Here is a 66,523-nt window from a genome sequence, read left to right on the forward strand (position 1 = left end):
AAAATACACTATCCCTTCAGGGAGTGACATTTCTCTTTCTTGTCAGCTCCCTGGTACACAAGCTATCTCTAATGAACTCCACCTGTTTTCTTTGTCTCGAGGTTAACGTTCATTTCTATGACATCGAGACTCAAGAACCTGGCCTTGGAGGCCCAGTAACAAGAGTACAAGACAAACAGTGAACTCCTCCCTCAACAAAAGTAAACCTAGTAATATAAAACTTGAAGAGAAGATCTTCAGGTCCTAGGACTTGGTAAGGAGCTCTTAGACATGATACCAAAACCACCATCTATGAAAGAGGATTGATGAATTGAATTGACCATCAAAAAAATAAAGACTTTTGCTCTGTCAAAGAGTGCTGAGAAGATTAAAAGGCAAACCTCTGACTTGAGGAATCTTGACAAATATATTCAACAAAGGACCATTCTAGATATAGAAATAATACTCAAAACTCAAGAGTGGAAAGATGAATAATCCAACTAGAAAATGTGCGATAGATGTGAAATACTTCAGTGAAGAGGACATACAGACGGAAAGCTAACATGTGACAAGATGTGCAATATCACTAGTTTCCAGATACATACAAATTAAGATGAGGTATTACTGCATATCTATGAGAACAGCAAAAATGAAAAATAGTGACAATACAAAATGTTGGCAAGGATGCTGACAACCTGGATATTTATCTATTGCTGGTGGGAAGATTATTTGATAGGAGAGAGAGAGAGAGAGAGAGAGAGCACGAGTGGGGGGAGGGCAGATAGGGGGGGGGGCAAAGCAGGCTTCCCACTAAGCAGAGAGCCTGATGCGGGGACTTGAAGATCTAGGATCACGACCTGAGCCCAAAGCAGATGCTCAACAGACTGAGTCACCCCTAATGAACTAACTATTGATGTATGCAACAGTTTAGTTAGATCTCAAGGGCATTATGCTGACGGAAAAAATTCTCTGAGGTCATATAGTGTATGGCACTCTCTATATATGTATATTTACACACATACATTCATATGTAATATTGTTTTGTAGTCTTGAATAGGCATAGCATTGCTAGGGTTAAATAACTGCATCTATAAAGAAATGAATCCTATTCTCACCCCAGTCCCAAGCTGCCCCAGTCCCCCATCACCATCAAGATTTCACTTTTATCCCATGTACCCACCTGGAATTTCTTTATACAAACACAAATAAACACATACAAATATAGAACTCAAATGGTCAGTGATCATACCTTCCATGGAATGTTTGTCACCATGGTGGCGCCCTTCCCATTGGTAAGTCCCTGGCAGGTGGTTGGCTCACTGCTGGTCTGAGAAATCCCAGGCCATATGTACTCCTGTACCAGGAGCCCCTCAGGCTGTATCTTCCCAAAGGTGAAGGTGTTTTGTTATCTAGTGTGCTCACGTGGCCTCCTTTCTCAATACTCCATCTTTTCCAGGGCAGTGACCACAACGCCAACACTTGGCCTGCAGACATCTACAGTATTTGTTGAATTGAGCTTGATGGAGTGAGAACAGCTGAGTTAACTTGAATATCAGAGCTTAGAACAGCTTTTTTATAGCCATGGAGATTAGAAAGACTAGGGGAAAGACACAAAAAAAGATGAATTAGAAGGGGGACACTTTGTCCCCTTTGCTGGCAATTTCCACAAAGGGTGGTCTCCTCTGCCTAGGCCTTGTATCAAGCGGTTCTCCCTGGTTTGGGCCGGTAAGAGATGCTTCCTTTCTCAAGGCCATGTAATTTCTCACAAAAATGTATATAGTTAGTGCTAGTCAATGTTTTCTATACTACATATTTCAAATAATATTAAAGGCAGTGTAGTTTTGTTGTTCAGCTTGTTTATCTGTTAAGTGAGAGGTTTTGGTTCAAGACCTTATGAGATTCTAAAAAAAAAAAAAAAGACCTCGTGAGATTCTAGTTCTACTTCTTAATGGAATTTCCTTCCATCTCTCATTCCTCCCACTGTGTCTTCAGGTCCCCCTTGCTTGCTTGCTTGCTTTCCTTTTTTCTTGTCAAGTCTTCATTGCCTTCATCAGGTAGTTCCAGAACTGACTTACCAGCATTCAGATAATCAGCAGTAACAGTAGTGTCTCTAGGGGTCTTTTATAAGATGAATAAGAATAGTGATAGGTTCCTGGCCAGTGGTTTTCAAATTCTGTTTAAGTTTCCACTATTGGATTCAATGTTATGAAATGTTTTAAAAATTAACAAATCTAATGAACAAAATACATATGCCAACACTTTGTCTTGTTGATGTATTAGTTTTATGCCCCCTGCTGTATGGGTAGTGAGAATTATTTACCATCTTGATTTATTGTTCCTTGATGACTAATGATGCTGTGCACCTTTTCCTACGCTTACTGGACACTATCATTTCATGGAAGTGGCTTCAAGTCTTTGCCCATTTTTACTGGGTTGTTAATTTCCTTTATTTATGTGTAATAAGAGTCTGCATGTATTTTAGATTTGAGTCTTTTGTCAGTTATGTGTATTGTGCACATCTTCTCCCAATCCGTGGTTTCTCGACTCAGTTTCTTAGTATGACTGTTGATGAACAGAAATTCTTAATTTTAATATTTTCCAAATTATAATTTTTTTATGGTTAGCTGGTTTGACATCCTGAATTGTTAAAAAAAAATCTTTGTCTACTATGTAGTCATAAAGACATTCTCTTATGTTTTCTTTTAAGAGCTTTATTGCTTTCTTTCTTAAACTCTCCAATCCCTCTCTAACTGATTGTATTTTGTAGGTTAGGAGGTCAGGTACATTTCTCCAGGTGGCTATTTTACAGACCCAACCTAATTCATTTAAAGACCATTTTTTACCCACTGTAGTGAGGCTGCCCTTGTTATGAATCAGATTATTACAAATATGTAGCCTGAATTCAATATCTTGTTCCATTGATCAGTTTACCTACTCTTGGAACAAAAGTATACTGCTTTATTACTATAGATTTATAATCGGGATTGATATCTGGTAGTGCATCTGTTATCTGCCTAGAGTAGGTCCTTTATATTTTCACATAAACTTAGCATAAGCTTACTAGTTTATACACACACACAAACACACACACACACACACTTTGGGATATTAATTCAAATTGCACTGCAACTTAAGAATGATTTGGGGGAAAAAAAGAATGATTTGGGGAAGCTATGTGCACCCCTATTTTTATTACAGCAATATTTACAATAGCCAGGGTATGGGGGCAACCTAAGTGTCCATCCATAGATGAATGGATAAAGAAGACATGATATATCTATCTATATATATATGCACAATGGAATATTACTTAGCCACTAAAAAATAATGAAATCTTGACATTTGTGACAACATAGATGGTCCTCTTGAGGATATTATGCTAGGTGAATTATATCAGATAAAGAAAGACAAATAGCATATGATTTCCTTTAGAAGTGGAACCTAAAAGACAAAACAAATGAATAAACAAACAAACAAAAGACAGAAACAGATCCAGAAACACAGAGAACAAACTGATGGTTGCCAGAGAAGAGCGGGATGGGAGGTTGGGCAAAATGAGTGAAGGAGAGTGGGAGATACACGCTTCCAGTTAAGAAATGAATGAGTCCCAGGAATAAAAGCTACAACATAGGAAATATAGTCAATGGTATTGTAATAGTGTTGTATGGTGACAGATGGCAGCTCCATTCGTGGTGAGTGCAGCATATCATATGCAGTTGTCCAATCACTGTGTTGTACACCTGAAACTAATGTAATAGTGTGTGTCAATTATATTTCCATTTTTTCATTCAATTTTATTTTATATACATTCAATTAAATTACATCTAGCATATTATTAATTTCAGAGGTAGAGTTCAGTGATTCATAAGTTGAAATATATTTCAATTTCAAAAAAGAGTACTTTGGAGACAATGGACACCTTAAACATAGTGAGTTTTTCTTTCCCTGAACATGGGATTCTTATACATTTATTTAGCTTTAATGTATAACCCAATGTTTTCTAGTTTTCACTGGAGAAAGTGTAAGCGTTTTGTTTTTTCTTATATATTTGATTTTTATATTTTAAGCAAATTATTCAATTATTTATTGTTAATATGTAGTAGGCCATTGTTTTTATATTGACCTTCCATCTGTGGGATTTGCTAATTTTATTTCTTTTTTACTCTTTCAAGTTTTCTACACACATAATTTTATTAATGGTGGGTGACTAAGGACTATTTCACTTATTTCAATCCATTTTCCTTCTTTTTTTCTTTTTTTACCCTCCCATAATATCTAGAATCTTCAGAAAAATGCTGAGTAGAAATGATGATGATTGGGATCCCTGGGTGGCGCAGCGGTTTGGCGCCTGCCTTTGGCCCAGGGCGCGATCCTGGAGACCCGGGATCGAGTCCCACATCGGGCTCCCGGTGCATGGAGCCTGCTTCTCCCTCTGCCTGTGTCTCTGCCTCTCTCTCTCTCTCTGTGACTATCATAAAAATAAAAAAAAAAAAAAAAAAAAAAAAAAAAACTCTTTAAAAAAAAAAAAAAAGAGATTCTCTCTAAAAAAAAAAAAAAAAAAAAAAATGATGATGATTAACATTTGTCTCATTTCTAACCTCAGAATTAAACATTTAAAATTTCTGCATTGGATATGATGTTAACTGTGGTTTTCTTGTAGTTAATCTCTATCAAATGAAGATATAATTTTCTCTAATATAATTTTCTTGAGAAGTTTTATTTATATTTTTAAAGACTGGGTGTCGATTTTTACCAAGTGTATTCAGGACTCTATTAAAATGAATGTACGCAGTTTTTCCCTTTGTGGTCTTTATGAGACTCATGATATTCCCTTATTTATTGAATATTAAGCCCTTCTGGCATTTCTGGAATAAATATTATCCTTTTTATATAGTGTTTGGTTCCATCTGCTAATATTTTGTTTCTAATTTTGCATCTACATTCATGAGCAATATTAGCCTGTGAGTTATTTTATCTTGCAACGTCCTCATTCAGATTTTGGTATCGAAGTTATGCTAGTCTCTTAAATGAGTTTGGAGATGTTCCAAGAGTTCTACTCATGGCCAATTTTACTCTAGAATTCCCTTGCTCAACTCTATTTAGGCTGGAAGTTGGCCTAGGATGCTTCCACCCAACCTTCTACTGACAAATTATTCAATTATTTATTGTTAATATGTAGTAGGCCATTGTTTTTATATTGACCTTCCATCATCCCTTTCCTCAGCATTACACTTACATCTCCATCAGCTGGCTCTTCATCCTTCCTGGCTCCCTCCTCATTTTCTTTCAGGCATATGCCCTGACAGCTTCTCTGAATATTTAACCTTGTCCTGGTGTTTGTTTCTCAGAAGACCCAGACTAGTGGACTCTTTTTATAATATACTTCTAATTTATGCTGGATGGAATTTTTGCTGGGCCCAAACCAACACTGAATGATGTACCTTTAGCTACTAATGGAATCACTAGAGAAAGCAGTTTTCCCAATTTCTCAGTGAGCACCCCAGCATTATGCCAGTTGGGCATCCCTGCTGATCAGCACATAGGGGCTGACACTGGCATAATCAAATGTTATAAGTGTTTTAATATTTAATATTGTGTAATTATTTGTCAGGAAGGAGACTGTGGTGAAGGAGACAATGAAATCTGCCCAATAAAAGAGAATAAAACAGGTCATGAGAATGAGAGCACTATGAGTAACTCTGATCTCTGGGCTGGATTTTCTCTGAAGCCTGGAACTCTGGAGAGAGAGTACACTCTGGTGAGGCCTATAAAGATGGAGAGCCATGTACCCACTGCTCCAGCCCATGAGACTCTGAAAGACAACATCCTGCAGAGCCATGAGAGTAGGGAAAAGCCACCTAATAAGTTGTCCAGGTGGTAGCATATAACTGTAGTCCCAAACGCTGTAATCCCAGATCTGTTTATGCTGTTGACTGCTGTGATGCAGTAGAGCAAGTTGGAGGTTATCAGGAAATTGAGGATACAGAAGAGGAGGAGATATGGAAGAACTTTCCATGTAGTCTGTGGTTTCAGCTTCCTCCATGAGGTGGTCCTGGGACTGATGCTGATGGCCTGGACCACGCTGAGGTGGCAGGTGGTGCAGATTGAAAGACCACCGGCCACTCTCCCCAGGTAAAGCACAGTCTTACAACCAGCATTGCCTAGGAAATTTCTGAGATGAAAAAATATGGTTATATCTTTGCTCTCATTAGTACAAATAATTGTATTTGCAAAAGCCAAATGGATGAGGATAAGGCCTATGGGGTTTGTTTGTTTTTTTTTTTTTCAGGCCCCATGAGCAAAGTATATACATGTCTCACAAATATGAAGAAGTTCCCCACAATTTCAAGTCCAATAACAGAAAGCAAGATTATTCCTTGGATGAGCTTACTCCAAATTATCTTCTGACATCATGCACAAAAGGAGGAAAAACTTTGGACAGACACAAATAAGTAAAGATGACATATTTTAGGTCCATGTCTGTTCCAGTGAAAAGAACTGGTGGAGACAGAGACACAGGCAGAGGGAGGAGCAGGCTCCACGCAGTGAGCTTGATGTGGGACTCAATCCCGGGACTCCAGGGTCACACCCTGGGCCAAAGGCAGGCACCAAACTGCTGAGCCACCCAGGAACCTGCTACAGTCAACTTCTAAGCTCTACTGCTGAACATCATTGTTGACACCTCCTCCTTCACTGCTTATACCCAGTACATGATCTCACTGTAGAGAACTGTGCTAGGCTCTTCCTGGTCCACTTTAGCAGCCTAGACTTACCTAACCCTCAGATACTGTGAATACTGGGCTAACACAGTTGTAGTTGCCCCAAAGAACTGTATTTGGCTCAATGAGAGTGGTTTCTCAGGGCAGACTATTTGGCTTACTTGTCTCTCTCCAAGTGCAGAAGGAGAGTCCCAGCCCCCTTGCCTTAAGGGGGACTAACTCTGGTCACATGTGTGTTCCTAATTTTCCACCTGAGTGTTGTCAGACTGGAGCAGATTTTTTTTTTCTCTTGTCTGTGCTCTCTGCATGCTCCACCTCTCCTGAGGATGTTCCCCCAGCAGCGGAAGAGCTCTGGCTCCATAGAGATCTCATGGAAAAGCAATCAAAGACACACATCTTACTGACACACTCTCTTCCCCTTTTCAAATTTAGTGACACTCTTACAGTCAGAAATGCCTCACCCTGAAGGCCAAGTGTCCTCAGTATCCCATGTTGTGATTTATATAACCACCTTATAAATGGCATCCCTCTTTCTTTTTATTCTCTTTCTATATTATGTCAGACTAAAAAGAGCTTTTGAAACATGAATCTGTTCCTTTTGCTTCAATGGCCTACAAACCATAGATGGCTTCACATGTCAACCTTATGCCTAAACAAGTTTGTCCTTCACAATTGGGCCTCCTCTCCTTCTTGCCAAATTTATTTCTGAATTACTGTCAGCTCCCCTGCCAACAAATGTACATGAACTCCAGATGCTGAGATGCTCCTGCCCTCAGCTGCCCCTTCATGCAGCTAACTGCTGCTCATCTATCACACATCAGCTTAGGATTTTATTGTCTGGTGTCTTTCCCTGGATTCTCTGGGCTCTGCTGCCCTGGTTTGTTTACATGTCTCCTTCCTTCATTCAGTCGTGGAGCACCTGAGAGGTGTTCTCTGTCCATCCTGTACCTACATTTCACGGTACAGCGCTTGCTATTAACTGCTCAGGAAGTTGTTTATGAAAATGTTATTAAATGAGACATATGGTTATGGTTGTAAAACTGCCTGTTAATCAGAGATAAGTCTGTGAGCTAGTTTGGAGAGAGATTTGAGTTGATTTGTGTTTCTTTACAAATGTCACAACTGAATGAGTTGGAGAAGACAATTCACAGTGAATGTCGCATTCACAAGGGACTTGAGTGTTTCCTCAGATGTGTAAAAGCTACACATGTCTATATGATCTGGAGGATGTTGGAAAGAGAGTTTATATAGATTTTAAGAAGCTTTCAACGCTTCTTACTTCCATAATTTAAGGATGAACAAATGCAGTCTGTGTGAATCAATGCATTCCAGATGCTTGTGCAGTATCATTAGATCTGAGAAGTATAACAATGTTCACAAGCACATTCTAGAGTTTAAATACTGCCTTCCCAATTTCTGTCTGGGTGACTCTGGGTGTATTATTTGGCCTCTCCCAGGCCCAGTGTTCTCATCTGTAAAAGAGGAGTGACAGCTTTGCACTCTGGAGGTCTGTCTTGAGGATTAAATGAACTGATGTATGTAGTGCTATGTCAGTGCCTGGAAAGCACTAAAGAATAATTTTCTAAAAATAACTATTCATGTTACTGTGTGTCCCCACACCTTAAAAAAAATTCTCTATAATAGTGTACTGTGTCATTTTGGGTAGCTAGAGAAGGAAAACATGAGAATAAATAAAATCTTAGTAAAACAGGCAAGCATGCCCCATACTGAAGAGACAGAAGGACACCAAAGATAACATACAAGCTTAAGTACAAAGCCCCAAGGCTGGGAGTTAAGAGGCCCAGGCACTGAGGAGACCACAGAGGATGTGCACTCCCATAGACCTGGGGGAGATGTCCTGGCATGTGATGTCTCCTACACCTCCCTCCCTGCTACACAGGGGCATCCTCAGGCACAGCACATCAAGCCTGCTGCTGCACAACAGCCTCCTCACAGACCAGAAAGGAACAGATGTCTTTGCAGGACCTGGGAAGTGATCAGCTGTCTTCTCACAGCTTTGGGTCCTGGCACTCCCTCCTGCACAAGGCACAGGGGAGCTCCGACTGCTGTCTTCCGCCTGCCCCTCCCCATTCTGCCCCAGAGAGCCTCCTTGCAGAGCCAAAGGCAGCCCCTATCCATGGCTGTCAGGTGTACTCACCTTGGCAGCTCTGTTCAGCTCTGCTCTGGGACGGGAGAGGTGCTGTGGCAAAGCAGCACCAGCCAGGCCCTGTTTATACTTTTCTGAGCCCTTGTGGTCATGGCTAACTTACTGATGTAACCATATCAATGTCACAAGTTCTGGCTCTCAGCTAGGGGTATAGGGCAACTTCTGCACCATATAGATCCCTGGGGCACACGTCTCCCCTGACGCTCTGTCATTTGCTGAGCCCAGAAACACTCTGATCCCAATTATAGTAAATGTGCAATAATGAATAGGAAGCACTGCAAGGATGAGCCCTCAGCACAGCACATGTCCCAGAGAAGCTCTGGTCTCCTTGATTGTATTAAGACCTCCTGCCATCTCCCACACACCCACAGCCACCACCAAAGCTCAAGAAGAAACACTTGAGAATCACAAGTGGTCACTTCCTGAATATTTTTAAACTATACACTGATAATAAAAGATCATTGAGCAGTAGAGTTAGAATACTGACTCCCCATGAGAGACAGAGTCTAGAAAAGCACGAAAGGGGGACTTCTGGGTGCTGGCTATATGCATATGAACCAGTTCACACAACTCACTTAGGTGGTCACTTATGATTTCTACCGTTCTTAGTATGTTCACTTCTTTCATAAGTGTACTGCCAAACAGTGTCAGTGGCCCTGGAAACTCATGTCCTGCATCGTAGCCCAAACTCAGCTTTGATTGTAAATGCTTACTATTTTCTCTTTTCATTTTTTCCCTAATAATAGACATCCTACTGAGTGTGAGATGATATGTTATGGTGGTTTTGATTTATTCTTCCCTGATGATGAGTGATGTTGAGTATCTTTTCATGTGCTTATTGGCCTTTCCTGTTTCTTCTCTAGAGAAATGTCCATTCAACTCCTTTGCCCATTGGTAACTGAGTTGTCTTTTGTTCTTGTACATTCTATATGTATCACTCACCAGAAACATAATTTACTAATAATTTCTCCCATTTTAACGACTGCCCTTTCACTGTGTTGATAGTATCCTTTGATGCACCAAAGTTTTACATTTGATTGAAATCCATCTTTTCTACTTTTACTTTGCTGCCTATGTTTTGAGGCATTTCCAATAAGTCAATGCAAAGTCTAATGTCATTAATATTTTTGTCTCATTTTTTTGGTAAGAGTTTTATAGTTAAAACTATAAAGTCAGGTCTCGGTCCACTTTGAGTTAATTTTTGTTTATAGTGTGAGATAAGAGTCTCACTTTATTCTTTTGCACATCCAGTGTTCCCAACGTTACTTGCTAAAAAAAAAAAAATGTCTTTTCCCATTGAATGATGTTGGTACTCCAATTGAAAATCATTTGACTAAAGATGTGAAAGTGCATTTCTGGGATCCCTATTCTATTCCATTGGTCTATATGTCTGTCTTTGTGCCAGTACCATATTGTTTGATCACCATAGCTTTGTAGTGGGTTTTGAAATCAGGAAGTGTGGGATCTCTAACTCTGTTCTTCTCTTTTTTCAAAGTGGTTTTTGACCAATTGGAGTCCTTTGTATTCCATATGAAATTTAGATCATACTTTTCTGTTTTTGTGAAAAATATCATTGAAGTTTTGATACAGTTTGCATTAAATCTGTAGATGGTTTGGGGTAGTGTTGACCTCTTAACAATATTAAGGCTTCCAATCCATACACATGGGATCTCTTTCCATTTATTTATGTCTTCTTTAATTTCTTTCAGCATTATTTGCAGTGTTCAGTGTATGAGCTTTTTGTCTCTTGGGCTAAGGTTATTTTTTAAGTATTTTTATCTTTTTGATGCTGTTTTAAGTGCAATTATTTTTAAATTCCTTTTTTTGTATTGTTTATTGTTAGTATATAGAAACATCTGATTTTTGTGTGTTGATTTTGTATCCTTGCTGTACTAATTGAGAATTAAAATGAGCTTAATATGTCTTTCACAGCTAAACTCTCTTAGAATTTCAAGATCCTCACTAGTCAAAACAAATGCCATATATTTATGATGAAAAGGAGAGGTAACTAAAAACAACTACAAATGCTTGACATTCAATATTATGGAGCTGTCCTACTTGCAGGCACACCTTGTTTTTTGAGTTTCACTTTGTTGCACTACACAGATACAGCATTTCTTACAAATTGCAGACTTGTGGCCATCCTTTTTTTTTTTCTTTTTCTTAAGATTTTATTTATTTATGAGAGACACAGGCAGAGGGAGAAGCAGGCTCCATGCCTGGAAGGGAGAAGCAGGTTCCATGCAAGGAGCCCAATGTGGGACTCTATCCTGGGTCTCCAGGATCACGCCATAGGCTGAAGGCAGCGCTAAACTGCTGAGCCACCAGGGCTGCCCATGTGGCAGTCCTTTGTATATCAAGTCTGTTGGTGCCATTTTTCTAACATTTGTTCACTTGTATCTCTGTGTCACATATTGGTAATTCCCACAATAATTTAAACTTTTTCATTATTCAATCTGTTACTGTGATTTGTGATCAGTGATGTTACCTCTGTAATTGTTTTGGGGTACCAGGAACTGCACCCATATAAAATGGTGAACTTAATAAATGTTGTGTGTGTGCTGATTGCTCCAATGACTGGCCTTTCCCCCATGTTTTTTCTTCTCTGTCTAGCCTTCCTATTCCCTGAGACACAACAATATTGAAATTAGGCCAGTTAATAACCCTACACTGGCCTCAAAGTTTTCAAGTGTTCTGAGAATTACACATCCTTCATTTTTTTAAAAAAGATTTATTTATTTATTTATGATAGACATAGAGAGAGAGGAAGAGACACAGGCAGAGGAAGAAGCAGGCTCCATGCCGGGAGCCTGATGCAGGACTCGATCCCAGGACTCCAAGATTCCACCCTGGGCCAAAGGCAAGCGCTAAACCGCTGAGCCGCTGAGCCACCCAGGGATCCCCTAACATCCTTCATTTTAAATCAAAAGCTAGAAATGGTGTAACATAATGAGGAAGGCATGTCTACAGCCAAAATAAGCCAAAAGATTGGCCTCCTGTGCCAAACAGTTGGCTAAGTTGTGAATGAGAAGGAAAATTTCTTGAAGAAAATGAAAAGTGCTACTCCAGCAAACACATGGATGATAAGGAAGTGAAACAGTCCCATTGCTGATACGGAGAAAGTTTGAGTGGTCTGGATAGAAGATCAATATTCCCTTAAGTTAAAGCCTCAGCTAGAGCAAGATGTCAAGTGTCTTCTATTCTGTGAAGACTGAGAAAGGTGAGGAAGCTGTGGGAGAAAAGGTTGAAACTAGCAGCAGTTGGTTTATTAGGTCAAGGAAAGAAGCCATTTCCATAACATAAAGTGCAAGGTGAAGCAGCAGGTGTTGATGTCAAGTCATCAGGAGGATCTAGCTGAAGGTGGCTACACTAAACAACAGATTTTCAATGTAGACCAAACAGCCTTCTTTTGGAAGAAGAGGCCATTTAGGATTTTCACACCCAGACAGTAGAAGTCAATGCATTAGACTTAAAGCTTCAAAACATAGGCTGACTCTCTTGTTGGGGGCTAATGCAGCCAGTTACTTTAAGTTGAAGCCAATGCTCATTTACAATACTGAGAATTCTAGGGCCCTTAAAAACTATGCTAAATCTACTCTGTCTATGCTTTATAAGAAGAACAAAGCCTGCATGGCAGCACATCTTTTTACAAAATGGTTTACTGACTATTTTAAGTGCCCTGTTGACACCTACTGCTCAGAAAAACAAATCCTTTCAAAATATTACTGTTCAGGGGATCCCTGGTTGGCTCAGCGGTTTGGCGCCTGTCTTTGGCCCAGGGCGTGATCCTGGAGTCCCAGGATCAAGTCTCGTGTCGGGCTCCCGACATGGAGCCTGCTTCTCCCTCCTCCTGTGTCTCTGCCTCTCTCTGTGTCTCTCATGAAAGAATAAATAAAATATTTTTAAAAAAAAAGAGTTTAAAAAAATATTACTGTTCATTGACAATGTACCTGGTCACCCAAGAGTGCTGATGAAGATGTATGAGATTAAGGTTGTTTTCATGCCTGCTGATACAACATCCATTCTGCAACCCATAGATCAAGAAATAAGTTTGACTTTCAAATCTTATTATTTTAGAACTACATTTTGAAAGGCTATAGCTGCCATAGATAGTGATTCCTCTGATGGCCTAGGCAAAGTAAATTGAAAACTTTCTGGAAAAGATTCACCATTCTAGAAGCCATTCAAGACATTTGAGTTTCATGGGAAGAGGTCAAAATACTGACATCCATAGACGTTTAGAAGAACTTAATTCCACCTAATGGATGATTTTGAGTGGTTCAAGACTTCAGTGGTGGTGGAAATGGTGAGGAAACTAGAATGAGAAGTGAGACCTGAATATGTGGCTGCATGGCTGCAATCTCATGATAAAACTTTATCAGATGAGGAGTTGCTTCTTATGGATGAGTAAAAGAAAGTAAGATGGAACCTACTCCTGGAGAAGTGCTGTGAAGATTGTCGAGATGACAACAAGGGATTCAGAATAACTTAGCTGGTAAAGCAGTGGCAGGGTTTACAAGATTGACTCCAATTCTGCAAGAAGTTTACTGTGAGTAAAATGTGATCAAACAGTATCACATGCTACAGAGAAATCATTTGTGAAAGGAGGATGTGGCAAACTTTATTGTGGTCTTATTTTAAGAAATTGCCACAGCCACCCTAACCTTGAGCAACCACCACCAGCCATCAACATCAAAGCAAGACTCTCCACCAGCAAAGATATTATGACACAATTGTGGTCAGCAAGGAGTAATGCATAGAATTGTTGAATCAATGTGTTGTACACCTGAAACGAAGGCCTCAAGAGGTCGCATCACACAAGAAGTGCTTGACCAACTTGCAGTTGCTGAGGGTCAAACACCTTTATCTCTGGGCTTGCCAGTATCTGGAAGGGGATTAGGAGCTCATCATGCAGGATGATGGGTGATATATTACACAGCTGGCGTCTGTGGTGTAGGGAGGGTGCCCAGCAGGACAGCTGACCGAATTCCAGAGCTAATGCACCTGCTCGATGAACTCCTCAGACACAGTGCTGGAGAAATCATGTGTGTTTATAGATGACAGTTCTTCTCCCCATCTCGGTGTAGAGGCTGCATTGCCCCACTGGCCTCAAGATTAGGGCATGCTAGCTGGGAAGGGTGGTGACCCTAAGGAAGGTGGACAGCCACCTGGAGGTGCAAGGCTTGGCAGCAATTCAGGAGGAAATCTCATGAAACAGCCTTCACTGAGAATAAAATCTGCTGTAACTGGTAGGTACGCAAGTGAATAAGAAAAATAACCTTGTTTGTCTAGAAAAGAAGATAGATTTCAAGTGTTTATTTATTGCTGATTGCCAAGTGCCTTGGAGACTACAAATAGTTTGGCTTGGATATCTATATAACGTAGAGGTCAAATTGTAAACTCTAGATAATCAGTTGAATACATTTTACTTTATTTTTAAAAAGATTTTATTTATTCATGAGAGTCCGTTTTCTCCACAAAAGCCAGACTCTGTCCTATGGCCAACCTACTAATGGGCAAGCAACAAAGGACAAAAGACAGTCAAAATTTCAACCTAAATATTCTAGTTTCAGATTAGAGAGCATAAGGAGGAGGCAGAGAGGGGCAATACGATCAACCAGATATGCTGGGGGTGCCTCTCCCTGCAAAACAAATAGTTTCTGATAAACATAGTTCCTTCCAAACACTGTTTGACATACAGGAAGTTTGAGAAATTTTCAAAAACATGTCTTTTGAAGAAAACAATCCCAAACTTCCATAGAAGAGAAAGAGTAATCAAGAAAATACCATAGGAACAAAATGAAATAAAACAAAACAAAAAAACCCCAAATGGTTTCACTAGAGCCTTCCACAAAACCGTTAGAGTACAAACAGCCCCAATATTATGTAATTGTTTCAGTTGATAGGAAACAAAAGAAAACTTCCAAGTTCTTTTAATGAATAGGTATAATAATACCCAAACCTGATAAAGTTAGCACATGCACAAAAAGATAATTTCAGACCAACATGTTCTGAAAACCAATGCAAAATCTTAAACAAAATGTTAGCCAATATTAACCTACCATGAACAAACAGGGTATATACTAGAAATGGAATAATGATTGAGTATTAGGAGACCTATTAATGTCACATCAAATTAATAGTTTTAAGGAGGAAAAAAGCCCCACATAATTACATGATTACCTTTGCTCAGGCCCTTTTCTCAGTCTGGGACACACTTTCTCTCTCAGCCATCTCTAGAAACTTGCTCAGACTAACCTTCATAGGGCAGTTCTGTTTTCTGAAGGTTACTCTTGAGCAATCCAGTAATTGCACTACTAGGTATCTACCCAAATGATACAAAAATATTGATCTGAAGGGATACATGCACTCTGATGTTTACCGGAGCATTATTTACAATAGCCAAATTATGGTAATAGCCCAAGTGTCCATCGACTGATGAATGGATTAAGACGATGTGGTATATATACACAAGGGAATGTGTATACTCAGCCATGAAAAAGAATGAAATCCTGCCCATTTGCAACCATCTGGATAGAGCCAGAGAGTATAATGGTAAGCCAAAATAGGTCAGAGAAAGACAAATACCATATGATCTCACTAATGTCAAATTTAAAAACAAGACAAATTAACAAAGGAAGGAAAAAGAGAGGAAAACCAAGAAACAGACTTGTAACTCTAGAGAACAAATTGATGGTCACCAGAGGGAAGGTGGGTGAGGGGATGGGTGACATAGGTGATGGTGATTTAGGAGGGCACTTGTGATGAGCACTGGGTGTTGTTTATAAACGCTGAATCATTACATTTTACATCTGAAACTATTATTACACCGTAGGTTAACCAACTGGAATTTAACTTAAAATTTGGGGGAAAACACCCTAATTTTCAGTATTATTTTCCTTTCCCATGCATTTACAATTCATTCTGATTAGTCAGAATTCATTCCTACTTATTTCGCTTATTCATCTGTGCTTTGTATTCATTCTTAGAAACTACGAAGAAGCTGAAACTCTCCCTCACCCCCATCCTTTCCCCGAATAATTTCCTCGCTAGGAGTGAGTCTTTTGACATCCCTAGCACCACATGCCTGGTAAAATCGGACAGAAGCTGAGAACCCGTCCCCTAGAAAATCACTGAGGCACGGATATGGGGGGCGGTGCTGAGAACTCAGGGTTCCCCCGGGCGGATGCGCGGGAAAGGGGCCCCGCCCCACCCCGGTACAGGGTCACCTCTGCGACCCCAGCCCGCAGCGGGAGCACCGCCTCACTCGGACCCGTGCTTCAATCGCCCAGGCTGTCTCATCCGCCAGGAATTCGGGGTCCGGACTCGCCAGGGGCCCTGGGGTGGGCTCTGGCGGCCCGACTCTGGGAGCCCCTGCCCGCGGCGGGCTCAGAGGGCTTCCTCCCCGCGCAGGTGGGGACCGCCGCCAGTTTCGGGGCCGCCGGGGCCACGCCCACCGCCTGCGCGCACGCGGCCCTGCAGCCCGGACCCCGCGGGTGCCCCTGGCGCGACTCCGGGGAGAGCTGCCCCGCCCCTTCCCCATCGCGAGGTCCCCCCCGCTCCGTGGCCCCTCTGTGCGGAGCCAGCCAGCCCCGCGTCTCCTGGACGTCTCCGAGCCGACTCCTGACTGTCCTTCCATCCAATGAGTTCCCAAGTGTAAATTCTGGAATCAAGTACCCCAAAAGGTATGGTATAGAGACGAAGTGGCCGAGTGGTTAAGGCGATGGACTGCTAATCCATTGTGCTCTGCACGCGTGGGTTCAAGTCCCACCTTCGTCGGTCGTGTACTTTTTGGTGTGAAAGCTGTAGGAATATTTTCAAAGGTCTCCTGGCATTTCCAGGTTGGGATAAGCTCCCTTCAAATATCTGTTCAGTTGGATGGCTGGCTTGGCTCAGTGGATGGAGCGTGGGGCTCTTGATTTCGGAGTCATGGGTTCCAGACCCACTTTGGTGTAGAGATTACTTAAATAAATTAACCTTAAAAAAAGAAAATCAGTTTAGTGTCCTGAGTTTCACCTGAAGTTTAACTTCATCTTTACTGATTATACAACCTGTACCATTATGTCTTCCTTCCTTTGGGTAGTATTCCTGTGTTTGTGACATTAATTTCTTTATGGCAGATTTTGCAGATTATTCCTCAGTTTTACCCAATGTAATGTATTCCCTGGACATGTACCATACTCCTTGAAGGGCTTTTTTTTTAACCAATTCATAATTTGGAGAATTAATTGGTCAAGGTCTGAATTCTATGAATCTTTTTAGCAATCGACCAATCTCTAAGTTGACTAGTTCCCAAATTTGTTGTTTCATTTTACAGTGTTGCCACAGATACTTGAATAAGCCAAATTCTCCAGTACAATGGAAATTTGGTTTCAAAATTATTTTACTATTTTATATTTATATAACAATGGAATACAGGTTTTAGATAGATAGATGTTTAGTTCTATCCACTTAGGAACATGACTGGAATTTCCCATCCTCAATGTTCAACTAGTTTTTACAATTACATTTCCTTCTGTTTAAAAACTATCATCTTTAGGAACACCTGGGTGGCTCAGTGGTTGAGAAACTGCCTATTCAAGGTGTCATCCAGGGTCCTGGAATCAAGTCCCACATGGGGATCCCTGCAGGGATCCTGCTTCTCCATCTGCCTATGTCTCTTGCCTCTCTCTCCATGTATCTGATGAAAAAACGAATAAAAATTTTAAAAACTATTATTTTTAAGATACTTTACTAAAAATATTTTTTTTCTGAAATCTTCTTTAAAAAAAAAGACATTTTAATATAACTTTAAAACACACTCATTGTAATTTGGAGGGACAGGGAAAGCTGTACTTCAGGGACTGAGATTCTGACCAGAGTGTTCTCCTCCCTGACAGGCTGACAACCTTGAAAAGCCCAGTCTTGGTTCCAGTTGAGGTTAGCCAAGAGCTCTTCAAATCCAGAAGGTACAAGTATGTCTCGGTGGAGGGTTCACCTGCCCGAAGGACCAACAAAGAGCACGGTTGCACAGCAGCTGCCAGGGAGCACAGCTGACCAATTCTTCTATTACTCCCTGTGCCACAGGAACCGTCCCTCAGATGCAGGGACCTTGCTCCTGTCTTTGACTAAGTGAGGCAGTTCCTGAGAGGGTCTGTGAGCCTGAACACCTGGACTTCTGATCCTGCAAAGGTATGTTTCCCCAGGGCCAGAAAGATGACGGGGACCGGTTTCAGCAAATGTGCCTCCAGACATGTTTGAGCAGGTGTCCCTGGGTTCAGGATCGGTACCACGAGAGAGCTCTGGGGCGCGCTGTAGAGAAGGTACCGCTTTCTTTTCTCAGGAAATCCAGGAAGCATCAGAGTGCCTGCAGACTCCAGGAGCAGCTGTGTTTCCCTCTGCCTCGCTGCCCCCTGCATCCTGCTCTGTCAGCAACACTAGCAGGGATGGAGTTTGTGGCTCTCACTGGGGGCATTCCTGGGTTTTGCATATGAGCCAGCTTGGTCTTTCCAGGTGTCTTGAAAATTCTCCAAGTGTTTGTGTGGAATTTGAAGGTCTTCTTCCCTCACCCGTCCTTAGCCTCCCCATCCTAACACTAATAATGGCACCGTATGTGTAAGTCAGCTTCAGCCACTACACGCCAGCTTGACGGAGGCACCTCTTAGCACCATTAGGATGAAAATGACAGGGGCTATTGGCCGAGTCTTACTTTTACAGCCAGGTTGTGAATAACCTGAGGCAGTCCACTTTACCTCTACTGTCGTCTCACATAGCAGAAAGCACTCCTCTCACTTTTTAGTTGAGAAAAGGAGCTGAGAGGGATGCACTTACTTGGCTAAGGCAGTGAGTGTTAGATCCAGAATGGGCTTGTGGGCTTGCCAGGACTACCTGAATGTAAAGCATGTCTCTTAAAATAGCTTACTTTAAAAGGGGCACCTGGATGGCTCAGTTGGTCAAGTGTCTGCCTTCGGCTCAGATCATGATCTCAGGGTCCTGGGATGCAGCCCCACATCTGCTTTCCTGCTCAGCGAGGAGCCTGCTTCTCCCTCTGGCCCTACTTCTCCCCCTGCTTGTTCTCTCTCTCTCTCTTTCTCTCAAGTAAATAAATAAAAAATTTAAAAAGATAGTTTATTTTAACATTTCCAAAAAAGTAATCTGGGACAGTCCCATCCCTCCCTCCTCTGACATTGTTCCTATATTTCAGTCACAAAGAAAGACGAGTGGTTTACCAGCTGACACAGAAAGCAGTCCCCATCCTGATTCAGAGCTTTGAGATTTGGGGAAGATAGAAAGAAGGCTGGAAAAATGGGAAAACATTTTGTATAGGAAAGTACTGAATATAGCTAATTAAATTTTGACAACTCTGGTAGGAGAATCTATGGAACCCCTGGGAGTTAAATCAAACATCTTGGTCTATTTTGTTTGGGGGGAATTGTCAGCAGTTTTATATCAATTTCTAAGTGAAAAATTAGATTGGAGAAGCTATTGATGAAAGAGTAAAGTTTTACCCAGGCCTGAAAGGCCGACAATCGGTTTGGACTGGTGACAATTCAGTTAGTTCTGTTGTTGCCCAGGTTGGGAAAACAGAAGTTGGTAAAAGCTAATTGCTAAACTACCTGGAAAGCTTGTTTATCCCAGGATTATTCAGAAACTGTGAAAGGCCATTACAAACCTTCGTTTGAGTGATTTCTCTTTTCTTACCAAACATACCCCACCCCACTTTGCTGCACTTTACCATTATTAGGGATCTCTAACTCATAAACCGCACTCTTCTCCTGACAACCCCCAATTCCTTGTTAACTGGCTTTCTTTTTTAACCGCCAGGATCCCCCACCCCAACTCCCACCTCGGGAAATAGTAACACATCCTGAACACATCCAGGCTTCCCTTAGGGTCTCCTCAGATTCCTCCATGGGACTCAGACCTCCTATAAAGACCCTTGCAGGGCAGCATTCCAAGGTTGCCCCAGACTCTTGCCCAGGCTGCATCAAGTCTGATCTGAGCTTGTGCAGCCCACAAACTGTTTCTAGAGGTCTTTGGCCGATGAGGCTTTAAGAGTTGGAGTCCTGTCTCAAAAGGTTATGCAGTTTGATTTGATGTTGACAATTAGGAAAACCCATTGAAATCTTATAAGCGATGAACTCACAAAATCATTTTGGGCATTAAAAGACAAGTCAGGAAATATTAAGTGTATGTGTCAGAGATATAAAGATCAGAATCTAAGAGACAAACCAGGAGATTGATATACTAATCAAAATGCTGTATGTTGGGGGCCCTGGGTGGTGCAGCGGTTTGGCGCCTGCCTTTGGCCCAGGGCGCGATCCTGGAGACCCGGGATTGAATCCCACGTCGGGCTCCCAGTGCATGGAGCCTGCTTCTCCCTCTGCCTGTGTCTCTGCCTCTCTCTCTCTCTGTGACTATCATAAATAAATAAAAATTTTAAAAAAAGAAATAATTTGGTTTCTACACTAATTTATTTATTTTTATTTATTTATTTATTTATTTATTCAGAGACACAGAGATTGAGAGAGAGGCAGAGATACAGGCGGAGGGAAAAGCAGCAAGCTCCACGCAGGGAGCCCGATATAGGACTCCATCCTAGGTCTCCAGGATCAAGCCCTGGGCCGAAGGCGACGCTAAACCGCTGAGCCACCAGGGCTGCCCTCTACACTAATTTAAATAATAAATTTGGTTTATATTTTTCTTAAATTGGAACCCAAATAGGTATTTGAGTAGAAGTCATCATTCTGGCAATAAGATATGTCCTCAAGCTGTTTAGAAAATTACCTGATGCTGTTTTACTGATTTCACATATTTTATGATGCAAATCTTAGAAATCATATAGGCATTTTCCATCCCATTTTTATGAATGCCTGTATCATACTTGTTTTGTCACCCTTGTATACATTTGAGTCTCTTACCTCCCTACTAAACCTCCCTTTGGTTTTGTTGGACCATGTCAACACAGTTTTAAATAACTGATCTGTGTTATTATGCTATATTGTAATATGTTTAGGAGCTTAACTCCTTTATATAACTGTGGGTGTTGGAAGGCCAAGATTATGCTATTTATCTTAGTTTTGTAACTTCCCTATGACATCTTTTTCTATCATGGAGAACAAGACAAAATAAGCACTCCCTGAACTGGTCATGGGTAATGGACCCAAAAGGAAAGGATGTAAGAGCTTGGAAATGAAGTTAAGAATAGCATTTTAAAATTAATTATAAGGAAGAGACTTAATGAGCATTAAAATAGAAAGTATCCAGATAGATACGGAGATGTGTGGTTGGTAACAAAAATGGTTAGGATAGTGTGTTAGTCAGGGTCCTCCAGAGAAAGAGAATCAACAGGAAATATCTATATCTATGTATCTGTATCTGTCTCTCTGAAGAGAGAGAGAGAGAGAGAGAAATGATTGGACTTAGCTCACTCCATTCTGGAGGCAGGGAAGTCCCACAGTCTGCTGTCTGCAAGCTAGAGAACCAGGAAAGCCAGTGGTAGTGTCCGGCAGGAGTCCAAAGGCCTGACAACCAAGGGGTTCCTTGTTTACGTACCCAAGTCTGAGGGCCTGAGAACCAGGAGCTGCCAGGATGGAGAGCTGGAGCGGATTCACTTGCCAGCTCAAGAAGAGAGAAGGAATTCAGCCTTCCTTTGCCTTTTTGTTCCAGGAGCGCCCCTAGCAGATTGGTGACAGGGCATCCCTACTCAGTCTATTGAGCAAAGGCTATTCTCTTCCAGAAACACCCTCAGAGACAAATTCAGTTTTTCCAGCTATGTGGGCATCCCTTAGATCAGTTAAGTTGACACACAAAACTAGTGATTACAGAGAGCCTGGAATTTGGATTCTCAACGTAAGTGTTCTTCTGTGCTTCCCTCGGAAAAGTTAGAATGGAGTTGAGAAATTTAAATTGAATCTAGAATCTTAAGCAGAAAGTAACTTAAAATGAGAAATACATGACTAAATTGTTACCCATATAGGAGAGCGGGAGGGAGGTAGGAAGGAGAAACTGAAAATATTGAATTTTAGAACACCCTGACATGGCTGGTAACCCCCACCAACTACCTCTTGCCTCTCATTTATAGTTTTGTTATGAGTAAAATAGAGTAGGAAGGTGAACTCTGTATCACTTTTGCCTGTGAAATCTTACAGAAGTTTTGAAGTAATGATAACTGGAAATGTCTCAGATTTGGTGAAATTCAAACTAGTAGCTTCAAAAGCTCAGAGAATTCTAAGCAGCATAGACTCAAAAATGTTTATATCCAGACCAGTTATAATCAAGTTTGTAAAAATGAAAGCAAAATATCTTAAAAGCAGCCAGAGTTAAACGACAAGTTATCTACAATTCTTAAATGATAGTGGATTTCTTGGAAGAAACCATGGACCTGAGATAAAACTTTATTGATCATCTAACTTAGCCTAATAAGTTCCTAGTCTGCCTGGTGATGCATAGTGCGACTTTGGGTCTCCAGGAATTATTGTCAGCTCAGAGCCAATGACCGTGAGTCTCTGAGAAGACCGATTATGTCCCTTTGTCCACTACACAGTCTCCATAATAAGTGACTGCGGGTCCCTCCGGGGATGGCTGCGGGAAGATTATCACTGTTATGTTCTTGGCAATGTAGTAGAGTTTCTCCATGGGGATCTATCTTTCCCATCATTCAAGGTTCTCTGGGCCACAGAACCAGGTCATGTCTGGGGATGTTTAAGGATCCACAATTATCCATGGCGCTTGAGTGATTCAAGTCGGGTATATATTCACACGGCCTGGAATGTTTCTCCTTTTCCAGACCAAGTGAGACTTTAGTAGATTCTTATATACAGCAGTTAAACAAAACCATAACCAACTAGCCGATGCTGAAGATCTCTGTGATCTGATTTTATGTCCTATGAACTTGGCTTGCCTTTCTGCTTGAGACATGCAGGTTGTTGGTTTCTGTATTTGGCTGTCTTTGGGAGTGGCTCTGGATCTTGGTAAGGTAGTACCCTATCCTCCCTTTTGGGGATGACTCTTATACCCAAAGGGGGTTTTCAATACCATTAGAAATATGTACTATTTGTTCTAGCTGGAAAATGGTAAGACATTTAAAATAATTCTGTTTTAAGTAATTCTGTAATCAAAAGTTGGCCACATTGGAACCCGACATTGGGAGTCTGGTAGGAATTGTTCAAAGCCTTTCCCCCTTCCCCACATTAAAATTAGAACTTTGTACACATAATAAAAAAAAGGGGGGGCAAATGGAGGATAATGAAGTCGGAGAGATGGATCTACCATGTCATTAAGTTACAACCCTATTCTCTGAGAAATTGAGAGCCCCTCTATCTTACAACTTGTAAAATGAGAAAACAAATGCAGCTCTAGAGGCAGGCCAAATTCTACCCATTCACTTCCACCAATCCCAAAACCTCCCCAATTTATCTTAAAAGGCTTGTAATCTCTTCAAGAACTCTTATCACCCTCAATTCCTAAGACTGAAGAAAAAGGGGTGAGACTGGAAGACTTTTTAAAAATACAAATGCCATCAGATAAAGGGTTAGTATTCAAAATCTTCAAAGGATTTATCGAACTCGACACCCAAAAAACAAATAATTCTATCAAGAAATGAGCTGAAGACATGAACAGACATTTCTCCAAAGATGACATACGGTTGGCCAATAAGCACATGAAGAAATGCTCAACAACACTCGGCATCAGGCAATAGAAATCAAAACCACAATGAGATCCCACCTCACACCAGTGAGAATGGCTAAAATTAACAACCCAAGATACAACAGATGTTTGCGAGGATGCAGAGTTCCTCTTGCACTGTTGGTGGGAATGCAAGCTGGGGCAGTCACTCTGGAAAACAGTATGGAGGTTCTTCAAAATTTGAAAATAGAGCTACCCTACAGCCCAGCAATTGCACTACCAGGTATTTACCCCAAAGATACAAATGTAGTGATCCAAAGGGGCACCTGCACCCCAATGCTTATAGCAGCAATGTCCACAATAGCCAAACTGTGGAAAGCCCATATGTTCATCAACAGATGAACGGATAAAGAAGATGTGTGTGGAATAATGGAATATTACTCAATGGAATATTACTCAACCATCAAAAAAATGAAATCTTAGCATTTGCAATGACATGGGTGGAACTAGAGGGTATTATGCTAAGTGAAATAAGCCAATCAGAGAAAGATAATTATCATATAATCTCACTCATATGTGGAATTTAGGAAACAAAACATGGAATCATAGAGGAAGCAAAGAAAAAAAATAAGACAAGATGAAATCAGAGAGGGAGACAAACTGTAAGAGACTTAATCATAGGAAACAAACTGAGGGTTGCTGGAGGGGAGAGAAGTGGGGGATGGGGTAACTAGGTGATGGGCATGAAGGAGGGGACGTGATGTGATGAGCTCTAGGTGTTATATGCTACTAATAAATCACTGACCTCTATGTCTAAAACTCATAATACAGTATATGTTAATTGAATTTAAATTTAAAAATATTTTTAATAAAATATGTGGTTACATGAAAAACAGTAAGTTGCAAAACAGTGCATGCAGTACAACTCTATTTTATTTTTTGAAGATTTTATTTATTTATTAATGAGAGACCCAGAGAGAGAGAGAGGCAGAGACACAGGCACAGGGAGAAGCAGGCTCCATGCAAGGAGCCCGACGCGGGACTCGACCCCAGGACTCCAGAATCACGCCTCGAACCAAAGGCAGGTACTAAACCACTGAGCCACCCAGGGATCCCCTACAACTCTATTTTAATGTCTTTTATAGGTGTATAATTGTATCTGTGTACATTTTAAAAAACTGGAATGATACACATTAAAATATATATCGTGCTTTAAAAAAAAAAAAAAAAACAATGGTTATAAAAGAAATAAATAGGGCTATGGGAAACCCAGGATGGTTATGGCAGGAGAGTTTACTGTGGAGGCAGTGAGAAAAGAGACCACAGACAGCACTGAAGAATGCCTTCTAAACCCTCTTCGGTTTCTCTGTGTTTTAGTTTGCTTAGCTTTCTTTACCTCTCCCCATGAATGAGACATAAACAAAAGTCATATTTCTCATCTGCTGTCCCTTCAACAATGAATGCACCTCATCTGTTGTTATAAACCATAGAGACCACACAGGCTCTGTGATCCCCACTTCATGAAGCCTTGAGACTTGCAAGCTACTTTCTCCCTTGAGTCCAGCCTGTGGTGCTGAACTATTTAGCTGTAGATTTGGGGACTTATCCACTTTATACAGCGGGACACCCTGAGAATGCCATTCCTTTATTTAATCAAGCACTGATCATTGTAGAGGCCGCACTGAAGCATAGGGGCCAGGACTTGTACTCCTCCCAAGACTCTAAATTTCAGATCATTACAGTGGCTCCAGCTAAAGGACACTGAAGCCAAAAGGCCCTATGTCATTTGGGTCAACAGATAGGGAACCTGAGGAGTCATAGGAGTCAAATGATGTGTCCAAGGTTGGGCAGGCTAAAGAGGACCCGTGTCTGACATTTGTGATTGCTGTTTGTCAGCACAGAATGAGCATAAATGCTCTTAACGTTAAAATATAAAAAAATATATAAAACAGCTCTGATACGGTGCTGAGTGCAAAGGTCAGAGAACCCAGGTGTTAGGTCAGGCTTTGCCTCTGGCTCAATGTGTGGCATGGGGAAAGGAAACTCTCACAAACCTCAGGTTTTTGGAGGCAGGCAGTGTGAGGCTCTCATGGGATGCCAGGAGGCCAGCAAGGAGGAGGCAGTGGCCAGTGGTGAGGAAGGTCCTGGCAGCACTCCACAAGGAGCAGGATCACACCACAGGGGCCCCAGATGGTGGAGCCACCACCAGAAATGGAAATCGCTGAGCAGGTTAGGAAGAAACAGTGGGAAACCCTGCTTCCAGGCCCAAGTAATAAACATTCTGCCCCCTAGTTAACAACTGTCAGTAATAGAGAGAAACCTAGCCCCAGGGCGTGCCACTCTCTCCCTCCTCAGCTCACCCCTCTCACATCCTGGGATGTTGGGAGCGCACTTTTGCTTTCAAATTTCCTACTTGTATGGCTCCTCCGACTTGTGCCTGCCCTTGGATTCTCTCCTGTGAGGAGACCAAGAGCCTGGGGGCCACCTCGGGTACCAGCAGGGTCAAGGACTCCTCAGTACATCCAGCGTCAGGGTTTTTCCTCATCTTCGCTCCAGATCCTCCTGCAAAGCAAAGCCTGTGCTCAGGACACCTTAGGGAAGGCTGGGCTTTCCTCACAGGTGACTCGGCTGCAGGGAACCAGGAAGCAATCAGTGGAAGAGAAGCTGCGGGCGCTCAGAGGCCTAGCTCCCGGGCCGCCCATTCCTCCGCTGTTATGCCCCCAAAGTCTGCCGGTCAGGGAGCAGGCCCGCTTCCCTGGGCAGGAAGCTGGTGGGAACTTGCCCTTTGCTAACAGCGCCCTAAGAAAACGAACTTACAGATCTCGTTCAGAAAATGGCCTGCTGGTCCCCCCTGGGGTGGGCATGGGGGGTGGCGTGGGGGGCGTCGCGGGCCTCCCCACCCTGCGCACCCTGCCGCGGTGGTTCTGCGTGCTCCCAGAGCGCATGTTCCGGCCGCCGCCCGAAAAGCACAGACCTCACCCGTTCTGGCTGCCTGGCCCCTTGGTCTGGCCAGCGCAGACGTTGAACAGAAGGGACCGAAGAGTATCGGGCTGGCCTGGCTCAGTTGTTCTTCCATCAGGGGAAAACCAGAGGCATCAAAAGGTTGCTCAGGAAGTAGGGTACCTCCTGGGCTCTCTGGGAGTTCTGGAGCGACAGTGGGAATTGCCACCCTTCGGAGCTCATAGTCTGCTTTCGTCCCCAAAGAATCTTGACATAAACGTTTTGAATCTGTTGCAAATTTAAACAACAAACAACAACAACAACAAAACAGCGATTTGAATCTGTGTAGGAAGATTAGATAAAATGCTTACCGTTCTGGCCTGAAACACTCTCATCCCAATTAATTTGAAGATGGGAGGAAATGAATGCCCTGGAAAATGTGCACTGAAAGTATATGTGCAGTTGGTAGCCAGTCCTCGCCAGACCCTCCCCTCCCCTCACCACCCGCAGCCCTTCCTGCTCCTGTCACGCCATTGCCAGGCTGGGACAAGTCTCTCCTGGTTGCTTCTCTGACCCTCAGGCCCATCTTGGGGCCCCATTTGCCCTTCACTGCACCTTGTGTCCTCAGAAGCCTGATATGGGCAGGACCACCAACTTTTGTGTCTGGCCCCTTAGCTCATCAGGCTCAGATTCTACCTAAGGCCCCACACAAGGTTGGAAGAGTTGATCTCCAAGCCCTCCGCCTGGCCCAGTGGCACCTCCTGTCTGACTAGAAGGACACTGATCTGCCTGAGCAGAGGGTGGGGTGTTGAACGTGAGGACAGCTCAAGGCAGAAATAAGTGTGCAGAGAAAAGCAGGCCCTGGATAGGCCCCAGTCTCTGCCATGTGGAATCTCAGAAGGACCTGGAGGTGATGGCTGTAAACATTTTCTCTCTTTTAAGTTTGTCTGCAGGATGGAAATGAGACGAATGAGTAAAAGGTGTTTGGAACTGAAGCAAACAGTCATTTCACAGCTGACAGCAGAAAGAACCCTGGGCATTTAGCAGAGGGAAAACTTGTACAACTTTTTGATCCCAGGTGCTTTCTGAGCAGCATCTGAGTAAATTATAATAGGTCACTGAGCATAAGAACAACCCAGTGATACTGACTTCCAGGCAGTGCTGAGTTGTGGTCACAGACAGTGTGTGTTTGAATGAGAGGCACCGCCATTAGGTTGGTGAACCCATTTTGAACCTCTCCGTCTTTCTTCAATTTTACTTTGGAATCAAAGATCCTGTGAAACATCTGTGTTCCTGGAGGCCTCTTTTGGAAACTGAATCTAATACTGAAACTTGGAATTATGGCCTTGATCCAATCAGAAAATTAAAAGAAAACCTTTCTTCTGCCTCTCATTCTCTCCAGGGGCTGCTCTCAGACCAGTGAAGTGAGTCTCCCTGGTGTGTTTTCTTCCATCTGCCTTCCCAGTTCTTTTTCCACCTCTGCTTAAATCTATGCCTACAGTTTCACCTAAGGACTGAGAAGGATCCAGCTGCCTTACAGAATGGCATTTTGGGAATGGACTAGAAAACCTGGAAAAATGAACAAAGATGATATGAGGAAGAAGCAGTCTATGGTAGCATGCAGAAAGGGCACAATGGACAAAATTTCAGGAGTTGGAAGACTAGCTGGCTCTCCTCAAAAAAAGAAAAAGTTTGCTAAGGATTTTGGACATCTCTTTCTGGTAAAAGTTTGTAATCAACTGACAAATGTCACATGACTGAATTTGCATTAGAGAAAGGCAGGAATGTCTTCATACAGGGTAAATTCTGAAGGTCAGGAACAGGGTTAGGACACCATCATAATGGTCCAGGCAGAGATAATGAGTATCTTCATTAGAGCAGTGGCAGAAATGTTATTAGATTCATTTATTCATTTAGTGCCTGCCCTCCGCCCAGGGTGTGGTCCTGGAGACCTGGGATTGAATCCCACATCGGACTCCCTGCATGGAGCCTGCTTCTCCCTCTGCCTGTGTCTCTGCCTCTCTCTCTTTCTTTCTCCCTCTCTCTGTGTCTCTCATGAATAAATAAATAAAATCCTTTAAAAAAAAAAAAAGGCAAATTGAAAGCTGACATATTTTCTTAATGCCTGAGTTCACAAGCCCCAGAATATTACTTTTACTGCATTCCATTGCTCCAAGGAGTTAGAAATCCAGTCCAACTTCACAGGGAAGAGAAAGAGTCCAATTATAGGTGAGGCAGTTCCAAGGTCACATTCAGAAAAGAATGAGAGCTATTTCACAAATATAGTCTACTGTGGATGAAGACATACACTCTACCACAATCTTGGTATGGATACAGAGAGGGACCAATAAATTAATCAACTGTACAGCATAATATAAATATAATTAAAATGATTTTAAATGATTCTAAGGTCAGGACACTGTGCAGATATCACAATCTGGAGGATGGTCAGTTGGCATCATAGAAACCACAATGCAGAAGTGTTCACTAAAAAACTTCTGTTTATTTTTTATAAATGCCAGAGGCTCTGCCAATTAACATAATGAAATTGGTTTTCTTTAGTGAAATTTACCCTTGTTAATTAATTAGGATATTAACATGAAAGACAGTGCCTGAGGCCTTCAGTGGTCCTGTGTCCTGCTGCTGGTTTTCCTGACTCTGATAAAAGTTTGGCTGAATCCCGCCTCTGAAAAATTGTTGCATCTGCCTCAGGCTTCATGAAAAGTTGTTTGTTTTGTTTTGTTTTTGGTGAGGGGGTAACCCAGCTCATAGATACAGTGAACAGGCTGGTGGTTGTCAGACGTAAGGGGGAAGGGCAGGTAAAATGGGTTAAGGGAGTCAAAAGTCAAAATCACTTCCTACTTCCTACCTACCTCAGGAACAACAGTATGCTTATTCCTGTGATGTTGTTCTACAGATTTCTGGTCTCTAGGTCTCTTTATCACACATCTTCTTCCAGTCCTAGGCTGTTGGATTATCAGCAGATGCCAGGCTCTGTTTCTCAGGTGGCAAAAGCTGCTCTATGGTCTCTGATTGTTGGCTCATCAGGGCAGACTCAAGTGGGGGGAGGGGTAAATACTAGGGGTGACCTTCAGAAATCAGTATTTCATTGTTCCCCCAAGCTGGAACTTTAATAGGGCTGGGAAGGCACACTATTTCTCATTTTTGAGTTCCCTCTACTGGAGTGCCGCACTTATCGCTTCAGGGAAGTTACTTAGCACTTTCTAAGTATGTGCCGGGGCTCTCTGAGTATCCATCACCAAACATTAGGGCAAAGTCGGAAGACGGGGTGTCAGGAGATGTTCATGGGAGAACGCTTGCAGAACACGGGGCGGATAAAGAGAAGTTAACTCACTGCAGCATCACGGATTCCGTCTGAAATGCTTGACGTTGTTCCATTGCAAAAGCGCCAAGGAGAAGGGTGAAGAGACCTGCTAGAGAACCCATCAAGCATATCAAAGGTGGTGCGACATGGTCCAGAGGACGTGGGAATACAAAGAGGAAAGGCTCTTGCACGCTCTGGCTGGAAAATGATGCTCCAGGTGAGGCTCGAACTCACAACCTCGGCATCACCCGCACACATACTGCTGTATAAGTACCGCGCGCTAACCGATTGCGCCACTGGAGCACCTGCTCCCCACTTCCGGTCACTAGCTACTCGGCCTACGGAGACCGGTCCTAGGTCTCGCTGGGGGCAAGGCCAGGTGCTCCCGCTCTCCTCCTGCCCCGGGTCTCCCCGAGCTCCCGGGGCCGCCTCTTGAGCACCGAGGCTGCCACCCACTCCGGGGCCCTGAGGGCGCGGGGGGGGGGGGGGGGCGGCGCTGCGCCGGCGGGAACGCGGCGGCCACTTCCCCGCCCCCGGGGGCGCGGGGGGGGGGAGGTGGGAGACAGGTGCAGGCGCTCGGGCGCCCCCGGAACACCGGGCCTCGCGGAGCCTCAGGGGGTGGGCGGCACACGGACACCGCCCCCGCCGCTCTCCTGGTCTCTCCCGACAAATAGGTTAGGAACCAAAGTGTGCTGGAGGCTGCTGGCTGCGAGGCCGCGGTCTGAGAAACAGCCCCTGAAACGGAGCCGGGAGCTCCTCGCCCGCGGGCATTCCTCTCCGCGGAGTGGAAACCCGGAGGGGAAACGACGGAAACAGGCCCGAGATTGAGTCTCCGGAGTGCCGGCTGCCTCTAGGCTACGTTAAACTAGGGTTTGTTTGTTTTGTTTTGTTTTGTTTTGTTTTGTTTTGTTTTGTTTTGTTTTTTAAGACCCCATACTTAGGAGAGTTTTGAGATGGGAGGGTGGGAGAAGGAGCTATCCCCAGGCGCGTGCGCGTGTGTGCGTGTTTCCCCAGAGCGTTGGGGTCTTTGTTGTGGATGGCGAGGAGGAAGAGAGGTTGTGTTGAATTAACTGGCATTAAGTACGTTGAATTAGCTGGCATTTCCATCCCAAGCCTTTTCTTGTTTTTCTTTTCCTTAAAAAAAAAAAAAAAAAAAAAAAAAAGTTACCATTTTTCACGTGCATATGATACATCAAAACAAAAGCTGTGAGGTAAGATAAAAAAAAATGTGGAGTCAAGTGAAAGATACTGTGTATATAAAGTTCAAAAGAGGAAAAAGAGCCCCTGAAGTCTTCTTGACGTTTATGTATAATATTTGTCCTTAAAGGTAGATTGTCTTGCAACTCAGGTAAAAGATTACCACCGAAGATAAGAGCACTAAGCAATGTCCCACTGCCTTCAACACCGGGGATAAAGGAGATTTGGGGCACCAGAGGAAAAGTGTACTGAATTTTTTATAGATACATAGACCCTGAGGAAATCCTAAGCTTTTCTCATGTGGAAAATGTGTAGGGGGCTCAGCATCTGTCCATCCTCAGACGTAGCCTAAGGTGTCCTAATGCCCTAAGGGGTATCCACCACAGGTAATGAATTAACCTCTCCGAGGCATCTAGAATGGAACTGGTCATGTACCACCCTTTGAGAAGATAGTGGCTTATGTGAGAATCTGTTTTTCTGTAGCTCAGCTGTAGATCCTCTATAGAGAAAGGTTTGGAATCTGTCTTGCAGACCCCATCCCACCAGTCCCAAACTATGCTCAAGAATCACACTCTCTGGAGCCATGGAGCTAAGAAAATATGATGCTCTTCTCAATGGGGCTTCCACCAACGTTGAAACTTAAAGATATTCCCTTGGAACATCTATTCTTCCTAAGTCTCAGGATTGGGTTTTCAGGTGCATGTGATTGTCAAAAGCAATCTTTTACCCTGTTGAATTACCTCTGATTTCCTGCCATGAATATCCCTTCTTTCCCCAGCCAATGGCATTATCAGGCTATCCTCTTTTTATAGTACAACTGATTGAGGAATAGTACATTTCCTCGGAAGCTATATAGTTCCGAGCTAGAAATGTATTACTATTGCACACTTTAACATCCTACTTAATTTGACAAATATTTTAGCATAGTGTATACCCAACAGAAATGGACAACCCTTCACCCTGAGGATGAGCCTTTTGTTCCTGTTCATTGATTCATTCCAAAAAGATTTATTTAGTACCTGCCTTGTGCCAGACAATGTTGGGAGCTCAGAACACAGAAGTGAATAGAATAGACAAAGATAATTCCAGCCTTCCCAGAATTTACATTTTTAAAACTTCTAAAGAAAGGTTCTTAGCAACCCTCTGCTTTGTCCTTTCATCATTTTTATTTATTCACTTACTCATTAATTTCTTCCACAGCAAACATGCAGGGTACCCACCTCTGGCCAAGCGGTGTGCTAGACAATAAAGGTGGTGTCGGAGGCATTACATATCTTAACATCATTCTGATGAAGGGGGTGAAGGGTGTAGTATGACCCATTGCACCCTTAACACAAAACTGTTTTCCACCTAATGTCTTCCCAGGTATTTTCCTGATTACCCTGTATTCTCTCTCAAGTGCCCTTCAGCCTTGTACAGGAATACAATACTCCTGCCTATTCAGTATTAGAAGTTAGAACTAAGGGCATAAGCCATAAAGACAGACATTGGTGGGTGGAGAAATATGGGAAGTGATAAGTTTTTTATTAATTTTTTAAAGATTTATTTGAGAAAAAAAGAGCATGAGTGAGAGGGTAGAGAGAGACACTCAAGTAGACTCTGTGCTAAGTGCAGAGCCCAACACAGGGCTCAACCTCACAACCCTGAGATTATGGCCTGAGCTGAAATCAAGAGTGATACACTTAATTAACTTGCCACCCAGTTGCCCCTCATTTTTTAAAGTAATCTCTACACTCAACATGAGGTTTGAACTCACAACCGTGAGATCAAGAGTCACAAACTCCACTGGCTCAGTCAGCCAGGCACCCCTGAGAAGTGTGGTGTGTGTGTGTGTGTGTGTGTGCGTGTGTGTGTGTATGTGTGTATTTAAACAGGAGCATCAGGGTAGGATTTCACCTTTTTGTTGGAAGGCAAAGTTCACATCCTTATGATGTCACTGAATGTTCCTACCAATGGGGACACAGGAAAGGACCACAAGGTTCTACTCTTGAAGAGAAGGTTAGGATGGCCTCAATGTAAAAAGGTCCTCTGTAGAAAACAGTGTAATCAAAAGCTGAAAGCTGAAACAGAAAGATTAAAAGAATAAAAGGTAAACCAGGATCATTAGCCATAGGGGAAGGGAGGTAAGGGCTATGACTTCAGGGAATGTTGAGCATCAGAAAAAAAAAAAACACCCCACTTTACTTCTCTTGACATCACCAAGGAATGGATTTGGGTTCTGCCATTTTTTTTTTCTGTTCTGTTAACAATTATTGCTGAGATCCTCCCTCATGTAAAGCACGGGGCAAAGTGTGATACCAGGGAGGTTAAGTCAGGGCTACTGTCCTCCAAGGACTTCCAGGCCAGGTGGTGAGACAGGAAAGCCAGACACCCCAGAAAAGCATAGTAACAAGGCTGAATTTATTGGAAAGATATAGGGGTAGTTCATAGACTCATAGACTCCAGACACCCCAGAAAAGCATAGTAACAAGGCTGAATTTATTGGAAAGATATAGGGGTAGTTCATAGACTCAAAGAAAGTTCTGGTATAATTAGGGCTACGAAAGAGAGTTTGGAAACTAAAATGTGGAACTCATTTCCTTCAGGATACTTTTTATTTTTAATATTCAATGAAGATCAATAGAATTTCCTGATCCATAAATATAAGCATTATACTAAGTTCTCCTTGCTTACCACTTTGGATGAATCACCAAAGCCTAGCCTTTCCACCACAACCAGATCTCTGTTCCCCTCTCTGAGCCCTCCTCACACTCAGTAGCCAGAGCAATCCTTGCCATCCCTGCTCAGACTATGGGGGTCTAGAAATCTGGCTCCTCCCCCATTGCAGTTGCCCTCTAGTAGAGCCTAATTCAATTTTCCTAAGATATAGAACTGAAAATGTTCTCTTTAAAAACCTATTTCACCAGGATCCCTGGATGGTGCAGCGGTTTGGTGCTTGCCTTTGGCCCAGGGTGTGATCCTGGAGACCTGGGATCAAGTCCCACATTGGGCTTTCGGTGCATGGAGCCTGCTTCTCCCTCTGCCTGTGTCTCTGCCCCTCTCTCTCTCTCTCTCTCTCTCTCTGTGTGACTATCACAAATGAATAAAAATTCAAAAAAAACCTATTTTACCTTCTTCCTGCCCTCAGGATAAATGCCTTATCTTGATAAAGTTATTTACAAGTTGGCACCAACCTATCATTCAAAATGTTTTAATTTTTTTATTGTAGTGCATGTCATACATGCAAAAGAAGTTAAAATGTATAAGAAACGAACCTACAAAATCTAGAAAAAACTATTGTTAGTATATTTGAAGTCTAGTGTGTTCTGCAAGCTGCCTTTCCAGCCTCTTCTCCAGTTTCCTTTCTCCATGCCAATTCAAACCATAGTTCTACTACATGAAACCACTTTCCTCAACTATGCCAGGCACCTTCTGCAACTTTTAATCTTGCACATCCTGAGCCCTGTCGCCCTTTAGTTCCTTCTTCACAAGGTCAGATTTGCTTCTCCTTCAAGATTAAGCTTCACTTGGGGCACCTGGGTGACTCATTTGACTGTGTCTGCCTTTGGCTCAGGTCCTGACCTCAGGGTCCTGATTTCAGGGTCCTGGGATCAAATCCTGAAGCAGGCTCTCCACTCAGGAATGTGCTCTTTCTCACTCATACTCTCTGTGTGTGTGCTTGCTCTTGCTCTCTCTCTCTCTCTCTCTCTCTCTCTCTCTCAAATAAATAAAATAAAAATTAAGCTTCACTGACATCTGGTCTGGGAGAGCCTTCCCTGAGAGCCTTCCCTGGCTGCCCCTCCAGAGTTCATTGATTTACTTCCATGTTGCTAACACATTTTCTTCTTTATTTCTGGGGTAACACTTCTCCTGTTTTATTGTCATGACGAGTTTAAATTGGTCTCTCTGACTAGATGTTAGTTCCTTGAGAAAGGAGGATTAAGCTTTATCTGTAAATCCTTAGGGGTTCACATTTTGCTTGGCGAATGAATATGCAGTAAATGCCTTTTGACATATTGAGATTAAATTTTAGAAGACAGGACAGGAACTGGACATTGCTATCAATGATGACTGTATTTTATTGACAGTTGAAATACCTGCCAGGTCTTTACCTGTGTTATGTTATTTAATCTTACAACAAATCTGCAAAGTGACTATAGTCCTCCTATTTCATATAAAGTAATGCAGTGACTGAAAACTTACATTGTCCAAATTTCACATAGCTAGTCAAAGGCAGAGTCAAGATTTTAATCTGGGTTTCTCTCTACACTTGCTTTCTTTCCACATCAAGTTTCTTCTAACGAATATTGATAAGAATAGGGAGTAAATTTAAGACAGAAAGTGTTAAACTACAGTAATGCTGGAGATGAGCAGACCATGATGATAAAACAAATTAAAAATATCAACAGCTATACAGGCACTGCAAAAATAAGTGTGGGAACCACTGAGAGATATATATTTGTTATAGACAAATATAGATGGCATAAATTACTGATTCTGGAATTAATAATTTAAGACTCTTGCTCCATCCTGGAGAAGCAGATGGAGGCAACCATTTCAGGTTGAACTCCAGTGCTCTGCTCTGTGTTGTGCACATCAGCCTCTGATGCTTCAAATCTAGAAACTGTGGGATCGTTTAACTGGACAGTTACAAAGATCTGTGATGTATGGCATTACTAATAGCCACAATTATATAATTGCAATATCAGAATCAATATGTAATCATGTACAATTAATGTCATATGCAATTAATGTACTTGCACTGAACACAGTATTGAACACACACCATAGGTCAAAATCCTTCTTTGAGGCTCTGGAAGGACCTGGAAATCTGGCTATAGAACCAGTGAAGGTTAATGTAAGCTCTCAGCCCTCAAAAATGCTTTAAAAATACTTATTTCATTTTATTTCAAATATGGGGCTGGAGCCGAGTATAGCAGCTAATACTGCTTGGCTACACCACCACCAGTCCCCTGCACCACTGCCCTCAGTCCTCCTTTCCAACAGAAAAATATTTTTATTCACATAACTTTCTGTATTCCTTGGCTTTGGAGGAGATGGACCCCTTTCTCAGCTCCAAACAAAGAATGATGATTGATCTACTAAATGACAGTGGTCCTACTCTGGGAAATAATTGGGTTAGGTAAGAGTGTGTGATGCAAATCTGGCCAGTGTGGGAGAAGATCTACTAGGAGTGTATAGGAGAAGTTGTCCTCAACAAGAGATACCAGAAAGAGGCCTGTCTGCTTTTTGTTTGAGTTTGAGGAACTGCAGGGAAACCAGCTGGAGTATAAGAGCCACAGGTTGAAAAGGACAGTGTGCAAATATTTTTTTTTAAATCTGAGTCCTGATGACATCATGAAGCCACTGAATTAACCTGACATATAGCTTTCCTACCCTCTGGACTATGTGTGATAATAAATCACTTTGTTTAAGCCATCGAATGTTGTATTTTCAATTGTTCTGGATCTGTTGCTGAAAGTTTCCTGTTACTGAGGGGTGCTCTTTAGGGGTAGATATGTAAGTTTTGTAGTGAGTTTTTGCATAAGCATTATGTTCTAAATCCTGCTGATCACTGGCATTAGGAAAAACTCAAAACCAACTACCTAAATGATATGAAAAACGTCAATCTGGTGTGCATTTGGTTCACTAAGCTTTCTTTTAAAAATTTTTTTATTTATTTATTCATGAAGAGAGACAGAGAGAGAAGCAGGCACCAAGCAGGGAGCCCGATGCCGGGACCCCAGGATCACACCCTGGGCTGAAGGCAGGCACTCAACTGCTGAGCCACCCAGGCATCCAAATCCTTTTCTTTCATATCATCAGAGTAGTTGTCTATTCACTTAGGAGGAGCCCTAATTCTCAGCCACTAGCTCCTGCCCAGCCCTACTGTCTGTCCCTAGCTTTAGACAATGGACCTGCCCAGCCCCAGCTCTGAAGCAAGCAAACCATTTGTGAGCCTCCAAGCTATGTTCAGGAAATGAGAACACCATAGCTGTACATGGCCCTTCCCTGTTCTTCCATTTAAATATCAGGGTTAGGAGAGCACGGAATACAGACACGGAATGCCTACCTAAATATACCACCAGCTATGCCTTTTTATGCTCTCAATTCTTCATCCATGCACACAGACTTTTAATGAAAAATTAGTTATTGTAGACACTATGGGAGCTGCCCTCAAAGAATATACAATTTGGTAAGAAAGATCGCTGAGCAAACAGCAGCTGACATCACAATGCCACAATTATATATGCTCTCTACCTGGGAATACAGGAAAGAACAAAACCCAAACTGGGTAAGAGTTCATCCCATTAGGTTTGTAAGAGTGTTTCTTCATTCTGTTCCTTCACGTTGGCCTTGGCCCCTGATTTCCAGTTTCCAACAGCTAAGCCTTAAACGCCATCATTGGGAGCTTGCAGGTCTGTCACCGTGAGGTCAACGTCCTGAGGTTGGCAGGATATTGAACTAACGAGTCTTCACAATAGACTGCAAAGCTTTACATTCTCTCAGCCAGGGAACTGAAGAGCAGAGAAAAGTGGAAGGGGGCCCAGTGCCCAAGAGCCACATCCAGAGACTGGGTGGTATAAAAATCCAGGCACTTCATGAAGACTAATTAACAATGCTTTAAAAGATGCCATTGTCAGCAGGGCCAGTGGCGCAATGGATAACGCGTCTGACTACGGATCAGAAGATTCCAGGTTCGACTCCTGGCTGGCTCAGTGGCTCCTTTCTTTTTGGTGGGGGAATGGGAGTGGTATGCTGTGTTATTTATAACCAACGTGCACTCAATAATCCTTCTGAAGCGGTCTTATTATAAAGAGGTCCTCATAAAAGTTGCATTATAACTCTTGTTCCATCACCACATCCTTGAGAAGGATTGAGGGAAGATGAGAGGAGTGGGAAAAGACATACAAAAGAGTAAGACAAGAATCTGGCATAAATCAACTCATAATATCTTCTATACCTGCCCATTTTGCATGAAAAAGTCTCCCCTTTGAGAACATTTGCCTCTTTGTTAATGCTCTCTTGAGAATTAACAGAATTCTCAGAGAATCCCGCTTAATTTCCTCCAGTGTTCAGCTGCTCAGGTCTATCTGGAAACAATCGACAGTGATTTTATAACCAACAGAAGAGAGAAGCTGCCGAAGGATGAGGGAAGGACACAGGGGAATCTCGGGTCAGGAGTAAGAACCTGCTGCAGTGAGAAGCAGCCCGAAGGTGGGGAGCCCTTCACACGGTGACAGGGAAGACCTGGAGTTTGTATCTACCAGGTGACCAGGGTGCGGAACTGGGCTCAGCTAGGACGGGGTGGCGGCATAAAATGCGATGGAGCTCACTGGCCAGTGCCTGCAGAACAGCCACCCCACCCACCTCCATGCTTGGCCGCCCCAAAGTGACAGGTCCCTGGGTCCTGCCAGCATTCATCTCCCCGGGGGGGGAGGGGGGTCACAGATGCACTGGAGGGCAGGCCAGCTGGCAGAAGAAGGACAGAGAACAGATCCTGGCCAGTAAAGGATGAATTTTTCTATCCTCCTTTAAGACCACGGCTGGGAGAGTGCGGGAGGAGGCCGAAAGAATTTGAGCGTCAGAAAAGAGAAAAGAAGGGTCTGGAGTCAGGGGCTCCTTCCATCCTGGCTGTGCTGTGGCCTGGTAGGATGATGTAGCCCAAATTTTTCCTTTTAAAGTTTGAAGACGGGGCTCAGAGACAGTGCTTGAAGTAGTGGGTTCACCAACATGTCCCGGGGTTCCAGCGCTGGGTTTGACCGTCACATTAGCATTTTTTCACCTGAGGGCTGGCTCTATCAAGTAGAATATGCTTTTAAGGCTATTAACCAGGGTGGCCTTACATCAGTAGCTGTTAGAGGGAAAGACTGTGCAGTAATTGTCACACAGAAGAAAGTACCTGACAAATTACTGGATTCCAGCACAGTGACTCACTCATTCAAGATAACTGAAAACATTGGCTGTGTGGTGACAGGAATGACAGCTGACGGCAGATCCCAGGTGCAGAGGTTACGCTATGAGGTAGCTAATTGTAAATATAAGTATGGCTATGAGACTCCTGTGGACATGCTGTGCAAAAGAATTGCTGATATTTCTCAGGTCTACACACAGAATGCTGAAATGAGGCCTCTCGGTTGTTGTATGATTTTAATTGGTATAGATGAAGAACAAGGCCCTCAGGTGTACAAGTGTGATCCTGCAGGTTACTACTGTGGGTTTAAAGCCACTGCAGCAGGAGTTAAACAAACGGAGTCAACCAGCTTCCTTGAAAAAAAAGTGAAGAAGAAATTTGATCGGACATTTGAACAAACAGTGGAAACTGCAATTACATGCCTAGCAACTGTTCTATCAATTGATTTTAAACCTTCAGAAATAGAAGTTGGAGTAGTTACAGTTGAAAATCTTAAATTCAGGATTCTTTCAGAGGCAGAGATTGATGCTCACCTTGTTGCTCTAGCAGAGAGAGACTAAACATTGTAGTTAGTTTGCCAAATCCATGACACAACTTGCATGTGTTTGGTAACAACAGACCAACATCATGGAGGCCCCGGGATTGAAAAAGGAACCGCTCCCACTCCTCCTGCCACTGTGAAGTGGTTAGGACTCTGTATAAATAAAAACAGTTCTTTTGGGAAAAAAAATAAAAAATAAAGTTTGGAAGAGGAAATACATCCCTGGATTCAAAATTCAGATGCCACCACCACTGCTAGTGACAACCACTAGTAATAGCTCTGGTGTGTTCCCTGCAGTACAAAACTATGTTGGGATTTGCATTGGGAGCACCTTCCTACTTACAGACTCATTGGTACCAGACCTCTGGGTGTACTTATGCTTGGTTCTGCTTTGGAAATTCCTAGCAAGGTAAAGGCTATCTAGATTACCCAGATCATTAGCAAGTGATGGACATTAGCAACGCGCTGTAACCAGTAGAACTTTAAGAAAACTAAAGCCTTAATCAGATATCTCAAGCATTTCCCTGAATGGTGAATAATACTGTTCTAGAGTGACTCAATCCCCCCCTTCAAATTCATTTAGAAACCTAAAAGACTTTATCATGTTTTTAAATTTTTAGCCTAAAACATCAGTCACCTTGAAACTCTGAAGTGGAGGGACACCTGACTAGCTCAGCAGTTGAGCAGCTGCCCTTGGCTCTAGGAGTGATGCTGGAGTTTTGAGATTGAGTTCCACACTGTCCAGGATAGAATTCCACAGCTGGCTCCCCACAGGGAGGCTGCTTCTCCCTCTGCCTATGTCTCTGCCTCTCTCTGTATTTATTTATAAATAAATAAATAAATAAATAAATAAATAAATAAATAAATTCTTTAAAAAATAAAGAAAGAAAGAAGGTTCAAATGTCATCTGCCTAGTGTGATGACCCCAGTTACCAACCTACCCTGTTACCCCATAGCCTGACCTACTTCCTGCCTGATTTGTCTTCACAGCACCTGGATGACCCTTAAAGGCTGACTGAACACAAACTTTTCCTTCTTTCTCTCCCAGACTGTCAAGTTGACCAATGCAGACAAAAATGCACCTTCTGCCCCTTTGCTCCTAGATTCTTGCCCAGCTCCCACTCTGCACTCCACCTATTTTCCCAAAAGGGATGCATTTTTATTCTCCTGAAATTTGCATCAACTTCTGACTGCAGTCCCAAACCTGCTATTTGTAAAAGGAACTGTGGGAGTATATGTTTTCTTAATGTCTCTGTTGGTTGGATTCAGGATTCATTTTGTTCTTGACACAGATAAGTCGATTGATATTTTGTACACAGGAAAATAAACTCACTTTGAACTCCTGCGCTGAGATCTTCAGACTCTGGAAGAGGAAATTCCCACCAATCACCCTGCTGGTTAGGGTTGTTGCATCCAACTTCAAAATCAAGAACTGATTGCTCCTCTCATGCACCATGCTGCCTTAGGGAATGCCATTCCTCCACGTGCAGAGCAGTGATCCTCAGCACCTCCCCAGAAAATTCAATATGAGAGCAGACTTCAAAAGAGTTTCTCACCCAAGGGCCAGGGGTCACTACCACCTAGCAGCTATCCTTGAATCCTGGGAGGCACTGTGATTCCCGCCCCCTCCCCATACACACACACACACACACACACACACACACACACACGCAGCCTAGGAACAGCAGTAGGCACTCAAATGATTTGTGGACTGAATGAAGGTGTCGTAACTCCACCAAAGTTACTGTATCAGTTTCTCTGCCTGGACCACTCTGATGATGCTCTGACCCTCCTCCTGGGCTTTGCACGTAGCTCTAAGTTCTGGCCTTTGTTAGAGCGGTGTTGAGGTGCAAATTCAGTTACAGTCCAGACTAAATTCATTCACCAGCAAACTTAGCTAGAGAGACTGTCCAAATACTTTACCTGGCATCCAAAGCCATTCATGAAGAGGGTCGGCCTGCCTAACAGCTTCACTCCTGAAGTTTTATCCCATGCGACTCTAGGAAAAAATAAGTCATTCTTATTTACCTTCAAAACCTGCTCTTTCAAAAAAAAAAAAAAAAACAAAAAACAAAAAAACAAAAAAACAAAACAAAACAAAAAACCTGTTCTTTCATTTTTCTGAGACTTTGCAAATTCCCTTGGGTAAAGCAGCTGTATGGCCTCTCATCCTTAAAACATAATTTGAGGATGCCTGGGTGGTGCAGCGGGTTAACCATCTGACTTTTGGTTTCTGCTCAGGTTGTGATCTCATGGTCAAGATCTCAGAGTCATAATGTCATGGTCATGTGGTTGAGCCCTGGGCTCCATGGGGGCTCCTCACTCAATGAGCTCAGTGTGGAATCTGCTTGAGATGAGATTCTGTCTCCCTCTCCTTCTGTCCCCCCCCCCCCACACACACACACACAACAACTGGTGCTCTCTCTCAAATAAATCTTTTTTTTTTTTTTAAGTGAGCACTGCCTTGAATGGAGGTGGAAAGAGAAAGAGAACAATAAATTGAGAAAACCCACTCTTTCTCCTCCTGATTTGACCAACAGTGCCCAAAAAGAAGCACAGAAGGTTTTCTTTATATATTTCTTCTGAATGGAACAAAACTTAGCTTCCAATCAAAGCCTTAGGTTCAGTTTTGGAGTGGAAGGAATGAAAGCAGTAGATTCCAGACTGCCATACTCAGATCCCCACTACAGTCACAACCAGAGTACTAACCACTATATATGATCATGCAGGCCACTAAGAAAAGCAGATTACTTCTATTTCTTACAAATTAATCATGGCAATTGCCTTACCATGAAGTCAGTAAGAGCTCCAAGAGACGAACTATATGCTTGCAAAACAGAAATGCGTATTCAAAAATGACAAGTGGAATAATCTTGTTTCCTTTCAGCTGTGCCCATTTATCTTGTCCATTGCAGAAAATCAAAGGGCCTCTCAGCTGGCATGTTGCCTCAGTTTAAGAAAGGTCTATTCTTGAATTTACCCTATGAAAGAACACAACACAGAGAAAAGCTCTTCCTCTCCAAGTCACTAATGTCTGAATAGCCAATAGCTAAGAATAGCGTCATCCTAACTCTAGACCCTGAGAGGATCTAGACTGCCAACCTGTCAAGAAACTTATTATACTCTAGAGGAAATATGGAAAATAAGACAATAATTTAGTATCCTTTTCAGGACGGAGTTTTATAAAGATGATGAAGAGAGGGACAGGTAGGGTACTGATTCAGCTAGAGAGGCCAGTAAAGGGTCCTCTAAGGCAGTGACATTGGAGTAATGGCCTCAGTGATGAAAGAGTCAACTGTATCAGGTCTGGAGCAAGAGTGGAAGAACTGAGAGGCTGACAGCTAGGGCAGGGGCCTCCCTGAATAGCAAGAAGACAGTTCCTCAGCACAGCCACATATGAGATTTGTCTTTTCCTCAGGTCTCCAGACTGCACCTCACAGTCCCAAAGCAGCCTTAGACCTCTTAAGATCCCAGCCACTCCATTCCCAAAACCTCATGTTAGACCCTTGGTGTCTGTAAGTGGGATGGATGCAAGGACTGTCCCACTGCTCAGCCCACTATGGGTCATGACCTCCCCGACCTCACACCCTTGCTCAGACTCTCACAGGATTCTGTCCACTGCTGGGAAAGGAATGACCTTATAGCATTTCCTGCTGGGCACGGACAGTATGTTGGGTCAATCTGCAGCTGACTGAGTCCCTAGAGAAAAATCTGTCTTGGGGCACAGGTATGGCCTTGGGAAAGGTCTTCATTGGTTCTGTTTATAATTTCTTTGGTGATCCGGAGGAATTTGTTCTGGGTGTCATGAAACAATGGATGCACTACAGAAATGGTGAGGCCCAGGCAGCCAGGGATGACCACATCCTAGTGCCTGTTGCCCCACACCTTGTCCCTGATCTGCCTTAGAGCCTGGATCGTGTCAGTACCTTCTAGTCCCTCCCTCTCTGATTTTAGGTTATCTCTCAGTGCTGCCCTGAACACAGGCCTCAGATCCACACATCCTTACCTGCGTCTGACGTCTCCGGGGTCCGGCTATTCCCTTTCTCATTTCCCAGGCTAACCCTTCCTGTGAATCCTGTTAGATTCCTGTGAATCTCAATCTCAAAAGAGCTGAGAGCCCTTCCTGCCCCACGGGAACGGCTTCTCTCGGGGGAGAACAGGGAATGGACGTCCGCGCTGCCCCCCCCCGGAACTCGCGGCGCTCAGGGACTCCCCCAATACCCCCTCCGACAAAAATGCCCCTCCTGGCCAGGCTGGGGCCCCCTTCTTTCTCCCCGGGATTCCTGTTCGGTCCGGGCTTCGTCCCCCGGCTCTGCGCCGCCTTCCTCCACCTTGCACAGCTCATCCCACGTGGTGGAAGCGAAGTCCTGGCCCCCGCCCCGGTGCTGTGTGCGCCCTTACAAGAAAAAAAAAAAAAAAGATCCAAGGTCAGTTACTGTCCAGGCGTGTGATCGGGTGGGAGGCCCGGCGGCGGCCGTCGGTGGTGGGGATCGCGCCGCCAGGCGGGTCCAGGATTCGGCGGAAGGACGCGGGGCGGGGGGACACCGGGCACCAGCCCGGGGAGTGTGGGCACCGAGCGGGAGCGCGGGCCGGGTGGGCACCCGGCGGGTGGCGCGCAGCCGCTCGCACCAGCCGCTCCGGGTGGAGGGCGTGCGCTCTGCCGTCCGCTCCCGCGGCCCCGCCCTCCGCCGAGCCCTACGCTCTTAATTCAAATAATGTAACAGGCGTCGCCTCCCCTCCGCCTTTCCCCTGATCCCCGCAATTCCCACGACCGCGCCTGCTCGCTTCCCCTTGTGCTCCCCCTTCCTCTGTACCCGGCAAGGTTCCGCTGCGGGTTCCTCCGCTCGGATGCGGCGGTGCTTCTGGGTGCCTCCCGAGAGACCCCTTCGTGGGTCGCGTTGTGCTCGCGCGCTGGTCGCTGGTGGCCGCCGCTTGGAGCGCTGCACCTGCAGTCAACGCGATCTCAGAAATTAAGATAAAGCCCCCCGGGGCAAGCGGTTTCCGTAGTCTAGTGGTCATCGCGCTCGCCTAACACGCTAGAGGCTTGAGGTTCGAAGCTGGGCGGGAGCAACCGTTCCCTTTTGCCTCCACCTCCCAGGACGGTCCCCACCGCCCGTTTCCTGAGGCTGCAGCGGCGCCGAGCGCGTGGTCCCCATCCCGGGGGAGCCGAGCAACCCGACCCTCGCTCCCCGGAATCCTACCGTGCTGGAAACGGCGCGCCCCTCTCCCGGGAATGTGCATCCGGAGATCTGGGCGACACCGGATTTTTCTCTTAGCGACTTTCTCCCCCTCCTTTCCGCGCAGAGGAACCGGTGCCCTCCCCGCGCCCTAGCGGGGGGCAGTCTGCAGAAGAGGCGCTCCTCGCTGAATTCCAGTTCTGCATTAATGGCCTTGACTGCCCCTTGCTCTTGGCCATCAGAAACAGCGAATAATAAGCAGAAACCGGCGCTTCTATTCCTGAAAGAAAAATTGGAAGGGTCCCTAAGACGTGCTTGGGGAATTAGCTCAAGTGGTAGAGCGCTCGCTTAGCATGCGAGAGGTAGTGGGATCGATGCCCACATTCTCCAAATTTTGTCCGACGTTGGCTTTCCAGGGGGGTGATTTCAAGCCTCAAGAAAATGAGAAAGTGGTGGGTATTTGGGGGTATTTCTTTGAATTTTGACGTATGGGAATGGACAAGACAGGGCTGGTGAGGGCTTTCCAGGACGTAGGTATGTAGACTGCCAGTTTATAATAAGTCTCGTTTCTTCGGAGGAGGTGTGATCCCCGAAGGATGAGGCATACACATTTTCTGTATTTCTCCATGTGTCCCCTACAGCTTGGCCCGACATTCAGCACAGTCCGGGGAAGTGCAAAACACATAAGCCAGATTCAAGAAGTTCAGGAAAGCTCACGAAGAATGAACTCAAAGAAAATCAGGTCCAGACACATCACAATGAAATTAAAGAAAAGAAATTGAAAGCTGCCAGAGGACAAGGAAAAGGTGTTGCATGTGTGAAGGCTTCTTATCAGAACCATAGGAGCTAGAGAGAAAAGAAGGAATATTTTTTAAATGGTGAAAGAAAATAATTGTCCATCTGAAATTTTATCTAAGCAAAAATATCCTTCAGACATAAAGGTGAAATAAATACATTCTCTCTTGAAAGCACACTGAGAAAATTCACTGGTAACAGAATGGCTTTAAAAAAAAGATTTAAGACTGAAGAGAATTGGTAGGAAATTTGGAACATCAGAAACAAAGGAACAAGAGAAGAATAGGAAATATCTGGGTAGAGACAATAGAGCGTTATTCTCTGGAGTTCTTTAAAGTTCTCTCTCTCTCTCTCTCTCTTTCTCGCTATTTTTTAAAGTAAGCTTTTGATGCCTGAAAGCAAAAATTATAACACATCATCTGAATATACTATATACACACCACAAAGGTGTTAGAATAAAGGGACCTACATGATGATAAGGTTTCTATATATATGACTTGAATGGTCTAACACTGATTTTATAATAGACTGTAAAATATCAGGTATGTATATGGTAATGCATGTACCAATTACTATTAGCAACCTAGATTAATTGCTAAATAACTATAAGAAGGGATATTGTAAAAAGAAAAAATCACCACAAAGATAAATTAATATAGAGTGATGTTATTAAACTTGATATTTTAGAATGAGTTATTTATCTGTAAATGCCAGAGAGACAAAGCAGTGAAACTAGAAATGGATCGTTTCTTGTCCATATTTATCCTCCCATCTCTTGAGGTCTGCAGTCATCAGATTTCCTTCTGAATACCTGAGCCCAGTACAGTGCCTGGCAAAGGACAGCTGTCCAGTGAACATGTACTAAATGAATGGAAGAAAAGTGATGGATTCAAAAGAATTGCACAACAACAGTGCTCAGTAATTTTCAAGTCACTGGATGTGGGATTTGAAGGAGGACAATGAATCAATATTGATGTGGGGGGTCTAAGCCCAAAAGGCCAACATAAAGGAGGCTGAGAGTGAGATATTTGTGTATGAATGAATGAGCTACTGTGGAGAACAGAGACTTCTTGAGTTGGAGCAGAGAAAGAGCGTACAGTATAGAATCTAGAAGTATGCTTCTTGACTCATGCTTTGCCACTTAGAAGCTCCAGGATGGTAGGAGCAATACTTAACTTACTTGCACTTCCATTATATCTTGAAAGTGTAGATTTTGATAAGTAGTTTTGTTGCCAAAATCCAATTGGACCATATGAGATAATCTCCATAGATCTCTCAGTATAATTAATGGTACATGACAAAACAAAACAAAGCAAACAGCAAGATTTCTATTAAGTTGTTGTTTTGTTGCTGTTTGGTAGGGAGAATGTCTCCAGTCATGTAGATGTAAGTGAAGATAAAACAGACCAAGACAGAGAAGTTTGAACTGTAGACAAATATGAGGATTATTTATTCACCCACTCATTCATTCTTTTAGTCGGCCATCAGTGAACCAATAGTAAATAAACACCTCCTATATTTATTTTCAACAAAGGAGACCAGGAAGGTGTAAGATCGCCTTACACCTTCCTGAGGTGTAAAAGGGCTCTGAGGGAAGGACAAACCACATCATTAGAACAGCAGAGCAGCAAAGACAGGCATCACTGCCCCCAGTCTTACAGCCCAAATGGACCTATCCTTGGGTGAATACTGGAAAGGCTTGGACTTCACTCATCTTGGGTGTGAAATCCTTTGGGTCCAGCACTGGCTTACATGGAGTGATTTTCAAGTCACATTGGTAGCATTTCTTAAATGCTGGAAACCAAAAAACAAAAAACAAAAAACAAAAAACAAAAAACCAGCGGTGCTTGGAAAATAATATTTGTTATTTTATTTTAAATGTGAAAGATCATGGGCAGTTGCCTTCTTGGCACAGTAGGCAGAGCGTCAATTTCATAATCTGAAGGTCCTCAGTTTGAGTCTCAGAGAGGGCAAGACTAGGTTTTTCTCCAGGTCAGTTACTTTGATTAAAAAACAGGAACAGAAGGAAAAATTCTCAGATATTTCCTACAAGGATTTTTGAGCACTGATGGAGAATTTGCTGAGGAAGGTTACATCAGTTTTATAGTTTGTTGAGCTTCCCGGTAGTTTCAGGAAATGAAAGGTGAAGAAATTTAGATTGCACCAGAAACTACAAGCTATCCTATATTTTTGGTCTTCCTTCTGTCTTATGGAAGAAACAGGAAAAATTTCTCTTCCCACTTCCTGCTCTGAACTGGCCCCACCACAGTTAGGAGGTGAAAGAAGTGTCAAATCATTTATTCTGTAACTCAAAAAGTATCGCTTGAGCACATATTAATGGATGGTCCTGGATGCAGTATTAAAGGGTGAAAACATGGCAAAAATTCCCTCCCTCCTGGAGCTACAGCTCATTTGGAGTGTAAGGGAAACAAACAAGAAGCAAATATGAAAAATGCAAATCAACTAGTGATAATGTTTACTGGGGGGGGGGGGTAATCATTAGCTAATCAAAGGAGTCAAGAGTGTGGAGGTGGCTCCTTTAGCTTTCCAGAAAAGAGTGATGAGAGTTGTCACCATGAAGAAACTTTTCAGTCTCTCCATCCTGCTTGCTGAGATCCTTGTGACCAAAGTTTTTCTAACACTGTCACTAGAGTCATCTTTACCTATCAAGAAAACTGGGGGATATGAGAGCTATTTACACATAAGAGGGGCTTAGTTGGATAAATAGTGGTACCTGATAGATCCTTAACATGTTTCTTCATATGGAGAATGAGAAGCGAGGGATTCTTGGAGCAGAGTCAGGAATTGATCAGTAGACGATTTACTACTTTGGTTGCCTTCTCCCTGTGGAATAGATGCTCACCAGAGATGCTTGAGGAATGGATTTGCAGATTAAGATTAGAATTCACCAGGGTTCTCTTCTTGGACAGAACAGGCTTCCCTTCTAAATTTTCCCATAGTTCCTGGATAAGGAATGCGCTCCAAATGGGCTTCGATTGTTCTCTGGGAAAAGTGGCAAGCCCAGCTGTGGGAGGATGTAATCTGAGCCCATAGTAGGGTCTCAGTACACAGATGAGGGCTCAAGAGGTCAGGATGGTAAGCAGGGACTCTGACCAGAAAGTCCACGGTGGAGAGAAGCAATTTTGATTTCATTTCACAATTTGAAAGACATATGCACCAGAGTTCTTATCTCTTGAGCTCAGGCAAAAAAAGGAAGACAACAAATGTGTAAGGTTTTCTTTCATAATGGAGAAAAGCCTTTTCCCATTATTTCTGGCTCAAAATCTCAAAATTTCTGACATAATTAGAACAAAAAGAGATTCTGACTCCTGGAGCATTAGTGTTTTTATTGTTGATCTTTCCTGACCATTTTTAAATTTCTTTAAGTTTCTTTAGAGTTAAATGCTTAGTAAAGCCAGTTTCAGTGTTCACTTAAAAACTTTTCCTCCTCCTCTTCCCCCTCTCTTATCTTTGTCCCAGGATCCTAGGATAGGAAGACCCCTATGACAGTCTTATCTTTCTCTGGAAGTTAGGGAAAAGGATCAGGCCCCACCCAGTGACCTGGGACACAATGGGAGGAGATAATGGTGCAGATGTGAGGACCAGAGAGGCAGCCCCAAATTCTCCTCCTAGATGTCATATTTCTAACCAGGTAACAACCACAACCCTATTTTTATAGTAAGATACGCAACCTCTGGAAAGCCCTGTTATCCCTACCCATTTGGGACCTTTCATTGGCCCTCTGTCATTCAAGATCATGTGAAATTGTTTCAGAGATAGATCATTCTTGTGGTGACATATGGTAGGATTCTCCTTCCACCAACACTCTCTAACAGAATTCATTGTTTTTCATTCTGCTGTTGCTGAAATCATGTTTGAGATGACCTGCCCTTAGGTCCTCTTGGATGGCAGGGAAGCAACCCTTTGGTACCAGTTTAGACCCATAAAATTAGTTAGGGCACATGCTTAGAATGACCATTAGTCAAAAAGAAAGTTAGTATGGGAATCAGGTCAAATGTTAGAATGCCTTCTTTGCACTCAAAGCTAGAGGAAAGGGCACCTGTTTTCTCGTTAATGACTCTTCATTCCTTCTTAATAGGCACCTGTGATCCCTAGAGCTTCTCTCCTGAACTCAACTCCAGGAAATATTGAATCTTTTCAAGATTTATCTTATCTTTATCAATTTATCTTATCTGATTCTTCTCTTATTTCACCCACAAGGCATCTCAGGCTTAATCTTTGACAATACTCTATCATTGGGCTATAGACAAAGAAAGAAAACCTGAAAAAAGCTGTGGAGAGAGCTCTGTGGAGATCATCATCTGCACTAGGCTGTGCTGGGCATTTCCAACTCAAGATTCACAATTTTTTGGCTAGTAGGAAGGTGGACCTCCTGCTCCTGTTTTCTAGACAGAGAGATCCTGGTGAGAAGAAAACCTCTCCGTGACTTTGTAATTGAGATTTGTGGGGGTTACTTAGCCTTGGGATGCAAAGAAGGCTGGTGAGGGTCACCTAGAGAGACAGGATGTAATAAAGAATCTGTGAGTCTGAGGTCTCTGAGTAGCACGGGTCTGAAGGGATCATACAGACCCAGACTGTCAGAAAAAAAAAAAAAAAAAAGATTGTGAAGCTAGGGAAATTTTTAGAGAAAAGGCATGAAAGAATAATAGAAATAAGTAAGATCTTCAGGTAGTTCTTCTTTAAGGAGATCCCATACCCATCTGGCAGGACCATTCATTCTTTCATTCATATAAAAGGTGCTTGTAAATGAATGGATTTATTCTTCCATTCATCAGACATTAATCAAAATCTCTTCTGTATTGGCCACCCTGTTTCAAGACTTCTAAGTGCCTTTGACTCCTTCCTCTCCCTCAGATCTCTATACCCAGTGTCTTGACGAATACTGTAAATCCTTCCTACACAACCTCGCCAGAATCCTTCTTTCTTCTCCCTTCATCCATCTTCTGATGTTTATGAAGGAAGTATTCTATGCCAGGCAGTGTACCAGGCACTGATGACCCAGAAAGACTCCTGCTACTGATAATCTCAAGAATTAACAGGATAAACCCCAACCCTTTCCTAGCTCTATAACTTCTTTCCTTTTTCTTCCCTTCTAATTGCCCCATTTCCAACCTCTTTGTCATTCCAAATAAAAAAACCTTTTCCAAAATGTTACTTTGATTGTGTAAACCACCTTCCCGGGATTTTTCAAAGGTTCTTAAGCCTGGACAACCCCTTCTCCTCAATATATCTCTCTATGTCCAGGCTTTTCAATCACATTTCCCTCTGTCTATTTCACACACACACCTCCAATTGAACAGGTATATCTCTTTCTCTTACAAGAAATCCTGCCTACATGCTTGTTCCTTCCACCCTGTGTGCTCTCCTCATCTGTATCCCTCCATGTCCATTTTTTATTTCTTCGCTCTGACGCGATTTGTCCTCCTATTTCCTATAGCTCTCCTGTCTGGGTTTTTGGGTTTATTTTCTGCTCTCTCACCTGGGGTAGATAGGGAACGGCTCCACGGCCTGACTTAGCAAGAATTGAACACTGATCTCGGAGAGGTAGGCGAGCGTGGGTTTCCGTAGTGTAGTGGTCATCACGCTCGCCTAACACGCGAGAGGTCCCCGGTTCGAAACCGGGCGGAAACAGCCCCTGTCTTTTGCCCCTCTCCCGGGAGAAGGGAGGAAAGGAAATCACCGCCTCTTTCTATTCCAGCTGAAAAGAACAGTGATAATCCCCCTTTTGTTGCTGTGTTTTTGGTTTTTGTCTTTAAGAAACAACCATTCAGAGACAGCTGTGCCACCTTTGCGGGCGCGTGCTGGATGAGTCCCCCCCCTGCTCTCCGGGGACGTCCCCCCATCCCGTCCCATCCCGTCCCACTTCCGGAAAGTCTGAACTGCGCAGTGGGTTCAGACGCCAGAGTTCTCCCACAGCTGCTCTCTTCCTTTCTCTGGCGGAGGAATAGGTGCCCATCCCTCTCTGGCCCTGCGTCATCTGAGAAGATACCCTTTAGGTGATTCCTGGTTTCATATGAAAGGCTTTGACATTTCCCCGTCTTTTGGGGGCCTCTCAGCATAGTGGACAATGACGTGGAGACCAGAACAAAGACTGGAGAGAAGAACCCATAGGGTAGGGGAATTAGCTCAGGAGGTAGAGCCCTTGCTTAGCATGTGAGAGGTAGTGGGATTGATGCCCACGTTCTCCAGATTTTACTGTTTCCACCCAAATCTCCAGCTCCCAACCCCACATCTTTCAGCCTATTGCACTGAGAAAATATTAGACACTTTGAACGCAGTAATTTGGATGTTTCTATCATGTATGACCTCTGGGCAAGTTCAAGGCTGGCTTTCCCGAGTCCACCTACCCCTGGGTAAGCAGACCTACCATCAATTTACAATTTGTGTTCAGAGAAGCTGTGATCCCAAGAGACTTGCCCAGTTGCTCTCTTTCTCCATTTCTCCTGCAGTTTGGCCTTAAATGTAGCACAATCCTGGAAGCGCAGGGCAGAGCCAGGGAAATAAGAGCCCAACTCTTTTGTCAGTGGACTGAGACAGTGAACCCCAGGGAACCAAAAAATATTGTGGAAGACACATGGAAAGCAAACACATAAAGTTATTTATGAACTCTTGAACGCACTTTCCAGCTGTGAATAAGTGGCTCTGACCCTAAAGAACACAGCACAGACTTTGAGAACTGCAGTAAGTGGTAGCCCACTGCCCAAGTCCACACTGGTCATGGGGCTGCACACACTCCAGAGACCTCCAAATAGTATGGTAAAGGCTTTGAAAAAAGAATGGACCTTGAAACCACAACACTTACTTAGAAGTCTGGTTAGTACTTGGTACAAGGCAAAGCACCCAGGAAAACAAAACTGGTGCTATTCTCCCTGAGATCTAAGTAAGATACAACATCTTATAATATGTAAATGGTTATAATCCAAAACTATATGGATTATATGAAGAACCAAGAAGTCTTAAATCACTTGGAGGAGAGAATTGACAGATACCAATTCTGGGATGGCACAGGTGTTGGAATCATGTGGCAAACACTTTAAACCTGTGATGATTACATGCTTCGAGAATCAGGGGCAGGAATTCTTTGAAATGAATGGAATGTTAGAAAATCTTAGCAAATCATCTGAAGATGTAAATCCAGGTATAAACTTCAGAACTGAAAAGTGTATTTACCAAAATTATGAAAGCACTGAGTTGTCTCTGTATCAGGAGATAACTGAGAGAAGTTCAGTGAATATGAAGATAGAACAATAGTAGCAACCCAATCTAAATGACAGAGAGAAAAGTGGGTTTTAAGAGATGGACAGAGCCTCAGGGACAAACAGGAAAATAACAAAGAAATTCTATTCACAATATTGGAGACCCAGAAGAAGAGGAGAAAGAAGTCCCAGAAAAAAAGAAAAATAATTGAATTGTTAATAGTTGAAAAATTTCCAAACTTGGCAATAGACATAAATCAGATGCAAGAAGTTCAGCAAACCCCAAGCAGGATAAAGCTGAATAAATCCACACTCAGACATCTCACAATTAAACTGCTGGAAACAATAGAAAAAAAATTTTTTTGAACATGTCAAGATAAAAACAAAAGGGAAACTACAATCTGAATGATTATGTATTTCTCATCAGAGACCACAAGGGCCATAAAGAAATGACACACCATTTATTAAATGTTGAAAGAAAAGACCCATTAACCTCAGAAGGCTAAGTAGAGCAAAACTATCCTTTGGACATAAAGGTGAAAGAAATACATCTTCATTCAAAGGTAAAACAGAGAATCCATTATTAGTGGAAGTGCTAGAAAAGAGTTAGACAGATTGTGAGACAAGAAAAATGATACCAAAAAAAAAAAAAAAAGAAAGAAAGAAAGAAAAATGATACCAGAAGGGATCTTAGATACTAAGAATGAATGAAGAAGAGCAGAGACAGGAAACATCTGGGTTGATATGATACACTGTTATTCTCTTTTGAGTTCTTTAAAGCCTGGTTGATGATAGAAAGTGAAAATCACAAAATTGATGTATCTTCATGTACTACACACATGTTAAAGACGTTAGGGTGGAAGATTAAAGGCTGGTGAGGGAAGCCTGGCTGGCTCAGTCGCTAAGCACCTGACTTGCTCGTGGCTCAGGCCATGGTCTCAAGGCCCTGGGATTGAGTGCCACCTCAGGCTCTGGGAAGCAAAGTGGGCTAAAGTGTCTTTTTGCCCCTTCCTGCCCCTGCTCTCTCTTTAAAATAAGTAAGTCTTAAAAAGAGAGAGACAGCTGTGCATCCTAGAGATTGGATTTCTATCTTTTATTGATGGTTGTTAATAGGGGCAGGCTATTTATAACTTGAGGTTAGAGGCAAGTTTCTCAGTATTTCTTCCTAACTTGCTCAGGGGTTTCCTGTGGTGGCATTGCCATCTGGGGCCCATCTGGTGTGATTCAGCTTCTTGTGAGGGCTGCCAGGACAGGCCTGGACCTTCCCTGTGGCTGGCCATGGCCTCCTCCTTGCTGGCCTCCAGCCATCCCATGAAAGTCTCAGTAACTACCTGCTCTGACAGATACAAAGGCCAGAGTTGAGAGGAAACCAAGATCATATCAAAATGAGGAAATCAAGAGTGGTCAGAGTGCAGAAGAGTGATAGTAATGAAGCTGATGTTTTAGAGTTGTCGGTAGATGTCAGTGAGACTACAAGTGGTGAAACCAAAAGGGATCATTTCTTGTCTATATTTATCCTTCCATCTTTTAGGGTCTGAGGTGGTCAGATTCCTCTCTCCCATCTCCCAGCCTCAGCCTAGTTCAACCTTCTAGACTTTCCCTGACTTTGGATCTATTGGACATGCTCTGTCCTGATCCTGGTACCACCACCTTGATCCTGGGGACACAGCCATTCTGAATGAGCCTTGGGGATACATTCAGAGAAATGGGTCCAACCACCATGTACTGTAGTCTACCCCTCAATGGACCTCAGTGCACTGTGTTCAGACAGCTTGATGTCACAGACCTGTAAGGTCCATGTGAAGCACCTGTCACACTCTTTCCTTCAGGCCTGCACATATTTCTTTCATTCTTTTGTCATTAATGCAGATTTTTAAAAGCACTTAGCACTAGGCAATAAGCATCCTGCCCACAAGGCTCTTACAATCTCATAGAGAAGATGGCTGAGTAACAGACATTCATAACTTGGTAAATGCCACAAAATAGATGTTTTCCTGGATCTCCAGGAGTTTTGGAAGGAACACAATCCAACCTCAGAAAACTGGGAGAGACATCAGAGACAAGACGCCTCCCGGAAGATGGTTTCAGGTCTAGCAAGTACCTTGACAAGCAAAGAGCAATGAAAGTTTGAGCATTCTGTATGAAACATCTTAGGTCCAGCACCCCTGGAGTCAAGACCTGGAAAAAAGAGGAAATAGGAGTGAAGATTGGAGCAGAGGCCAGGGCTCTGCTCTGACTTGCTCTGAAAGGCTTTACTCACCCTGCTCAGGCCAAGGACAGCCCCCTGCAAGAAAGCAGAATCGTAACTAGAAAAATTCACCTGAGGAGCTAGTAATGGTTGAGGAATCTTTGAACATCTTGGGAAATGTAAAAAGATGGGAAAGCCCAGCGTTTCTGGTTTTCACATAGCTACCGATTTCACTTCCTTTCTGGAGGCTCACATCTTTTTCGTTCTGTTCTCAGTTCCCTTCTCATGGGATCCTCCCAGAACAGGAAATCCCACACAGAAAACCACAGTTGACCACTCTCCACCCTGTTGAGATTAAGGAGCCGTTAATCTGTTCTTTTATTAATCTCTTAGAGTTTCTTTCTTTTTTTTTTTTTTTTTTTTTTTTTTTTTTTAGAGCACAGCAGTTTTTAATGGAAAAAAAAAAAAGAACAAAAGATACACTGGCCCGTGCGGGGATCGAACCCACGACCTTGGCGTTATTAGCACCACGCTCTAACCAACTGAGCTAACCGGCCGAATGCTGGTGAGCCCTTTCTAACCTTAGACACATAATGAAGAACAATATTATTCCCATCACTCTGAAAGAAAGTTTTTTCTTCAAATTCACCTTGGAGTTTGGGAGAAGTCACGATCTTCGGTTCGTTGTAAGCCCGACATTTCAGTTAAAATACAGCACTACACATGGAGAGTTCAAATGTCACCTGCTCAGGTGTTACAGGACCTTGAGTTTTCGCGACAATCATCTGAAAGACAATCTCACCACCCTCTATCCCTCCTCTGGCCAGGCTCCTTCCATCCCTTCTACTTTTCTTCCCGAACTCACTCCCACGGAGTAACTGGCAGGAGTCGAATTTGGAGACCCTGGCTCTCCACCTGCTCCTCTCCACCTGCTCCTCTACACGCGGCTTCTAGCACCATCCCCACTGGGTTCTTCGCCCATTTTCCCTTAAAGGCAGAATTTTACCCCTATTCCCTATTTTTACCCAATTCGGGAAAGCACTCCCATAGTTCTATTTGCAAAAGTCACTTGAGACAAACATGTTCCATTGCATTCTTCGTGTCTGCATTGTTTCTCGAAACACGTTCAGGCCGTGGGTGCAAACAGCCGCCCACCTTCAAGTTGGGGCTCCCGGTCCTTAGACCAAGAGGCTGACCTCAGGGAGCTCCGCAGGTCTCGCCCTGGGACGGCGGTGACCGCTCCGCTTGGGATAGGAGCCCTGACGTCCCCTCCGCCCGCGCGCGGGTTTCCGCCCGGCTAGCCATTTCTCCCCCAAACGAATCTGGTGCGATTCGTTTTTGGAAACGTCTGGGATCTTAGGTAAAGTGGGGTGGGCGGCCCGCAGCGTCGCAGAGCCACGGGGAGGGGGCAGGCACCCCCGCAGCAGCCAGGACCTCGCGGCACCCTGAGCCCGCACCGGGCGTCTGAACCAGTGAGGGGGTCTCCGCCCACCGCCCGCTTCTCAAGCAGGTGCGCGGCCTCTCACCGTTTGCTCTAGTGCCGTTTCTGCTCGTGACTTTTGGACTTGACGCTTACGTTTCTCCAGCTCACTTTTTTCGGGCTGGCGGGTCTTCCCGGGTCGGCTCCCTGAGGCCCAGGCACCGCCGCAGAGTGCAAACCCGGGGCCCAGCCTCCTGCACCTGCTGCAAGTGCTCCGGGCTGGCGGGTGGAGGCCCCGCGTCTTCCTCGACTCCCTCCTCCTCCTTCCTACCTCCTCCTCCTCCTCCTCCTCCTCCTCCTCCTCCTCCTCCTCCTCCAACTCCTCCTCCTCTCCGGAGACCGCCTGGGCGCCCAGCCTCGGGGAGAGGCTGCGGACAGGAAACTGGATAAAAAGCTCCTAGAAAAGGAGTTGAGGAAACACACCCTCTTTGTGCCTTTTGTCTGGCGGGAAAGCAGACGCCCAAGAAGGGGAAGGAAAAGACAGAACAGATAAGCACTCGGGGAATGGGCTAGGTCGTGGCGCCCTGGGGCGGAGCACTCCCGCGCCTTGGAGCCTGACGAGCTACAGTTCCCCGTAGTACTCGGTCTCTGTGAGGGCTTGGTGAACTCAGCCTGAGCTCGCCATGTTTTCCCGTGTGACACGGCCCCACGACTGTCCCACGATCTGCAGAGAACCCAGCCTTGTGATGCCTTTCCTTGTCATCATTTCCCTGCGAATTTCACGCAGGAGAGAACAGGACACACAAGAAGCTTTTCCTCTCCTTGCCTCCAAATTTTGAACTTGATGACCAACCTCAGCGATCATCCCACCCCAATCCACCCCCCACAGGTCAAACCCCTGGGAACCTGAAAAAAGAAATTGAAACATATCTTTAAGTTGTCAGAAAAACAAAAACAAACATGAGGCACCTGGACCAGGATGTGGAGGAAAGGAGCCCTCCTGCAAACTATGTGGCCACCATGACAGACAGTAGGAGGGTCCCCCCAAAAAATTAAAAATAGAAATACCGTATGATCCAGTAATTCCATTACCCAAAGAAATGAAAACATTAATTGAAAAGACACATGCACCTCTGTTTATTGCAGCGTTATTGACAATAGCCAAGATATGGAAGCAACCTAAGTGTCTATAAACAGATGAATGGATAGAAGTGTCTATCTACAGGTGTGTACATATATGCAATGTAATATTAGCCATAAAAAAAGAATAAGACTTTACCATCTGTATCAATATGTGTGGGCCCAGAGGGGATTATGTTAATTGAAATAAGTCAGACAGAGAAAGACAAATACCATATAATTTCACTTCCATGTGGAATCTAAAAGAAAAAAAAAGAAATAAAGAAGAACAAATGACAACAAAAAAAACAAAACAAAATAAACAGACTCATAAATACAGAGAATAAACTAGTGGTTGACAGAGGGATGAGAGTATGAAATAAAGGGATTAAGAGGTACAAACTTCTGGTTATAAAATAAATAAGTCACAGAGATAAAAAGCACAACATTGGGAATATAATAAATAATTTTGTAATAACTTGCTATGGTGACTACAGTTATCATGATGAGCACTGACCAGTGTATAGAATTGTCAAATCACTATGTTGTACACTGGTAGCTAAATTAGCACTGTGCCAACTGTACTTCAATAATAATAGCAATAATATTCCTGAAAAAGAAGGAAGGGGAATGAAGGGAGGGAGAGAGAGAGAGAGGAAGAAAGAAAGAAAAGAAAGAAAGAAGAAAGAAAGAAAGAAAGAAAGAAAGAAAGAAAGAAAGAAAGAATAAAGAAAGAAAAAGAAAGAAAGAAAGAAAGAAAGAAAGAAAGAAAGAAAGAAAGAAAGAAAGAAAGATGAGGAAGGAAGGGGAAGAGGAGAGGAGAGGAGAGGAGAGGAGAGGAGAGGAGAGGAGAGGAGAGGAGAGGAGAGGAGAGGAGAGGAGAGGAGAGGAGAGGAGAGGAGAAATCTCCAGCCTGGGAGGGTGGGAGAGAAAGCAAGCAAGCAAGCACGCTCCAGCCTGGGGTGCCTAAGGAATTCCTAGACAATCACGGGACACCCCACTCTCTCAGATCGGTAGGGGGGCCTTGAGGGAGAGAGAAAGAAGCTGTCAGGGACCCGAGCCCTTTGCCCGCTGGAGAGAGACGGGAGAGTGCCCGGAGTGGGAAGCGACCAGTGCTGTCCCAGCGCTCTCTGAGCAGGCCTGGAAAGCCGATGCGCAGCGGGACAGAGGCCTCTCCGCGCCTCAGCTCCCCTTCTCCGGCCTGGACTCCGTTCTTCCCACCCACACAGCCCACCCCTCAGCTCCCGGGCTGGGTCCCAGGGGTGCAGGCGGCCGGCAATCGCTACCGCCCCCGGACCCTGCTGGCGCCCGAGACCAGGCACAGACCCCCGGGGAACGCAGCACCAGGTCCGCGGAGCCCCGCGCCCCTCCCCACACCCCATCCCCTCCCCTGTCTAGAAGGTCGCGTCCGTCGGGATACGGCCACAGACCAAGCGAGCTCGGTATGGGATCCTCTCCCTCTTTAGCTTATGTGTCCTTAGAGAAGTCCTTTAACTTCTCGGCTTTCATATTTCTAGAAGGAGACCGTTCTCCGGATTCGCTGAGGATTTTCGCAGCTAAGGCCTCCCCGACTGGGCTGTAACTGGGTCTTCGTGGCCCTAGTGGGAGGAAAGAGGACAAAGTGAGAAATTAACAAATTGAGAATTTGCAAAAGCCCTATGACTCACAACACCGAACAAGTTTACAAGTTATGCTGAATGACACAAACGAAGCTCCAATTGTCCTAACACTGGCTGGTTCAGACCCTCTGTTTCAAGATTAAGACCAAAGGCAAGCTGATGTGACTATGGAAAAACAGCCAGCAGTAACAAGAATGTACAACTGATGCACACAACAAAGTTGTGCGAAATCTCCAAAACATGTTGAGTGAAAAACCATCCAAAATTCAAGAACACAATTCAAGGAAGGATTCTGCTCAGGAGCCATGGCCTAACAGAAACCTTGACTTCAGACATCTAGCCTCTACAACTAAGACCATCAATGTTTGTTTTAAGCCTTCCAGCCTTGGGTATTTTGTTACGGCAGCCCTAGGAAACTCCTAGGGTGAAAGTGTCCTATATCTTCTTTGTGGTGATGGTTTCATGTGTGGGTACATTTGTCAAAATTCATTGAAATGTGTGCATTTTGTTGTATTGTTGTGCCCAAGATTGCAAATCCGAGAAAACCACCAAGGAACCAACACTGATGCAAGTACATGAGGGTTTATTAACAAACTCGAGCTTGGGTCCAAGTATACCCAACACAGCGGAGCAGGGACTTGGACCCCAAGGTGGGTTACAGCTGGTTTTTTATGGGCTGGTCTAGGGGTAAGGTGGGGTTTTTCAGTAAGGGTAGAGGTGTGAGAATCTCCAGTAAAGAGGTCTCACAAGCTCTTGCTTCCTTATTCCAATAAGGGCATGCTTTGTGATTTTGTCTGTAGCCAGGGTAAGGTAGAGTTCAGTTCCTGGTCACAGTGGCCTGGTCATAGTGGGCTGAGATGGCTGCCAAAGCTACAATGGCTGTACTCATGCCAATGTTAAACTTGAATGGCCCTAATTCTCTCGACCTCCACAGTATATACATTATGCTTCAATCATGTTGATATTTTTAAAATAGGCATCACAATATGGACCACTGTAAAATAAACCATCATAATTGAGTTCCCCAATCCAGTTACTTCTTTAAAAAAGAATTGCTAGATCCAGTGATCTATAATTCAACAGATAAGCCCATGACTCAAGGAGGAAATAGATAACAGCAAATCCCAACTCCCTTAAAGGAGGAACTATTAAGAGATATCAGATAAAAGATGAATTATTTGAAGGAACAACACGTGGAAAGATGCTTGGGTTTGTTCCCAGATTTAGGAGACGGAGTACAGAAGGTGGTATTCAAGTGCAATGCACTCCCAGATGACTCCGAGTAGTTGCTAATGAAGGACCCCTTCCCCCACTCTCATCTAATCCGGAGAGTGAAGCTGGCAGAGCTAGCTGCACAGCTTTGTCCCTCCCTTCTGCACGCAGAGGTGGTGTGTGCCTTTCGGGTCCCAGGCTGTCTCTGACCAGCTCCAGTCCCGGCTCTCCCTTGGTAGTGAAGTTTCCTGAGGGTGTGAACTACCTGGAAACTGAAGTTGCACTGGAATGAAATTTGTGTCAAGATTATAAAAAAATAGGCTGAAGAGCAAAGACATCACGGGGAATTAGCTCAAGTGGTAGAGCGCTCGCTTAGCATGCGAGAGGTAGCGGGATCGACACCTGCATTCTCCAGCTTTTGCACCCCTGTCAGGCTCCCCCAATTCCCGGGCTGCATGGGCATCTGGAGAGATGTACACCAGGCAGACTTCTCTTTAGCTCATCTCCCCTGAACGCTTATGTGCTGGTTTAAAAAGAAAAAAATAAAACATAAAATGTTACATACAAAACCAAAAAAGGAACAGATAGATCAAAATGTCTTTTACAAACACAGGTTTTGGGGCCTCTGCTCAAAGTTAATAAAAAATGTGGTAGGAAAACCAAACTTTCTCCTTTGGGGTACGAAGTGTGAGGAACAGCCTGAGAATTGTGTCAGGAGGCACACATAGGAGAATCTGGATTTTATTACATCTTAATTTCTTTTCATAAAATACATCTTACACTTTGTAAACAATAAATTTTATTTTTATTTTTATCATGATATTGCTTTAGTATTTCATTCACAGTGACAACCCATGGTATGATAGCTAATGTAAATTTGTCTATCAGATTCTCTGAGAGTTGGCTAAGTATTAAGAAGAAGACAAAGAAGGAAAGAGGGATTTGGAAGGACGATGGGAAAAGATGTGAGCTAGCTATTAATTCTGCTTTCAGGTATGCCTTCACTAAGAAGGCAAGGTCCAGTGCTTTGCTTATCTCCCTGAATTTTCTGAAAATGTGCTCAACATATATTGGGCTCCAGATTTTCCCTTAACTACCAAGAGGAACCACATTTTTACAGATGTATTTTTGAAATTGCAAATTATTCCATTTTACTTAGAAAGAGCATGAAGTTCTCATTCAGTTCAATTGGCCCTAGCAGAGTCATGCTGACGGGGGCTTTGATCTCTGTGCTGGATTTTGGGAGATCCTGTGGGTCCTTAGGGCTGCTGCCAATGTTTTGCCCTTTCATCAAACATCTTTCTCTTCTCCCCCTCCCAAATCTCCCTCTTTGACACTACATGATCCTTCTCAGTATTGCCCGATAGTGATCAAAGTAGAAAAACATTTTTATTGATTAAATGTGCTTATCTCTTTCCTTGTTTATAAATTTTGCCAATAAATGTTACAAATAATAATGCATGTTGATGAATTTGTTTCTCATATGAGAATCGCATTCTTAGGATGTGCACTCCTCATAAACTGGGACCATGAAGAAGGACCCTGCCCTGAAGCTGCCCAAAACCATCTGCAGTTCCAGAAGGTCAGTGCCTCATGCCTGTCACTCTTTGGATCATGCCCTCCTAATCTTCCCCAACCACATTTCCTTCTCACACATAGGAATTGTTGTGGATTTGTCAGGCTCAAGACTTAAAAAAAAAAAAAAAAAAACATTATTTATTTTGGAGATTGAGACAAAGAGAGAACAGGGGGAGAGCCAGAGGGAGAGAATCTCTAGCAGACTCCTTGCTGAAAGTGGAGCCTGTTGTGGAACTTGATCTCAAGACCCTGAGATCTGGACCTAACCCAAGACCAAGAGTCAAAGGCTCAACTGACTGAGCCACCCAGGCTTCCCGAAAGGCTCAAGCTTCTTATTCACTATCCAGTCTTTACTGAATCTCAAATGACTCTCTCCTTCAAGGCTTCTAAATATGTGTATATCATTTCTCCACACATCAAATACTAATAAAATCCCTACTTGATATTAGTTATAGTTAGAGGAAATGCCTATGTTCTTATCTTAAACAAGAATTCTGCTTGGGTGGAAAACAAATTTGAAGTTCTCTACACTCTGGGACACGAGCTAATTTAGGGTCCACTGAGATGACAAGGGAAAATCCCTCTTCTATTGGCCTGTGGAAGTGAAGGTCTAGATAGTAGTAAGAAAGATGTGGTTGCCAAGTGGACCAGAGAAAGAGAGGTAGGGATGGAGGAAGGAGAATCTAAAGAGCAATGTATCACTTCCATTTGTTTTCCCTTTTGGCCATGAGAGTCTTGAGGTCTGCAGCAAGAAATTTTCATAAGTTTTTTCAGATGGAAATGGAAACTGTAGGCTATCTCTAGGTATGTTACCTGGATTAATACATGTACAGCATCAAGAACAGGTCTAGACCACAGAAATTGCTCCATAAATTAATACTAGTGCTGCAGTTTCTGTGTAGGTCACTGGCCTCACCCTCTGGGCCTGGTGCTAAGTGCTTCAGCAATGAATCTACAGATTAAGGTTAAAATGCTCAAGATACAATACTGGCTCCCCTCCAAGGTTCATCATCGCTCCCTGAGCCCTACAAGAGAAAAATGCCATGTGCAGCTTCAGGAATGGGTATTCTCTGAGAAATCTAAGAAATCTCCACTACAGACTAGCATAACTGTGAGGACATTGAGGCTCAGATCAAAGTTGAAATGGAGGCAAGAAGATCAAGATCTTTTAATGGAATACCCAGGTGGACAGCTTGCAACAGACAAAATACTGAGGTCAAGTGTGTTGATTCTATATCCAGAATTGGAGAAGAATGTGGAAGAGTGTCCACTGCACTTAGAAAGGAGAAGAGGGGCAAACGTGGTCATTCTCTCAGGCTAACAGCAAACTATTATTTCAGAGTCACTATCCCCACAGATATTCAGTTCTGGGAAGGGACTGATATTGGCGGTTGCCTTCTCTGCCTTTCTTTGAAACTATTAATCCACCCAACTTAACAAAGCTTGTGTTTTCCACTTAGACCTACTGGTCTCAAAATTCTCTCGCAGTCGTTCCTCTTGTCCCCATCCTGGGCGACAGACAGGTTTCACCTTTGGGAAGTTGAACAAAATTAGGTCTTTGGTTTTCTGGGGCTTCTCTAGGAAATGGGAGTAGGGCTTTCCAGTGGCCTGGCCCAAGGATGTGATATGGATGGCTTGAGGCCCTGGACTTAGAGAGGCTGCCCCATTACTTCTCTCTGGCAGCCATGCCTACAATGAACATTAATGATCACAGCTCGGGAGCAGGCTGGAATAGACATGGTATGTCCACATCTGGAATGTGTTCTCTTTACTTCCAAGAGGTCAAGAAAGTGAAACTGGGAAGACGTGACAAGGCTTTCCAAGGAAGTCCCCATCCTTCACACTTGAGGTTCAGAGATTTGCCCATGGCAATGTCTGATCATCTCCACCCTCAATCTGGTCCTGGCTGGGGCAGCCCCAGCAACAAGGAATGAACTCAAATGAGAGTGGGGTGTGGTCAGTCTGCCCATGGGTGGGCTACAGCAATTAGCTCAAGTGGTAGAGCACTTGGTTAGTTTAGAGGTGTCCTAAACAACCCCCCTTCCTTAGTTTGTATATTGCTTGCTCTCCTATTTACAAACCTGAAGCTTCTCCCCTGGGAAAAGATCCAAGAAACTTTGTCTCCTCTGTTGTACTTTGTTACTGTTCCTCATGGAGAGCCTTGATCCACCATCCAGCGTCCCTTCCTTCCTACTCCTGCCCCAGGCTTGGCATTTCTAAGTACTCTGGTCCCAACTCAAATTTTCCTTCTTCAGACAAGTAAAGCTAAAATGGCGCCTGCACAGTCTCTCACTCCTTGTCCTATCTTCTTCACAAATGTTATGTCTTCCAGAAAGTTTGTTTTTAAAGTTATTGGTTTGTTTTTCTCTTTCCTAGAGCTTCCTGAGTGCCCAGGCACAGTCTGTACAGACCACTGAATCTTACTGTACCCCCAGCACCTAGAGTGAAGGTTCTATGACATATGGCCACTGCCTTGGCCAGATGCAGTGGGTGGTGCGGGAAAATCAAACAGATTAATTCTTCAAAAAATTATCCCACCACATCTCTAAAATCTAAAATAACATCCACTAACTCATTCTGCTTCTTTCTTGTGCTTTCTTCATCTTCCTGTTTTTCTTACATTTGACTGATAATTGGCAATTTTAGGTGTTTTTTTTTTTTCAAATGATGAACTAGATTTGCTATATTCCAGCTAATCCCTGTTTTTCCATTTACCATTCTTTTTTCTGTCTTTCTTTAGAGTCTCTTTCTGTTTCTTACTCCTTATATTAAATGCACAGATGATTTATTGTAATGCTCTAGAACTAAAGAGTATTTAAGGATAGAGTTTTAAACTAGAGAGCAGTTTCTGCAGAATCCAAGAAATAAGTCATTCAAAATTCCCATTTTTTTGATCATCTAAGGAGTCTGAAAGTATGTTTTCGATTTTTCTCTAAGGTGTTCTTTTGAGAATTAATATTTTGTTTGCACTTATGTTTGTTCTTTTAATAGTGTCTAAATTTATTTTGTGTGTCAATTGTATGTATCAATATATGATGATATACATGATATAAATGTTATGTATATGACATTCGAGCCCACGGATGAACATTAACACTGACGACTAAAAATGGGAAATTCAGATATTATGTACCTCGTAAAGTGATGCACATAATGCCTCTCAAATTTTACTGTTGAAATATTTGAAACTGAAACTAAGTGAGCCTGTACCTCTAACTACCAGTTTACAAGGAGTAGAGCAAATTGAAAAATATGTCAAGGGATGCCAAGAAGATGAGATTGAATAAATCCACAGTGTAGGAAATTATGTAGGATAAAAAAAAAATATAGTCCCTTCAACAAGTCTGTTGGCATAACCAATAATCTGTATGATCCTAGAATAGTGGATACATGTTATTGTACATTTGTCAGAACCCATAGAATGTATAACACAAAGAGTGAACCCTAATGTTAACTATGGACTTCAGTCAATGATAATAATGTATCAATATTGATTCACCTGTTATAACAAATGTCCCACACTAACACACAATATTAATAATAGGGGAAACTATACAGAAGGAAGGGTGACCTTGTCTACTGGGAACTATGTAACTGGCTCGATTTTTCTTCAAATCTAGAAGTGCTCTAAAAAATAAAGTATATTAGTTAACTAACGACAATTTTAAAAGAAAAGCAAGGGATCATCTATGAACAAAGAGAGACTTAAAACACTAAAGAAAGTGTGGGTTTTGTTTAAACTGCTTTCCTTCAGGCCACTATGATCTCCTTGAAATTGTAAAATCCAGTGGGAACGTCTATATTTCTTCTTACTTGGGGTTGTAGTTTTTGCGATACTCTCCGTCCTTCTCCCTATCACATAGGAAGAGTAAGATCTCTTCCTTGGATTTAGATAGCACCAATTAGTTCTCCTTTAAAAAAAAAAAAGATTTTTATTTATTTATTCATGAAAAGCACACAGAGAGAGGCAGAGACACAGGCAGTTAGGGAGAAGCAAGCTCTATGCAGGGAGCCTGATGTGGGACTTGATCCTGTAACTCCAGGATCATGCCCCGCACCAAAGGCAGGTGCTGTACCGCTGAGCCACCCAGAGACTCCCCCAATTGGTTCTCCTTGAACTCTTCAGGGGCTTTTGTATCTCCACTTTTTCTCTATCTTTCTCTATAAATATTCTTTGAGGTTCTGTCCTTGGGCCACTTCTTATCTCAAGCTAATTTGGGGGGAGGGCAGGAATCTGTGACGATTCTTGTACGTAAAGAATTCCGCAAATGTGATCCCCTTCTCACCAGGAGGTTCAGAACTATTGCCTTATACCTGTGCTACCCAATAGAGATATGCATCATACACATAATTTTAAATGTTCTAGCAGTCACATTAAGAAAGCAGAGGGCAGCCCGGGTGGCTCAGTGGTTTAGCGCTGCCTTCAGTCCAGGGCCTGATCCTGGAGATCTAGGATCGAGTCCCACGCTGGGCTCCCTGCATGGAGCCTGCTTCTCTCTCTGCACGCGTCTCTCATTAATAAATAAATAATTTAAAAAAAAAAAAAAAGCAAACAGAAACAAGGGAAATTAATACCACGCTTTATCTAACACTATATCCGAAATATTATCAATTCAACAGTGATCAATATAAAAATTGTTAATGAGGGATTTTACATTCTTTTTCTCTCTTACTAAGTTTTTGAAATATGTTATATATTTTACACTCATAGCACATCCCATTTCAAAGCATATTTCAAATACTTTATAGCACATATCATTAGTGGCTACTGTATTGAGTAGTACAGCCCTATACAATTTATTTCTCTGTGCTTCATTACAAGCCCTATC

The 66,523-nt window shown here is 43.3% G+C and overlaps 1 protein-coding gene, 2 long non-coding RNA genes and 6 other non-coding genes across 9 annotated transcripts; 5 read left to right on the plus strand and 4 right to left on the minus strand.

The window, feature by feature from the left end:
- The first annotated feature begins 16,562 nt into the window (after positions 1-16,562).
- TRNAS-GCU lies at positions 16,563-16,644 on the plus strand. The gene has a single exon. It is a non-coding gene; the product is annotated as a tRNA-Ser (tRNA).
- Positions 16,645-29,946: 13,302 nt separating this feature from the next.
- TRNAI-UAU lies at positions 29,947-30,040 on the minus strand. The gene is made up of 2 exons: positions 30,003-30,040; positions 29,947-29,982 (listed from the first exon to the last, which is right to left on the minus strand). It is a non-coding gene; the product is annotated as a tRNA-Ile (tRNA).
- Positions 30,041-37,559: 7,519 nt separating this feature from the next.
- TRNAR-ACG lies at positions 37,560-37,632 on the plus strand. Its single transcript has one exon. It is a non-coding gene; the product is annotated as a tRNA-Arg (tRNA).
- Positions 37,633-38,632: 1,000 nt separating this feature from the next.
- LOC121500084 (proteasome subunit alpha type-6-like) lies at positions 38,633-39,388 on the plus strand. The gene has a single exon (XM_041771538.1). It carries the CDS (start codon positions 38,648-38,650, stop codon positions 39,386-39,388), a length of 741 nt encoding a protein of 246 aa, XP_041627472.1. The 5' UTR covers positions 38,633-38,647.
- On the minus strand, positions 39,385-41,365 carry LOC121500129. Its single transcript, XR_005990308.1, has 3 exons — positions 41,293-41,365; positions 40,703-40,877; positions 39,385-39,522 (listed from the first exon to the last, which is right to left on the minus strand). It is a non-coding gene; the product is annotated as an uncharacterized LOC121500129 (long non-coding RNA).
- Positions 41,366-44,228: 2,863 nt separating this feature from the next.
- On the minus strand, positions 44,229-56,373 carry LOC121500130. Its single transcript, XR_005990309.1, has 3 exons — positions 56,273-56,373; positions 44,571-44,826; positions 44,229-44,315 (listed from the first exon to the last, which is right to left on the minus strand). It is a non-coding gene; the product is annotated as an uncharacterized LOC121500130 (long non-coding RNA).
- On the plus strand, positions 44,864-44,936 carry TRNAA-AGC. The gene has a single exon. It is a non-coding gene; the product is annotated as a tRNA-Ala (tRNA).
- Positions 50,921-50,993, plus strand: TRNAV-AAC. Its single transcript has one exon. It is a non-coding gene; the product is annotated as a tRNA-Val (tRNA).
- TRNAI-AAU lies at positions 55,230-55,303 on the minus strand. Its single transcript has one exon. It is a non-coding gene; the product is annotated as a tRNA-Ile (tRNA).
- Positions 56,374-66,523: the final 10,150 nt, after the last annotated feature.

The sequence above is a fragment of the Vulpes lagopus genome, chromosome 10 (genome assembly GCF_018345385.1).
Source record: "Vulpes lagopus strain Blue_001 chromosome 10, ASM1834538v1, whole genome shotgun sequence".
Taxonomy (NCBI): Eukaryota; Metazoa; Chordata; class Mammalia; order Carnivora; family Canidae; genus Vulpes; species Vulpes lagopus.

Bases quoted from the DNA above. Each gene is read 5' to 3' on its own strand.
- LOC121500084 (XM_041771538.1), top strand. From the start codon at position 38,648: ATGTCCCGGGGTTCCAGCGCTGGGTTTGACCGTCACATTAGCATTTTT.